This window comes from Staurois parvus, unplaced genomic scaffold (assembly GCF_062004578.1).
Source record: "Staurois parvus isolate SC_StPar_1 unplaced genomic scaffold, SC_StPar_1.0 ptg000449l, whole genome shotgun sequence".
Classification (NCBI taxonomy): Eukaryota; Metazoa; Chordata; class Amphibia; order Anura; family Ranidae; genus Staurois; species Staurois parvus.
In genome coordinates, this window is record NW_028318245.1 from 5852833 (window position 1) to 5924317 (window position 71485).

The following is a 71485-nucleotide window of genomic DNA, read 5'->3' on the forward strand; positions in this document are numbered from 1 at the left end:
TGAGTAACAATTCTGTGTCCCTGAGTAACAGTTCTGTGTCCCTGAGTAACAATTCTGTGTCCCTGAGTAACAATTCTGTGTCCCTCAGTAACAATTCTGTGTCCCTCAGTAACAATTCTGTGTCCCTCAGTAACATTTCTGTGTCTGTCCCTGAGTAACAATTCTGTGTCCCTCAGTAACAATTCTGTGTCCCTCAGTAACAATTCTGTGTCTCTCAGTAACAATTCTGTGTGCCTCAGTAACAGTTCTGTGTCCCTGAGTAACAATTCTGTGTCCCTGAGTAACAATTTTGTGTCCCTGAGTAACAATTCTGTGTCGCTGAGTAACAATTCTGTGTCCCTCAATAACAATTCTGTGTCCCTCAGTAACAATTCTGTGTCCCTCAGTAACAATTCTGTGTCTGTCCCTGAGTAACAATTCTGTGTCCCTCAGTAACAATTCTGTGTCCCTCAGTAACAATTCTGTGTCTGTCCCTGAGTAACAATTCTGTGTCCCTGAGTAACAGTTCTGTGTCCCTGAGTAACAATTCTGTGTCCCTGAGTAACAGTTCTGTGTCCCTGAGTAACAATTTTGTGTCCCTGAGTAACAATTCTGTGTCCCTGAGTAACAATTCTGTGTCCCTCAGTAACAATTCTGTGTGCCTCAGTAACAATTCTGTGTCCCTCAGTAACAATTCTGTGTCCTTCAGTAACAATTCTGTGTCCCTCAGTAACAATTCTGTGTCCCTCAGTAACAAATCTGTGTCTGTCCCTGAGTAACAATTCTGTGTCCCCGAGTAACAGTTCTGTGTCCCTGAGTAACAATTCTGTGTCCCTCAGTAACAATTCTGTGTCCCTCAGTAACAATTCTGTGTCTGTCCCTGAGTAACAATTCTGTGTCCCTCAGTAACAATTCTGTGTCCCTCAGTAACAATTCTGTGTCTGTCCCTGAGTAACAATTCTGTGTCCCTGAGTAACAGTTCTGTGTCCCTGAGTAACAATTCTGTGTCCCTGAGTAACAATTCTGTGTCCCTGAGTAACAATTCTGTGTCCCTCAGTAACAATTCTGTGTCTGTGTCTGAGTAACAATTCTGTGTCCCTGAGTAACAGTTCTGTGTCCCTGAGTAACAATTCTGTGTCCCTGAGTAACAATTCTGTGTCCCTAAGTAACGATTCTGTGGCCCTAAAGTCTCTTTGGCCCTAACTCTGTCCCTAATACAGAGAGGTCTGTCTCTCTTGAATGACCGGAGGCTAATGGAGAATTCTAAGATGGCCGCAATTTATAGCTCGACCATTACACAGTGCTGGCTGGCTGCTGATTGGCTAATGCGATCACATGCCATGAATGAATGCATTATGGGTCAGCGCGCCTTGTCTGCGCTCCTTCCCAGAGATCCCCGCTCCGTCGCCACACATGTCGCCGCCATTTTTGGAAAATTTCGATTCGCGCATCCGAAGTCTGCTAATATTCGGATTCGGCGCGAATCGAATTTTTCCTAATCTTCTAAACGAATTCTACTTCGCCAAGTTCGATTCGCTCATCTCTAATTATCACTTACTCTCCTCTCCTTTAGGCGCACCCTGAAAACCCATCTCTTCAGGGAAGCCTACCCCCTGCTAACTTGACCGACCTCCTCCACTCTTCCTACCACTCCATCCCCCACAGCTATCTCCTCCTGTGCCACTATCCCCTCCCTCCTAGATTGTAAGCTCGAAAGAGCAGGGCCCTCGATCCCCTCATGTTTCGCATTGTATTGGTATTGTTCTGTCACATGTTCTGTCCCCCTTTGTAATGTACAGCGCTGAGCGAACTATCGGCGCTTTATAAATACTGTATAATAATAATAATAATAATAAAAAAGGGAAGGGAGTGATATCATGAGACCTCCCAGAATCCTCCTCACCTCTCCAGTCAGCAATATGTTTTATTATAAAGGGAAGGGATTGATATCATGAGACCTCCCAGAATCCTCCTCACCTCTCCGGTCAGCAGGTAGATGATCTCCAACGTAAGATCTAATATCTCCTTTATGTACATTTTGTGCTTGTCCATTGCTTGCTTGGAGGACACACATGTATCTATGTTGGAACAGCTGTCTCTGAAGTGAAGATCCAAAAAAAAACCCATCATTATGTGGTCCAGAAATAGTCGTGCAACACAATCAACATTGGTCCATGGGTGGTAGATCAGCCATGCTGAAAAATTGCCCCAAGCAGTTTGCTCAGTAGGCAAGTGTTCAAGCAACACCTCATTGCAAATTGTGAAAACAACAGTCAAAAATGGACCCCTTTTCCTCTAATACATTATGAGAAGTAGACCAATATAAGCTGTACTCTGTCAAGGTGGAATGTGTTGAGTTGAGATGTTGGAGGAGAGCAAATGAAGCGTTTGCTCCAACCTTCTGTATAGTCCAGTGCCTTGAAAAAGTTTACATACCCCTTGAAATGTTCCACATTTTGTCATGTTACATTCAAAAACATAATTGTATTTTATTGGGATTGGATGTGATAGACCGACACAAAGAGGCACATAATTGTGAAGTGGAAGGAAAATGAGAAATGGTTTCCAACATTTTTGACCAATAAATCTGTGAAAAGTGTGGTGCCATTTGTATTCAGCCCCCCGGAGTCAACACTTTGTAGGACCCCCTTTCACTGCAATTCCAGCTGCAAGTCTTTTTGGGGATGTCTCTTTGCACATCTAGAGAGGGACATTTCTGCCCCTTCTTCTTTGCAGAAACGCTCAAGCTCTGTCAGATTGGATGGAGAGCGCCTGGGAACAGCAATTTTCAGGTCTGGCCACAGATTCTCCATTGGATTTTGGTCTGGACTGTGACTGGGCCATTCTAACACATGAAGATGCTTTGATCTAAACCTTTCCATTGTAGCTCTGGCTGGATGTTTCAGGTCGTTTTCCTGCTGGAAGGTGAACCTCCGCCCCGGTCTCAGGTCTTTTGCAGACTCTAACAGGTTTTCTTCTAAGATTGACATTTTAACAGAGCTTTTTTTTTAAACACCTATATGTGAACGGAGCTTTAAGGTTTTTTAATCGCTGTTTGTATCTCCTAGATTGTAAGCTCGAAAGAGCAGGGCCCTTTAACCCCTCGTGTTTTGTTTTGTTACTGTTCTGTCCCCCACTCTAATGTACAGCGCTGAGCAAACCTTTTAGCGCTATATAAATACTGTATAATAATAATAATTTAGAAGATAATTTTTGCACTTCCTGTGGAGACACCGGGACAGAAGTGAGGGAAATCTCTTCAACAAGGATGCAGGCAATAACTAAATCACTTTTATGGCGATCGGAGAAGGGTCAGAACTTGTCGTTTACTATTTGTATGGAGAAAATTTCCCTCACTTATTGTGTACTCACTAAAAAGGAAGTAAGGGAAGATCTCCCAAGTAGAGGGCAAAAAAAAAAGGACCAAAGCAAGGAACATCAATTATGGCAATTTTATTAAGCAATAGAGTGTGAGAATCATTCATTTTGCCAGTTTCTAAAAATTTGAGGAACATTAATAATGGCAATTATGGCAATTTATTAAGTGTGAGGAACATCAGTTTTGGCAGTTTGGCCAGTTTATGAAGTGTGAAGAACATCAACTGTGGCAATTTTGCCAGTTTATGAAATTTGAGGAACATTAATAATGGCAATTATGGCAGTTTATTAAGTGTGAGGAACATCAGTTTTGGCAGTTTGGCCAGTTTATGAAGTGTGAGGAACATCAATGACGGCAATTTTGCCAGTGTATGAAATGTGAGGAACATCAATTACAGCAATCTTGCTAGTTTATTAAGTGTGAGGAACATTAATATCGGCAATTATGCCAGTTTATGAAGTTTGAGGAATATCAATTACAACAATTTTGTGAGTTTATGAAATTTGAAGAACATCAATAATGGCAATTTTGCCAGTTTATAAATTGTGAGGAACATCAATTACAGCAATCTTGCCAGTTTATGAAATGTGAGGAACATCAATAACGGCAATTTTGCCAGTTTATGAAATTTTAGATACATGGCAGTTTATTAAGTGTGAGGAACATCAGTTTTGGCAGTTTGGCCAGTTTATGAAGTGTGAGGAACATCAATGACGGCAATTTTGGCAGTGTATGAAAAGTGAGGAACATCAATTACAGCAATCTTGCTATTTTATTAAGTGTGAGGAACATTAATATCGGCAATTTTGCTAGTTTATGAAGTTTGAGGAACATCAATAAAGGCAATTATGCCAGTTTATGAAATTTGAGGAATATCAATAACAGCAATTTTGGCAGTGTATGAAATGTGAAGAACATCAATAACGACAATTTTGCCAGTTTATGAAGTTTGAGGAACATCAATAATGACAATTTTGCCAGTTTATGAAGTTTGAGGAACATCAGTAACGGCAATTTTGGCAGTGTAAAAAATGTAAGGAACATCAATTGCAGCAATCTTGCCAGTTTATGAAGTGTGAGGAACATTAATATCGGCAATTTTGCCAGTTTATGAAGATTGAGGAACATCAATAACGGCAATTATGCCAGTTTATGAAATTTGAGGAATATCAATAACAGCAATTTTGGCAGTGTATGAAATGTGAGGAACATCAATTACAGCAATCTTGCCAGTTTATGAAGTTTGAGGAACATGAATAACGGCAAATGTGCCATTTATGAAGCTTGAGGAACATCAATAACGGCAATTTTGCCAGTTTATGAAGTTTGAGGAACATCAAATAACGGCAATTTTGCCAGTTTATTAAGCATGAAGAAGATCAGCTTTGGATGTTTGGCCAGTTTTTGAAGTGTGATGAACATCAATAACAGCAATTTTGCCAGTGAGGAACATCAGTTTCGGCCATTTGGCCAATTTATGAAGCCGTTCTTCACCACATTCCGACACAGGTGGAAATAAATAAATTAAATAGATCTGTTTTGTTGATAGTCTGTAATTTTTTTAAAATAAGACCTTTTGCTGAAGGTCTTCACTGAACTTTTTTGACACGGCAATGTTTTTTTTAACCACATTTTTTCACACTCTTCGTATGCTTCACATCATCATCGTAACGTTCCACCTCAAAGTTCAGTGGTTAGAAGAAGACTATTTGAAATTCAGCAAACAAAACGGAAAGCTGGCATTTTTCACCGACCTTTATCAATGGGAGGAATATTTAAAAAACAAAATTTAAAATATTCTCTGTGCAGTAAAACCTTCCCCTAAAATGTCTTAAAAAATAGAGAATTGGGGTCATCCATACATAAATCCGCGCTTCGCCAAAGCGACCGAACATTACAGCTTGCAGAAAAGGGGCCCAAAATTCGAGACGTATAATACTCCAGGCAGCCTGGATGTGCAGTGAACAAAACATACCTTTCCCGAGGATTTGGGCATCGGCAGATGATGTCACAGGAAGCCGGTATGGAGGACTATGGGTAACGTAGTTTCTCCAGTAAATTCTGTATTTTTAACCATAAGATTAACCCTTTGGCGGTTTCGTATGCGATAGAGCTGGAATTGAGAGGTCTCAGGATCACGGATGAGGCAACAATGGGGAAGGGGTTCAAATTCTGATATGAAGGGATTCGAAATCTCCAGTTGACATCAGGACAGATTAACCCTTCCTGGCACTGTTGGGATTAACCCCTTACATCGTTCGTTAATCTTTCATTAAAAGCGTTTTGTATCTCATTCTGCCCAGAGATTTAACCCCTTGTTGCAAGTCATCTGATCTGCGTTGTGACATATTGCTCTTTAATGTGGGTTAACCCCCTCCTTGCCGTGAGCTATTTATGGCTGCTTAGAGTGGCTTGGGCTGAGGTCTCCTGATTACCATGTGGGTTAACCTACGCCTTGCCATGAGCTATTAATGGCTCCTTGGATTGGTTTGGGCTGAGGGCTCCCGATCACCATGTGGGTTAACCCTCGCCTTGTCTTGAGCTATTAATGGCTCCTTGGATTGGCTTGGGCTGGGGGCTCCCGATTACCATGTGGGTTAACCCTCGCCTTGCCACGAGCTATTAATGGCTCCTTGGATTGGCTTGAGCTGAGGGATCCCAATTACCATGTAGGTTAACCCTCGCATTGCCGTGAGCTATTAATGGCTCCTTGGATTGGCTTGGGCTGAGGGCTCCCGATTACCATGTGGGTTAACCCTCGCCTTGCCGTGAGCTATTAATGGCTCCTTGGATTGGTTTGGGCTGAGGGCTCCCGATTACCATGTGGGTTAACCTACGCCTTGCCATGAGCTATTAATGGCTCCTTGGATTGGTTTGGGCTGAGGGCTCCCGATCACCATGTGGGTTAACCCTCGCCTTGTCTTGAGCTATTAATGGCTCCTTGGATTGGCTTGGGCTGAGGGCTCCCAACTACCATGTGGGTTAACCCTCGCCTTGCCGTGAGCTATTAATGGCTCCTTGGATCAGCTTGGGCTGCGCCGAGGGCTCCTGATCACAGTGTGGGTTAACCCCTGCCTTGCCGAGGACATGCTAGGATACTGTGGAATAACTCTTTGCTATACAGCAGCTCGCTCACAAATTTGTCTTTTCCTTGTGAATTAACCCTCGTCTCGCTGCGGCTGAGTTATTTTACTGTGAATTAACCCCATCCCTGCTGTAGATACATTTCATTGTTGCTCTCTGTTATAAATTATTATACTGTTATTATTAAAGCTGAACCTTCAGTCTTTCACAGGGGTGTACCGTCTCCTCCCTTTTAGTCTTGCACAGGTGTACTGGCTCCTCCCCTTCAGTCTTGCACAGGTGTACCGGCTCCTCCCCTTCACCCTTGCACAGGCGTACCGGCTCCTCCCCTTCAGACTTGCACAGGTGTACCGGCTCCCCTTCTGGACTGAAACGGCTTACTCTGATTTCCCCGCACACTGTGAGTTTTTCACAATGTGCACTAGAAGCTGCAGCAAGTCAGACAAAGCTCCGCCTCATTTTCTAGCTGGAGGATATCTGGCGTCCTCTTGCCCCTTCCTCCCCAGCCTGACTGTCCATGGCCCCGCCCCTTTCATTCATTGGATTACGGTTCTTTCAATCATGGGGACTCACATGTGGGAGAATGTATGCAGATACAGCCTGCCTAGGAATGCCCATTCCTCCAGGCTGACTCCCACCCACCAGGGCATTTTGATAGTGGCATAACTCCTCCCAAGAACCAGCCGACTGCTTACATAGGGGCTGAGGAGCACTGAGGCAGGGAGCTGTGATGTTTTCCGGAAGCTATGTACACCACCCTGCCGGCCCCTCCCACCAGCCACGATCTGCCTGCATTGCATAGAGAAGCACAGAGACCTGGTGATGACTTCACTGGTTCCAAAATAAGGTGTATAATGAAAAAGAAACGTTTTATTTGAACATTTCATTAGCTTGTTGATTCGGGGGGGGGGGCATATAAACAGATTAAATTTTGACTTTTTTGTTGTAGTTGGGCTGTGAATAAACTTCGGGGAAATCTAGATATCTCACGTGTTGATGTATATTTAGGGGGGGATCGAGGCTCGCTCTCTCCCTCCTTCCTCCAGCCACGAATTCCAAAGTCTGAGCCTCCATAATGAAGAGCACCTGTCTACGCCAGCTGCAACAATGTCATTGACCATACACTCTACAATTCGATTGTACAATCTCCTTTAAATTGACCAATGTTACCAATATGAGGACAGCCCTAAACAATCCACTCAATTTGCATCCAATCGGGCAAGCCTTGCCTTGCCATGGCATTGAGGAAGGGTCTGGGCCCCTGTAGGCTGCAGATCGATATTTGGCATAACCAGACCCACAGCAGATTTCGTCATTGTTAACCATTGACAGTTCCAGGTTGGATGCCCCTATATAGCTCAGGGTGGGGCCACCCTCTACGAATGTAGCTAGCAGATTATTGGGAGGGTGCTCTTCGTAGGCAGTGGGATTGACGTCTGGGAATTTTTGAACTGTTGAAAAAAAGAAGATCCCAAAGAAAAGGTCTGGGAGGAGAAGAGAAGAAGGAGGAGGTCAGGTTGAGTCAACTTTTTTTTATTACATACTCATCGTCTGTACAAAATTCTTTTACACGTGAAATTTCGGCACACATTCAGAATGATCTCCAGAACGCGTTCTTCCTGAGGAACAGGAAGTGACTTCCCGCGCTATGAAGAGGATGGCGGCTTCATGGCGGTGTGAACTTTCTGATGGGTGACCAGTTGGGCTTTCTGTGCGAAACATTTCCCGCACTGGCTGCAGGAGAACGGCCTCTCACCCGTGTGCGTCCTCTGGTGCCTCCGCAAGGCCGACTTCTGGACGAAACTCTTGTAGCACTCGGAGCAGGCGTACGGCCGCTCGCCTGTGTGAATGCGCTGGTGGATGGCAAGCTGTCCTTTATCGACGAAGCACCTCCCACACTCCGCGCAGGAATAGGGCTTTTCGCCCCGGTGAAGGCGCTCATGAATGACTAAAGCCCACCGCTGGACAAAACACTTCCCGCACTCCGAGCAGGAAAACGGCTTCTCGCCGGTGTGAATCTTCTCATGGATGCGCAAGTAGTTCTTAAAGGCGAAGCTCTTCCCGCACTCGTTGCAGGTGAAATCCTTGTTGCCATTGTGAGTCTGTTGATGCATCAAAAGAGAGGATTGTCTGGAGAAACATTTTCCGCACTCCTTACATGGGAATGGCTTCCTGTCCGTGTGGATGATCTGGTGTGAGGCCAAGTTGGTCTTGGTGGTGAAACATCTGCCACATACAGGGCAGGGAAAAGGCTTCTCACCTGTGTGGACTCTGACATGCTGGATAAGTTTTGATTTCACCGGAAACCGCTTCCCACAATCAGAACACGAATATGGTTTTTTCCCCATGTGGGTTGGCCGATGGTCCTCCAGATCACTTTGCAGTGCAAAGCTTTTCCCGCAGTCCGAACAGATGAAAGAGTGTATGTCTGGGTCCATCTTCTGGTCTTCAGCAAGACTTGACTCCCACGTAAAACGAGGACCAGGCTCATCCTTCTCTGATTTGCAGACAGGTGGTTCCTCGGGATTAGAGGGGTCAGAAGATGTTGCTGAACTAGGACGTCCTGCATGTGTATCTGGGTTATCAATACACCGCCTTTTGGGAGAACAACCCTCAGAATTAGAAGGATCAGGTGGTCTACCTGCACTATGAAGTCCTGCATGTGTATCTGGATTATTGATACATGGTCCTTCAGGAGAACAACCCTCAGAATTAGATGGATCAGGTGGCCTGCTTGGATTGAGAAGTCCTGGATCTGGGCTAACAGTATGAGACCTATCAGAAGATGGTTCCTCAGGCTTAGGGGGATCTGGTGACCTATCTATGTCGTAAAGTCCTACATTTGAGGTAAAGGTGCTTTTTCCTGAATTTTCATGGGTGGTGATTTCATCTTCAGCATCACAGGTTGGAGATGAGATAAGGCAACCCTCAGAGGTTCTCCTGACGTAGCGTTCCTCTGCTGGGGATACAAAGAAGGAACGTGATGACTTTTCGGTAAAGACACCTGAGAACTTGCCAAATTTTTGGCATCAGATCATCATCAAATAAACAATTTTTTTCTGGTTAACATATATTACCACAAAATTTAAATCAGAAAAACACAGCGCCCAGGACCAATCTATTAACAAACAGTTATAAGTGAAATGCTGCTGTGCATAGGTATATAAACCAAAACAAATATTCCAATATAAACCAGCGCAAAACACAAATATTAAATAATAAGTGAATATAAAATTACTATTTTATAAAATAATCTTCAAAGTCCAGTGATAAAGATAAGTGACCACAATCCCGTGACATATAAAAACTAAAAAATTTTTTTCCCATAAATCAAAAGTCCAGTGATCTAAAAAAAATTTCTAAAAAATAAACTTCAGTGCTTCAAATAGTTCTTCCACCATCCACCAGTGCCGAAACCAACATAAACCGCACTCACCAGATATTGGTGAGTAAAACACCTTTCAGGATTATTTAGGGCTCCTGGACCCCCTTTGAGGACTCCTTTTCCACCTCAGATCTATGGGTATTTCTCCATTCGTCTCCTCGCCAAATCACCAAGTTCCAAAAGGGAGAAAAAAACTAAATAGTGTAATACTGTTATACCCCCTTTTTAATTAATTTAAGCCAAACAACTCACATTTCATAGGATAAAAACCATCATTTATTTAAGGACATCAAACGAATTTTCGAATAGCAAAAACAAATTTCCTCAACTCCTAGGAACTCATAGCCTTGTGTGCAGCAGGATGACAGCCTCCATAACGAACGAACTTTTTTCACTAGTCAAAAAATGGCCGCCTGGAACGCATCCCTCGGCGTGCGTTCCACTCACCGGAAATGATGTCGGACGTTCGGAGGACCAACCGGAAGTACGTCAACGCATTTCGCCCCACCCACAGGGCGTTCTCAAGACGTGTTGACGTACTTCCGGTTGGTCCCCCGAACGTCCGACGTCATTTCCGGTGAGTGGAACGCACGCCGAGGGATGCGTTCCAGGCGGCCATTTTTTGACTAGTGAAGAAAGTTCGTTCGTTATGGAGGCTGTCATCCTGCTGCACACAAGGCTATGAGTTCCTAGGAGCTGTGGAAATTCGTTTTTGCTATTCGAAAATTTGTTTGATGTCCTTAAATAAATGCTGGTTTTTATCCTATGAAATGTGAGTTGTTTGGCTTGAATTAATTAAAAAGGGGTATAACAGTATTACACTATTAGTTTTTTTCTCCCTTTTGGAACTTGGTGATTTGGCGAGGAGACGAATGGAGAAATACCCATAGATCTGAGGTGGAAAATAGAGGAGTCCTCAAAGGCGGTCCAGGAGCCCTAAATAATCCTGAAAGGTGTTTTACTCACCAATATCTGGTGAGTGCGGTTTATGTTGGTTTCGGCACTGGTGGATGGTGGAAGAACTATTTGAAGCACTGAAGTTTATTTTTTAAAAAGTTTTTTTAGATCACTGGACTTTTGATTTATGGAAAAAAATTTTTTTAGTTTTTTTAGTTTTTATATGTCACGGGATTGTGGTCACTTATCTTTATCACTGGACTTTGAAGATTATTTTATAAAATAGTAATTTTATATTCACTTATTATTTAATATTTGTGTTTTGCGCTGGTTTATATTGGAACATATATTACCAACCTGTACTGATCTCTGCAATAATTTCTTCCTCTTTAAAGGTCACCTTCATTTCAGGGTTCTCCATCACATGCTCTGGATCCCTCAAAAATGTATTGTCTTCCTCATCTTCACCTTCAATCTTCATTTCAGGTTTAGCTTCATTCTAAGGATCCAAAAAAATACATAAAAGGGACATATTATATAACATTATCTACGACAACGTAGAAGAATGTTGGCTCATAATATCCACATATCATTCCTATGGATTGTACGGGGAAAAGTCACTTGGGTTTTAGCTCCACCTACCCGATGATGGTGAGGGATGGTCCGACCTTCCTGTGTGGAATCCTGGGAATACAGAATATGGGGACATCTCTTTGGTGGGTTCCCATTATTGGATCCATCTGTAGGAAACACACGCGCTGACTGAATACATTGTTTCTATGTGTTTATCAGATTATGGGGGATCTAGATGGTGCTAATGCAGTGATGGACAATCTAGGAGGCCCCCCAAAAGAAACTGTTAGCACAATGCTGGTTGGTAGGACTAATGCTTGAGTCTATTATATCTCTAGGCCATGGGTCTCCAAACTATGACCCATGGGCTAAACTGTCCCACAGCTATGGTCAGGGGAATCCGCTGATGAGGAAATGATGTAGGGGTAGCACTGATAGGGACCTTGATGTAAGGGGGGATGCTGATAAGGACTCTGATGTAGGAGGGGCTCAAATGAGGACTCCAATGGGGGATGTTGGTGGACCTTAATTTCTTACCAGGTGATAAGAATAAGTGTTGACTCTCCATCTTCTCATCCTCGTATAAATCTTTAGGTTCTTCTACATATTTCCAACTAGGAACCTGACACACACATTGATAAAGTCACCATCCAGACACATCCCTTGTCTGTTACTGGAGAATGTCCCAGAATTCCCGACACCACTCACCTCTCCTGTCAGCAGATCAGTAATTCTCTCGACGACTTCTAGAATTTTCCGCTTGGTATTCATTGAATATATCAAGGAGTGGGGTGGAAACACCAAGACAGGGCTATGTCCACCATCTGAGGTCTTCTTAACTACTGTGTAGTCCTGTGTATGATAAGAGAGACAGTTATAACTTCCCAGAATCCTCCTCACCTCTCCGGTCAGGTCTGTGTTTTATTAATAGAGATGAGTGATGTCATGTGACCTCCCAGAATCCTCCTCACCTCTCCAGTAAGGTCTGCGTTTTATTAATAGAGATCAGAGTGATGTCATGTGACCTACCAGAATCCTCCTCACCTCTCCAGTCAGGTCTGTGTTTTATTAATAGAGATAAGAGTGATGTCATGTGACCTCCCAGAATGCTTCTCACCTCTCCGGTCAGCAGATAAATGATCTCCAGTGTAAGATCCAATATTTTCCTAATTTCATCCTTGTCCTTGTCCATTTTGTTGAGTTGTAGATCAGCCTCTGGCCTCCATAGGAGTGGGTGACCTTCAGGAAACCAAAAGTTAAAAAAAAAAAACCTTAAATGGAGTTGTCAGTAAAATATTGTACATCACAAAATATCGGCAACTAGCATGGACTCAACATCGTCAAATCAACTTTGCATAAAAATAGATCCAAGGCAATATGGAGACGTAACTCTAAAGAATTTAAAAAAGGATCTGTGAATTCAAGCAACAACCCTTGTAGAACCTTAAATGTTTCTGTGTACTCTTGGACAAACCTCGGAGCAGATCTGAGGAAATGATCTTGTGTTCATGGGAGGATTGTCTCCAATGATAATTTTATGTACCAGAATCCATTGTTTTGGCCTTCAATGAACAAAAAGACCATCAGAATTGTTACATGGTCACACCATGTATTTGAAGAGGACCTTAATAAAAGGTACAATATCCCTTGGATATGGAGGAAAAGATGGGGCACTCTAAATATAACATTCCAGCCATGAGTCTTGACGATCTACCACTGCTGTGACCCTTTTGTGCCCTTTGGTGAACTTCAAACTTGGAACCTTGCCTCCATCATCTCTTTCCATTTGGCCTTGTCTTTTGCTGCGTATTCAACAAATAATGTAAGCAACAACCACCAGTTACTTTTAGAACCCTAAAAACAGCTTTACTCTGGATAAATCTTGGGCAGGCCTGAGGACATAGTCTAGAGTTTATGGAAGGGTTGTCTCCAATGATCAAACATTTTATCTACTGGAATTCATTGGCTTGGACTGTGTCCCCATTCCATGAACAAAAGACCATCAGAAATAAGATTTTGTTGTCAAATCATAAATGATCATCGCATGTATTTGATGAGGACTTTAATAGAAGGTACAATATCCCTTGGATATGGAGGAGAACATGGGACATTCCAGATATCACATTTTAGCCATGAGACTTGACGACCTACCACTACCATCATTTTTTGTGGTCTTCGTTGAACTTCAACCTTGGAAACTTGCTTTCACAATCTCTTTCCATTTGGACTTGTCTTTGGCCAGGTTAGCGTTCTGCTTTACGTCACGGCAGGCATTCATTTCCTGATGTCATCCATCCACCATGTTCTTCTTCTCCCTTTCCAGTTCTTTGTCTTGCTCTCCTGTATAGGTCTTCTCCAGCAGAGTTTTTTTTAGCTAGGGACAAAAATTTGGCAATTTTCTCTTCAATAATCCTTCTAATTGGCCTGGTTCGGCTTCATTGACGCTTCATTCATGACCATGTTCCTCCAGGTGATTATGTGGATCCTCCTGTGACACCTACGTTCAAATCTTCTTTTTTAGAGACATCATGAGGGAAAATGTTTCTGAAAATGGATTAGACTTGCGTTTGTAGCCATCTCTTCCTTGTTTCTCATCAGCTCTTTGGGCCTCCAGAAGCTTTGTTTGGTTTTTTGCCATTCCAGCTCTGCCATCATCATCGTTCTTCAGGATTACGTGAACCCATATTCTGATTGGTTAGTATATAACACGTAAAACAGCTGAAGAACATTAATTGTATAAAAGAGACACACATGATGAATCTGTACCGCAGTAGCCCTGTACTCCTCGTTCCTCCACATTCGTCCCATGTGCAGCTTGATGTGGAGATCTGTAGAAGTGACTGGACTATGAGCTCCCATTGGATTATAAATTCAGAGGGCACCATGGAAATGACATCATTGTGTAGGATAACAGTACAGATAGCGGTCACAGCGATCGGTTGGCGTTGTGTAGTCAGGAGGGAACCCTGGAGAACACATACCTGCACCTTTCTAGCTGCTCTGGGCTCCGGCTGATGATCTCTCAGGGAGGGGGAGGGGAGGGCCACACAGGATTCTGGGTAATGTAGTCTGTTGTGCAGGCTTGGTCATAGCAAGTGTTGGGCTGTGAGACTGTGAAAATGAACCCTCACCTCCCTATAGACTAATAGATGGGGGATTAACCCCTTCCTTGCTGTGCATACACCTTTATTGTGGATTAGTCCCAGGCTTGCTCTGAAGGTGATTGGTCACTGTGGATTAACCCTCGCCCTGCTGTCTGTGCAGTGTTCTACTGCCAATTAACCACTGCTTTGCTGTCAGCGATGGGTTCTGCTGCAGATCAACCCTCGCCTTACCACCTGTGCATGGTTTTGCTGTGGATTAACACTTGTTTTGCTGTCAACGATCGTTTTTACTGTAGGTTAACCCTCCCTCTGCTGTCAATGCCATTGTTTTACTGTGAATTAACTCTTCCTTTGCTATCATTGATTAGTTCTGCTGTGGATTAACCCATTCCTTGCCATCTATGCCATTTTGTTCCTGAAGATTAACCCTTGCCTTGCTCTCTGTGCATCATTTTCCTGTGCATTAACCCTCGCCTCTCCATCTATGCATCGTTTTTCTGTGGATTAACCCTCGCATCTCCATCTATGCATCGGTCTCCTGTGGATTAACCCTCGCCTTGTTGTCTATTCAGTGTTTTATTGTGGATTAACCCTCACTCTGCTGTCAATGCCATTGTTTTACTGTGAATTAACTCTTCCTTTGCTGTCAGTGATTAGTTCTGCTGTGGATTAACCCTTTCCTTGCCATCTATGCCATTGTGTTCCTGAAGATTAACGCTCGCCTTGCCATCTATGCATCGTTTTACTGTGGATTAACCCTCGCCTCTCCATCTATGCATCATTTTACCGTGGATTAACCCTCGCCTCTCCATCTATGCATTCTTTTACTGTGGATTAACCCTCACCTCTCCATCTATGCATCATTTTCCTGTGGAGTAACCCTCGCCTTTCCATCTATGCATCTTTTTACCATGGATTAACCCTCGCCTCTCCATCTATGCATCATTTTCCTGTGGATTAACCCTCGCCTTGCCATCTTTGCAATGTTTTACTGTGGATTAACCCTCTCCTTGCCATATAGTAGATATAGTGAATGCAGGGTCTGGGGATATAGGAAAGGCGGGGTCTGGGGAGAGTGGATATAGTGAATGCGGGGTCCAGGGAGAGTGGATATAGTGAATGCAGGGTCCGAGGAGCTGCGGATATAGTGAATGCGGGGTCCGGGAAGAGCGGATATAGTGAATGCGGGGTCCGGGGAGAGCAGATATAGTGAATGAAGGGTCCGGGGAGAACGGATATAGTGAATGAAGGGTCCGGGGAGAGTGGATATAGTGTATGCAGGGTCCGAGGAGAGTCTATAGAGTGAATGCGGGGTCCGGGGAGAGCGGTTATAGTGAACGCAGGGTCCGGGGAGAGTGGATATAGTGAACGCGGGGTCCGGGGAGAACGGATATAGTGAACGCGGGGTACGGGGAGAGCGGATATAGTGAACGCGGGGTCCGGGGAGAGCGGATATAGTGAATGAAGGGTCCGGGGAGAGCGGATAAAGTGAATGAAGGGTCCGGGGAGAGTGGATATAGTGAATGCAGGGTCCGAGGAGAGCCTATATAGTGAATGCGGGGTCCGGGTAGAGCGGTTATAGTGAATGCGGGGTCCGGGGAGAGCGGATATAGTGAACGCAGGGTCTGGGGAGAGCTGATATAGTGAACGTGGGGTCCGGGGAGAGCGGATATAGTGAATGAAGGGTCCGGGGAGAGTGGATATAGTGAATGCAGGGTCGGGGGAGAGCGGATATAGTGAATGAAGGGTCCGGGGAGAGTGGATATAGTGAATGCAGGGTCGGGGGAGAGCGGATATAGTGAATGATGGGTCCGGGGAGAGTGGATATAGTGAATGCAGGGTCCGAGGAGAGCCTATATAGTGAATGCAGGGTCCGGGGAGTGCGGATATAGTGAATGCAGTTTGAAAACTATCCCTTTAAATCCAAATTTCCTGTTGTATACAAGTATAACAATCCATATTGTGACACCTTCTGCCAAAAAATGACGAGACATCCAAAGGCAACATCAGCCGGAGCGTATGGTGGTGGCCATTTTTCTGTAGCCCCCATTTGTGGAGACATCTAGAAATGCAGCTAAATGGACACATGAGAAGATGCAGAAATACAATTTCTGTCTGCTGACCGGCAGATTTTGTTAGAAAACAGCAACTAAATGCGGTCCCCCTGGTCTACAACAAAATGGCCAAGATGAATCAGCCACCAAAGGGTTTGGCTTTTTCCCCCAGAATGCTGAGGGTAGAAGCTGCTTGTGCAGGAAGTGAGTGGAGGAGGGGGAGAGCCATGGAGGAGAACTGCACCCGGCTGACCGAGACCATCCTCAACCTCACCCTGGAGATCATCTACCTGCTGACCGGGGAGGTGAGGAGGATTCTGGGAGCGCAGACGCCAAGTCTGATTCCTTTTGTTTCTTCTTGGTTTTTCAATGACAAATCAGTAAAAAAAAAAAAAATTGGGCATTTTTTTGCTTTCGTGTTTTTAAAGACAAATTATTCTCCCTTTTACTCTTTTTTTTATGACAGTTTTTTATGAAAAACTTTACAGACAGGCAAACCTTTAGCCACCTAAATCGATTTGCTTTTTAGAGCAGTGTAGACTTTAAGGCCTTTTTTTTTTTTTACATTTGCAATTGGGGCAGTTAAGCCACGTTTTTACCGCCCCCCAAACTGCCTGCAAACCTCTATTCACCATCCTCTGAAAAGTGATCCACTGCAGATCACTTTTCATGGGGGCGGTAAATATTACTGCTAGTGTCAGGGCTCGTTTACACTTGCAGTTGGAGGGTGGTATTACCTTGCTGTACGCAACAGGTTGGGTAGAAATTCTTGCCGTGGGTGAGAAGCAAACCATTGCTACAATGGCTTGTTTACACCCCCGGCCAATGCCTTTACAAAGGCTGGAAGCAGGGGCGGACTGACCATTTAAGCACTGCCCGAGGGCCCGGGGTCCGTAGGGGGCCCCATGAAATGCCCCTGGTACCTTTTTATAGGCTTTTTTGGGTGTGCTTTGAGTGTGGGCAAGGACACGGGCCCCATGATCCCCTATTGCCCAGGGGCGCCATGAGTTTTCAGTCCGCCCCTGGCTGGAAGGGTTACAAAACGTGCCTCGGCTGCGTGTTTTTACAACCCCTCCAGCCGCTGCAAAGGCAGTGGCCGGGGGTATACACAAGCCATTGTAGCAATGGTTTGCTTCCCAGCCACAGCAAGAATTTCTACCCCCCTGTTGTGTACAGCAGGTAATACCAACCACCAGGGGCGGACTGACAACTCATGGGGCCCCCGGGCAATAGACATCATGGGGCCCCTGTGTCCTTGCCCAAACTCAAAAAAGCCTATGAAAAAGGTACCAGGGGCATCTCATGGGGCCCCCTACTGACCCCGGGCCCGAGTTTCCAAATGGTCAGTCCGCCCCTGCCAACCATGGGACACATCCGATTCACGGGAGTGGTGCCACTCTGCAACCTCCCAGGAACTGCAGTAGTGTGGCATTTTGGGGGTAACAACAGGCAGGAAGAAGGCGACATATCCCACTTTCCCAGCAAGCCTCAGCTTTCTGGTAGTGTTCCTATATTGACCATACACCATACAATCTGATTGTACAATCTTCTTTAGTTCTACTATCAAATACGAAGTGCAAGGGCCTGCCTGACTGAATGCTAGTTAAGTGGATTTTTTAGGTTTTTCCTTTTATATCACATAGTCTTGGTTTGGAAAATTGTACAGAGATTGTGCAATCAGATTGTAAAGTGTATGGCCAACTTTAGTTCTTTTAAGCTGACTGTACAATCAGATTGTATAGTCAGCTTAAAAGAACTAAAGCTGACCATACACTATATAATCTCCTCTAGATCTACTATCAACTACGTAAGGTAAGAGCCTGTGCAGCTGGGTAGAAACTGATGGGATTGTGTAAGTTTGTCCTCAAAATATATAATTTTGGTGAATGTAAATGAGATTGTACAATCAGATTGTAGCACGTATGAAGTTCTACGGAGGGAAGCATACCTTCCTTTTTTTTTTAAGATGGTATTTATTCATTTTCTAAATTGTACAACAAATACACCAAGAACAATAATCGTTTGCCGGAAGCTTACCTTCGTACTATGGAGTCTGATAGCAGAACTTTTTAGAGAAACCGAAGTCCTGCTGCAGCTTCTGGATTGGTTGGAGGGCCGTACCTGGACCCCGCCTGGAGAAGGTGCAGTACCAGACTGTAATGTCGATATGAGCGTTGGATCACCTTGGTGAGGACTCAGGAGGCTGTGGACAAGTCAAAGGGAGGGGTGATAAAATGGTAACGCTGAGCACCCACGGCAAAATGCAGATGGTGTTAGCGAGGAGGAAATATGGGAACTTGTGAGTCAACATCCCTGATGTCTCCATGATGGACATTCCTCCAAAGGGATCTTCATGGACACGGATCAACATGATCCCCCACATGCCAAAGTGATCTCCTACCCAAGGGTGGGAGATCACTTTGGCATGTGGGGGATCATGTTGAGTTAGAGGCAGGTCCAGAGCTTTGGTCTGCTGGTGTTGGATCCGTGTCCATGAAGATCCCTTTGGAGGAATGCCCATCATGGAGACATCAGGGATGGTTACTCACAAGTTCCCATATTTCCTCCTCGACAACACCATCTGCATTTTGCCGTGGGTGCTCAGCGTTACCATTTTATCTCCCCTCCCTTTGACCTGTCCACAGCCTGGGTCCTCACCAAGGTGCTTCCACCAGTCGTTGTTGGATACCTGGACGATTTCTTGTTAAAGGACCGGTCTTTTATAACCCTGTCAGCCAATGTCTGAAGGACAATGTAGACTCTGTAGAAATTCATTTGTATCCTCCTTGGAGGTCATCACTGGAACTGACTCACCAAATGGAGTACCTGGGCCTGTCATTGGCTATGGCCCTGTCCAAAATCTTCCTGCCTCAGGAAAAACTATTGACCCTCTGCTCATGTGCCCGGGCCCTTCAGCCCTAGGGTCGGCCCTTGATTTGGGGCCTCATGGTAGCCTCTTATAATGCACTACCACAGGCCCAGTTTTACTCCAGACTGTTGCGTCTCAACGTTCTGGCAGTATGGGACAAATAGACTTGGTCCTTGGACCACCCCATGCATTTAACCTGCAAGGCCATACTCTTCCTGAGGTGGATGATTTCCAACCTGGCACTGAAGTCAGAGAAACCTTTTCCCTCAAAAACTTGGATAGTCCTCATTACGCATGCCAGTCTTTTGGGCTGGGGAGTCCTGGATGCTCACTAGGTGTAGAGGACTTGGCCGACACGAAGAAGCCCATCTTACCATCATCATCCTGGAACTCAGAGAGATCCCGTTGTCCCTTCAATGCTGGACCCTTCACCTGCAAGGTCACCCGACAAGAATTCAGTTGGGCAATGCTACAGCTGTATGTAGGCAGGTGAAGTTTCTTTTCTCCACTGTAGGTGGCACTCATCTGGAGCAGGGAAACTACTCTTTTCTATGACTCTCTCGGGTCCATGGTTGGCTATTCTGCATCCTGGTGACCCTGGCGGCAATCTTGGATCACGCAGACTCTTTTTAAGTCCCTGCCCCCTGGTTTTAGTGAGCGTTTGCAAAGTGACTAGTGTAGACAGAGCATACCCATCTAGTGTAGCGGCAAAGAGAGATTCCAGAGGAGTAGGTAAAGCTCAGGGCTCATGTCTTCAGCACAAGAAAGCTCCCGTATGGGTTGTACCATGCATGCCCCATTCCTCCCTCCTTGGCAGGCACTGTGTTCAGTTTGGACCTACACACCGTTGACTCTCTACTCCATGGACTATAAGTTCCTGGTCAGGTGAGCTTCCCCGCTGTGCTGTTGCTATATATTTGACATATGTAGAGGTCACCACAGAGGACAAGGGGGCACTCTTTACGTCTGGAGGAAAAGAGATTTAATCTCCAAAAACGGAAAGGTTTCTTCACCGTAAGAGCTGTGAGAATGTGGAATAGACTCCCTCAAGAGTTGGTTCTGGCCAGGTCAGTGGATTGCTGTAGGAATGGTTACTGCATTCTGAGCCTCTGTGTGATTACTACTGCACCTACCCAACTACCCTACATCAGCCATCAAGGAGCCACCAGAAGCTGCTTCACTCAAAGAGAAGCAGATTTGATTCTTGGACGGAACTACATGTTCTGGCCCTTTCCGTCATCCACATCCCAGGCAGGGAAAAATGGCAAGCAGACTTTTCTCCGAAATCAGCATCTGGATCCAGGGGTATGGGTGTTCCACCTGCAGATGTTCTAAGCCTTTTACCGCAGTGGGGATGCTGGGTGCAGATCTTCTGTTATCGAGGTTCAACAACAAACTTGCCAGGCCCAGAGACCTGTGGACCATCATAGATGATGCTCTGGTGACTCCATAGGATCAGTTCTACCTGATCTGTGCCTTTTCTCCTCCACAGTTTCTTCTTTTTCTGCTCTGCAGAATTGAGATAGATGGCATTGGGTGATTTTCATTGCACTGAATTGGCCCAGGAGGGTGTGGTACTCATATAAACTCAGACCTCTAGCAGATTCTCCCCAGGGCCCTTCCAGTTCACCCAGACCTTCTGTCCCAAGGGCCATTCTACCATCCTGCTTCTTTGTCACTGGCTATATTGGCATATTGTTGAAGCCCAGGTCCTAAGGGACAGGGGCATGTTGGAGTTGGTCATCCCCATTCTTTTAAAGGACAGGAATTCAAATTCTCGCAGTCTACCATTGCATTTGGAAAGCCTATTTTGCATGATATGAGACCAGGACATTTCCACCTAAAAAGTACTCTGTGAGGTACATCCTGTCCTTCCTCCAGTCTGGTCTAGATCGGCATCTAACTGAGCACCATCAAAGGGCAAATCAAGGCCTTGGCTATTCTGTTTTAAATACCATTGGCCTTTCATTCCTTAGTTAGGGTCTTTGTGCAGGGTGATGCAAGCATTTCTCCCCCTGTCGATTTCCTTGCGACTCCATGGAACCATAGCCTTGTTCTCTTGGCCCTTCAGAGGCCACCCTTCGAACCTATTAGGGATATTCCCTTGTGTGACCTCACTCACAAGGTGGCCTTTCTCAAAGCAATCGCCTCTTTGTGAAGGGTCTCTGAGTTAGTGGCCTGTAAAGAGCCCTTCCTATTACTTAAGGACACGGTTGTTCTAAAGCCTCTTTTTCCCCTAAGCTGGTTGGTTTCCTCCATCTACCTCAGGTAGGGCATTTCCCTCCCCTCCTCATGTCATGTTCCAAAACATTCCAAAAAATTTTCTCTCCACTGTCAGGACATGGCACATACGTAAGTACCTCTCATCTACTGCCTCTTTTCTTCGATCAGGCTCCTTCTTGTCTTTCCAGAAGGTTATCTCGAGGGGGCTCCTTGCTTCCTGCTCCACCATTGCTAGGTGGGCTAGACAAATTGTCATGCAAACGTATACCCTAAATGATAAGGGTTCCTCCCTTCTTGTTGCAGCACACTCTACCAGGTCCATTAGAGCTTCTTGGGCTTTTCAGCATCAGGCATCTGTTTCTCAGATTTCCCAGGCTGCCATCTTCCTCTCTTCTCCTCTCGGTCACATAGAAGGAAGAGATTCTGTAGTCCTTAGACATGTGCATTTCATTACAATTCGTTTTCCGGACAAACATTTTGTTTTCTAGAGATTTGGATTTATCTAAATGGGCATATTTTTTTTTGCCCCCCTGGTGGACGAACTGATATTCTTGGAATTCTTAAACGATTGTTGTTGTTGTGTCTTCACAGGATCATATAGTGGTGAAAATGACATCAGGGAATAAAGACAACCCTATTAAAGCGCCTTCATCTCTGTCCTTGAAAACCGAAACGCATAACCGAAAAAAGATTCTAGAAGTCACCAACAAGATCACCAAGCTGCTGACGGGAGAGGTGAGCGGTGCCGGGAATTCTGGGACATTCTCCAGTAACAGACAAGGGATGTGTCTGGATGGTGACTGTATCATTGTGTGTGTCAGGTTTCTATAAGGTGTCAGGATGTCACTGTCTTTTTCTCCATGGAGGAGTGGGAGTATTTAGAAGGACACAAGGATCTCTACAAGGACGTCATGATGGACAATCAACCGCCCCTCACATCACCGGGTAAGAGGAGACTTTATTGTAAAGGAGAGAGCAGTACAGAGGGTCCACCTAGATCCCCCATCATCTGATAAACACATAGAAACAATGGATTCAGTCAGTGTGTGTGTTTCCTACAGATGGATCCAGTAATGGGAACCCACTAGAGAGATGCCCCTGTCCTCTGTATTCTCGGCATTCTGCACCGGAAGACCAGAAGATCCCTCACCATCAGCAGGTAGGTGGATCCAGTAATGGGAACACACCAGAGAGATGTCCCCGTCCTATGTATTCCCGGGATACCACACAGGAAAGTCACACCATCCCTCACCATCATCAGGTAGATGGATCCAGTCATGGGAACCCACCAGAGAGATGTCCCCGTCCTATGTATTCCCGGGACTCTACACAGGGAGGTCGCATCATCCCCCATTATCATCAGGTAGATGGATCCAGTAATGGGAACCCACCAGAGAGATGTCCCCGTCCTCTGTTTTCCCAGGATTCCGCACAGGAAGGTCTCACCATCATCAGGTAGATGGATCCAGTAATGGGAACCCACCAGAGAGATGTCCCCGTCCTCTGTTTTCCTAGGATTCCACACAGGAAGGTCTCACCATCATCAGGTAGATGGATCCAGTATTGGGAACCCACCAGAGAGATGTCCCCGTGGTATGTATTCCCAGGACTCCACACAGGGAGGTCGCATCATCCCCCATCATCATCAGGTAGATGGATCCAGTAATGGGAATCCACCAGAGAGATGTCCCCGTCCTCTGTTGTCCCGGGATTCCGCACAGGAAGGTCTCACCATCATCAGGTAGATGGATCCAGTAATGGGAACCCACCAGAGAGATGTCCCTATCCTCTGTATTCTCGGGATTCCACACAGGAAGGTCACACCATCCCCCACCATCATCAGGTAGATGGATCCAGCAATGGGAATCCACCAGAGAGATGTTCCCGTCCTCTGTATTCCCCGGATACCACACAGGAAGATCATGAGATCCCTAAGCAGGATCAGGTAGATGGGACTATGTTGACATCAAGCTTGACTGTAAGGCCACGTATACACGATGAGAATGTCGTCCATTTTTTATTTCTTTTTTGCATGCTAGTTTCATATCGATAATAAAAATGTTACTATAGTTACGAAAATTCGCATATGACCGAATAAAAATTCGGAAGTGATGTCATGTATTTGTATCGTATTTTTGGATGAAAACTGTACTGATAAAATGATAAAACTGGACGATCTGGTATCGTACGAGAAAAATGTTCGTGCTTCTCCCTTCGAATAAATGTGTACCAACCATCAGACTGTCATACGATCGCTTTGGAAGTGGTAATTTTTGCACGATTTTCTGATTATATGTACTAGGCTTAACCTGTATTAGATTATGTTCTTCTGTGGGTTATTAGTGCTCTCAATCATTTTTGCGATTTTAGAGGGAAGATCTGAAAACTGAGGTTAAAGCCGGTACATCTAGTAAAAGAAACCCACCAGAGAGATGTCCCCATCCTCTGTATTCCTGGGATTCCACACTGAAAGGTCACACCATCCCTCACCGTCATCAGGTAGATGGATCTAGTAATGGGAACCCACCAGAGAGATGTCCCCGTCTTCTGTATTCCCGGGATTCCACACAGGAAGGTCACACCATCCCTCACCATCATCAGGTAGGTAGAGAAGAACTCAAGAGACTCCAGACGGATTTAAATTTTTTATTTTTCTTTGTAGTTTATTAGTGCCTACCAGTTACAGATATTATCTGTTATTTTCTGTGATTAGGACGAAGAACTGATTCATCTTAAAGTTAAAGTTGAAGCGGATGAAGAAGAGACTGATGAGAGGGGTGATCTGCAGTCATCTGAAGATCCTGACATTTTGGTGACCATTATAAAGGAGGAACCTTCTCTTGATAATGAAGCAGGTAAATCATAAATGCTTCCCAATGCTGTTCACTTTTTTTTTTTTTTTTTGGCCTGCCAGTTTAAGGTATGCACATGGACTGAACGTGAGTGAGTAGACCCATATGGAAGAAAAATATATTTAAAAAATATTCTTCCCAAATATTGCCATATATTTGAAATGTTACAATTTTGGCCATACTCTATCTATATATATATTGTGTTTTTATTACAAAATATATCAAAAATATTTTTAAAAATACATTTCAAATATAATGAAATAAATATACAAATCTACATTTTTGGAATGCATTTACACATATATGTTAAAAATAATCTGAAGAATATATTTAAAAAAAATATATATTTTTGAAAATATATTTTTTGAAAATATATTCTTCATATTGTTTTTTACATATAAAAAAGTAATTTTAACATATATTTGTAACTGCATTCCAAAAATGTAATATGTATTTTTAAAGACATACAGTATATTTGAAATGTATTTTTACGTGTGTGTAGAATATCCTCAATCTAACGTCATGTTCCCAACAAATGAGGAGATACTGTACACCATATGAAAGGGCCATCTCCATTCCTCAATATAACGTCATGTTCCCAACAAATGAGGAGGAGATACTGTACACCATATGAAAGGTCCATCTCCATTCCTCAATATAACGTCACGTTCCCAACAAATGAGGAGGAGATACTGGACCATATGAAAGGTCCATCTCCATTCCTCAGTATAACGTCACGTTCGCAACAAATGAGGAGGAGATACTGGACACCATATGAAAGGTCCATCTCCATTCCTCAATATAACGTCACGTTCCCAACAAATGAGGAGGAGATACTGGACACCATATGAAAGGTCCATCTCCATTCCTCAATATAACATCACGTTCCCAAAAAATGAGGAGGAGATACTGGACACCATATGAAATGTCCATCTCCATTCCTCAATGTATTGTCCTGTTTCCTACAAATGAGGAGATACTGGACACCATATGGAAGGTCCATCTCCATTCCCTAAAATAACGTCTCATTCCCAAAAAATGAGGCAGAGGAAGGCCTATATCTATAATAATGTTGTAAGTAAGTATGTAAGTAATGTAAGTATGATGACCCAGTGTGATAGTACACATTCTAATACCAGAGCTTAGTGAAACCCTTGACCAAAAAACGAATATACATGATTGAAAAATATAAAGAATGAACATGCATTTAATAATACCATTTTTTTTCTTGCCATCAGATGGAAACGATGTCCAGAATACCTTGGAGGGACCCCTTATTTTACCTTCAGGTTGCTATGCAGAAGATAATTCCATCACTCCAAGTAGTCTTATGGAAGGTTTCTCAGATACAATCACACTTGGAGACACTAGGCTATTTCCATGTCCTGAATGTGATGAATATTTTACAACAAAATCATCACTTGCCGTCCATGAGAAGACTCATGTAGGAGAGCGCCTGTTTCCTTGTACGGAGTGCGGCAAATGTTTCACGACAAGATCAAATCTGCTTAAGCACCAAAAACATCACGTCGGTCTGCTACCCTTCCCGTGTCCAGACTGTGGGAAATCCTTTGAATTCAAGTCAGGACTGGTCCATCACTTGAGACATCACACAGACGAGAGGCCTTATTCATGCACCGAATGTGGCCAGAGCTTTAAAGAGAAGTATCATCTAACGACACATCAGAGAATCCACACGGGCGAGACTCCGTTCTCGTGTCCGGAGTGCGGGAAGTGTTTCACCCGGAAGCACACGCTCATCATACACCAGCAGAACCACCTGGAGAAACGGCGAGACAAGCTCCTCAAAAAGAAAGAGCAGCTGCAGAAACTGAGTATAAAAGAGGGATCGTTGATCTGCTTGGAGTGCGGTAAATCTTTTAAAAAGAAATGTGACCTTTACGTACATCAGAGGACTCATACGGGCAAGGAGATCTTTTCCTGCCCAGACTGCGACAAGCTCTTCGTAAAAAAGTATCAGCTTCAGGTCCACCAGAGAGTTCACACTGGCGAGAAGCCGTATTCGTGTACTAAGTGTGATAAGTCCTTCAAAACCAAATCGGAACTGAACACGCACCAAAGAGTCCACACCACCGAAAAACCCTTCTCGTGTTCCGAGTGCGAGAAGTCCTTCAAGAAAAAGTCCCACCTCATTCTCCACCAGAGGGACCACACTGGCGAAAAGCCCTTCCCGTGTTCTGATTGCGGGAAGTCGTTCAAGTCGGGGACTCTTCTCACTCTGCACCGGAGGGTCCACACTGGTGAGAAGCCCTTTTGCTGTCCGGAGTGTGGCCGATGCTTCTCACAAAAGGCGCACCTCAGTAAGCATCTGAGACTCCACTCCGGCAAGAAGCCGTTTTCTTGTTCGGAGTGCCGGAAAAGTTTCACGGAGGAAAAGCAACTTATATCACATCAGAAATCCCACAGCCAATGATGACGATGAAGGATTGGTCATCCTCCATCAAGTATGAACAATTCAATGGACTGTCCACCCAAACGGGGATGTTTCAGGTGTAGATGGATTCTGGTGGGTTGTGTCACCTCTTGGCTTTTTATATCTCTTTGGGGCTCCATTGCTTAGCTTGCCCTGCCATAGTTCCTTCTTCCATTCCTGCCCACCATAAATCATCTGGGGATGTCACTATTGCTATTGAATTTTTTATAATGTAGACCCAGACCCAGGGATGGTGGTAACCCCTCATAATGTGCACAGCAGGTGTACAGACCCAGGAACTCATCAAAGGAATGGTGGGAGCCCCTCATAATGGGCACAGCAGGTGTACAGATCCAGGAACTTAGCAAAGGAATGGTGGGAACCCCTCATAATGGGCACATCAGGTGTGTAGACCTGGGAACTAAGTGCAAGAATGGTGGGAGCCCCCAAAATGGGCACAGCAGGTGTGTAGATCTGGGAAGTGCTGAAATGGTGGCAACCCCTCATATGGGTGTTCAGATCTGGGAACTCAGCACAGGGATGGTGGGAATCGATCCAGCAGATGTGTAGATCCAGTTACTCGGCTCGGAGATCTCACCAATGGCCCCAGATAGATGGAGGAGACCTCCCTAGTGGGAATTCCTCTTAATGGTGTGCAGACCAGGGAAATCAGCACAGAGATGGTTGGAATCCATCATAATAGGCACAGCAGATGTGTAGATCCAGGTACTTGGCTCAGATCTCACCAATGGCCCCAGATAGATGGAGGAGACCTCCCTAGTGGGAGCTTCCTAAAGGTGTGCAGACACGGGAACTCGGCACAGGGATGGTGGGAACCCCTCATAATGGGCACAGCAGGTGTGCAGATTCAGGAACACAGCTCAGAGATCTCACCAATGGTCCCAGAGAGATGGAAGAGACTGTTGGTTGACTTAATTCCGATGTCTACCAGAAACGGCAATACTTCTTTTGGATAATCTAAGGCTTATTTCTCTTAAAAAACACCAAAAACATGTAGAGGAACAGGACACAATGGGAGAAGAGGACCCTTCCCCCGATGATCTTACATTCTAGGTGGTGGAGCTGTGGAAGGACATTGCAGGGGGTTAAAGGGGAGGGTTTATTCTCTAGACGTGAAGAGTATGTACACCCCAACTTTTAAATTCTGTTGTTTGATCCTGCCAGAAATCTTGTGAGCTAATACCTTCTTGTGCACTCGGCCTCTGCTACACTCTTACATTTCTCAGCTTTCTCTGTGAATTACAGAAAACCTCCTTATATGTTATTGAGTGGGGGAGGTGTTCTGTAGTCCTGTCCTAGAGTGACAACCCCATACAGTACAGTGAGTGTTGTCACCCTAAGATAGGAAATGTGTTACAGGCAGAACCGTTAGGTGATGATAAAAGATTTAATAGAAAAAAAAAAAAACGAGGGAAAAAAAACTAATGCAGCCACTGTATCGAAGAACTACAATATTTTACAATTTTCGTACTTGGTTGCAGATATGTTTTACGATTCAAGAAATCAGGTGTTTGCCAGCGCAGTGGACCTTCAGTATGTGTAGGAATAATAGAGGCCGTTCTAAACCACTTCCGACGAACGTTTTACCTCCTAGCACTGTGCAAGTGGTAACTTGAAGCAAATCTCCCAACACTGCAACGAATACGCATTTGAAATCGATATGGAAATGTTTTTACCTGCCGAGATATTTGTGATTCTGTTCAGCCAGTCTTGTGATTCAGGAGGCTGATGCCACTATTCGGCATCTAAAGTTCCCTCATTGCCTTGCCCTTCCAGCCTGCCCATTGGGTAATTAATGAGCAATTAGCATACCAGTTGGGTCCCGCCTCAGTCCCTCCCCCTCCTGCGCACTTTGTCAGCAGCTTAAAGGGATCATCCACCCTTCACCAGCTCATCAGCAACTTGGGGGGGGGGGGGGGGAATAGAATGGGGTGGTGTCCGATGTCCTACGATATAAAAACTGATGAACGCTTGAATGGGTATGTGCTATTCAAGTTTTTTTTAAATTTTTATAACTAAATAAAAGGTTTGAATTGAATTGAGTCTTTTTTTTTTCACTCTAATTTTATAATTTGGCAACACACATTACAACTTGATTGTATCAGATCGGTTTATTCCCCTTTATTCAGACTGTATGTGATAAAGACCCAATGTACAATCCAAGGGTCCTCCTTCTGTAGGTGAATCCATGTAGTGGGGACTGGGGACCCCCCCCCCCTCCCCCCCGGGTCACGATAATCTTTGTCATTTAGGTTAAGGAGAGGGGACACCGAAGGGTTAATGTACAGTGAATGGGAGGGGGTAGTAAAGGGTGAATTCACAGAGAACGGGAAGGAGGGGAATATAGGGTTAATATTCAGACCATGAGCAAGGGCTATGAAGGGTTAATGTCTGGTGAAGGGGAGGGGAATAATGAAAGGTTAAAAAAAAACTGAAAACAAGAAAAAGTGTAACTGTCAAGTGAATAGGAACGGCGGGACGTAAAGGGTTAAGTATATCTACAAGGAATAAGAGGAGGAGCATCAAAGGGTTATGCACAGATAATGAGAGGGAGGGGGCAGAGAACGGGGAGGGCAGGAAAGTGTTAATGTTCAGTGAATGGTAAAGGCGGTGCAAAAGGTTAATGTAGATTGAATGGAAAGAGGACGGTGATGGGTAACTCGCAGAGAATGGAGTAGGACAGTAAAGGGTTAATGGACACTAAATGGGAGACCAAGAAGAGCCGGTGTACAGGAAATGAAAGGGGGTAGTAAAGAGTTAATAGACAGTGAATGGGAGGGGGGTAGTGGTAGGTTTAAATAGAGTAGGATACTAAAGGGTTAATGTACAGAGGATGGCGAGGAGGATACTAAAGGGTTAATGTACATAGGATGTAGGGATGCTGCAAAGGGTTAATGTACTTTTGGATGGGAGAAGGGCAATAAACCATTAATCTACATAGGATTTGGGGGGGCAGTAAGGGGTAAATGTAGATAGGAAGGGAGGAGGACGGCAAAGGATTAATGTAAATAGGATGAATGGGGGACAACAAAAGGTTAATGTACTTGGATGGAAGAAGAGCATTAAAGGGTAATGTAAATTGGATTGGGGGGTGGGGGCGACAGCACTAAAGTGTAAATAGACATAGGATTTGTGGGGGGCAGTAAAGGGTTAATATAGATAGGATGGAGGGGGGGGGCAGCAAAGGGTTATTGTAGACTGGATGGGAGAGGGGCAATAAAGGGTAATGTACAGTAGATTGGGGGGGGGGGCAGTAAAGGGTTAATGTAGATGTAATGTAGAAAGGGGAGGGCACTAAAGGGTTAATGTACATAGGATTTGTGTGTGTGGGGGGGGGGCAGTAAAGGGTTAATGTACATAGGATAGGAGGAGAGCAGCAAAGGGTTAATGTAGGTTGGATGGGAGAAAGGCAATAAAGGGTAATGTACAGTGGATGGAGGGGGCAGTAAACAGTTAATGTACATAGGATTTGTGGGGGGCAGTAAAGGGTTAATGTAGATGGGAAGGAGGCAGCAAAGGGTTAACGTAGGTTGGATTGGAGAAGGGCAATAGACCGTTAATCTACATAGGATTTGGGGGGGCAGTAAGGGGTAAATGTAGATAGGAAGGGAGGAGGACAGCAAAGGGTTAATGCAGATAGGGTGAATGGGGGACAACAAAGGGTTAATGTACTTGGACGGGAGAAGGGCAATAAAGGGTAATGTAAATTGGATTGGGGGGGCGATGGCACTAAAGTGTAAATGGACATAGGATTTGTGGGGGGCAGTAAAGGGTTAATGTAGATAGGATGGAGAGGGGGGAGCAGCAAAGGGTTAATGTAGGTTGGATGGGAGAGGGGCAATAAAGGGTAATGTACAGTGGATTGGGGGGGCAGTAAAGGGTTAATGGAAATAGGATGTAGATGTAATGTAGAAAAGGGGAGGGCACTAAAGAGTTAATGTACATAGGATTTGTAGGGGGGGGTGGTGGTAAAGGGTTAATGTACATAGGATCGGAGGAGGGCAGCAAAAGGTTAATGGGAGGGCTGAAGTAAAGGGTTAATGTGCATTGGATTGGAGGGGGACAGTAAAGGGTTAATGCAGGTTATGAAGCAGTGAATGTGACTTACACGGAACATTCGCAGGTGGAGAACCAATCCCAGTCATGTGAATCACATGAACCTGGAGGATTCACCTGCCGTATATTGTACATCTGCCTGTATGGTGAATGTGGAATTGTTGGTTCATGTAGGGTCTCCGGCCTGCTCCCAGTCTAGGTTCCTCTTCGGCAGACTCTCTCCGGGTTGACTTCTATTGAATTGTGGACATTTCTTCTTCTCTCCCTCTGCTGGGCTACAACAAAATGACTGATGAGAACCAATCCCTGGAGAGCCTGCTTTTTTTTCCCCATAATGCTGAGCGTTGGAGGAGGCGCACCAATGCTACAGGAGTGAGTGTGAGCTATGGAGGAGAATAGTAACCCCCTCACTGGGCAGATCCTCCGGCTCACCCTGGAGATCCTCTACTTGCTGACTGGGGAGGTGAGGAGCATTTTACCTCGACCCCACAACCAAATATTAATTTACAGGTTTTTCTATATTAGAATATTTACCTCTGGTCAGCTGATCAGCCTACCCCTGGGTGACACCCCACTTAGCTTTTAAAGCCTTCATACTATGCTCACCTCGTGTCACATCAAGGACTTCTGTGGAGAGCATGGCTAGCTGTAGGCAAGGTTGCTAAGTGTCATCTATACAGCTGACTCTAAATTGGCCATAAATGTCCCAATAGAAACAAACTTTACTCCCACCAGTGGGCGTTTCTGTCCCCTTTATCTTTCTAGGGAGGGCTTTTTCTTTTTGGAAGATTAAGATCTTTCGACTCTTTGTGGACCAGGACCTTTTTCTGGTGGAAGATGGATATTTTTGGATTCATTGTGGATAACAAGGGGTATACCTACTTAGAAGATGGAGCTCTCTTGACTCATTGGGGATAACAAAGACCTCTTTCTGCTGCAGATAGAAATCCCAACTCATTGTGGACAATAGGGAGCTCTTCCTGCTGGAAGATGGAGATCTCGACTCATTGTGGATAAAGTGGGCTTTTTCCTACTGAAAGATGGAGCTCTCTCGAATCATTGTGGACAATGAGGGCCTTTTCCTGCTGGAAGATGGAGATCTCTAGACTCATTGTAAGCAAAGATGGCCTAATTCTGATGGAAGATGGAGATCTTTCAACTCCTTGTAGACAGCGAGGGCATTTTCCTGACAGAAAATGGAGATCTCTGGACTTATTGTGGACAATGAGGTCCTTTTCCTGACAGAAAATGGAGATCTCTGGATTTATTGTGGACAATGAGGGCCTTTTCCTGCTAGAAGATGGAGACCACTTGGCTCACTGTGTACAATGAGGGCTTTTTTCTGCTAGAAGATGAAGATCCCTAAACTCATTGCAGACAACGTGGTCCTTTTCTTGATGGAAGATGGTGATCTTTTGACTCATTGCCAACAACGAGGGCCTTTTCCTGCTAGAAGATGGAGATCTCTTGACTCGTGTACAACACGGTCCTTTTCATGATGGAAGATGGAGATCTCTTGACTCATTGCCGACGATGAGGGTCTTTTCCTCCTAGAAGATGAAGATTTCTTGACCTATTGCTGACAACGAGGGCCTTTTCCTACTAGAAAATGAAAATTTCTTGACCCATTGCCAACAACAAGGGCCTTTTCCTACTAGAATATGGAAATTTCTTAATGCATTGCGGACGAGGGCCTTTTACTGTTAGAAGATGGAGATCTCTTGACTCATTGCGGACAACGAGGGCCTTTCCCTGCTAGAAGATGGAGATCCCTTGACTCATTGTGGACAACGAGGGCCTTTCCCTGCTAGAAGATGGAGATCCCTTGACTCGTGGACAACACGGTCCTTTTCTTGACGGAAGATGGAGCTCTCTTGACTGATTGTGGACAGTGAAAGCCTTTTTTGTGCTGCAAAAATGGAGATCTCTCGACTCATTGTGGGGAGTGAGCAGGGGCAGACTGACAACTCATGGGGCCCCCGGGCAATAGGGGATCATGGGGCCCCTGTGTCCTTGCCTAAACTCAAAAAAGCCTATGAAAAAGGTACCAGGGGCATCTCATAGGGCCCCCTACTGACTCCGGGCCCTCGGGCAGTGCCCGAGTTTCCAAATGGTCAGTCCGCCCCTGGTAGGGAGGGCCGTTCTTGCTGGTAGATGAAGCTCTCTTGACTCATTGTGGACAAAGAGGGCCTTTTCCTGTGGAAATATTGAGATCTTTTGTCGGCAATGTTTTTGTTTTATTTAGAAAGTTACATCTGGTCAGTTGAATTATGCCAAATAAATAACGTCTGGTACTTCATGATTGTTTTATCTTCCCTCTCTAGGGTTATACAGTTGTGAAAATGATACCTGAGAATGGACAAAACCCCATTCTGGTTCCTTCACCCTCGTCCCTGATATCTGAGAGAAATAGCAAAAAAAAGATTCTAGAAGTCACCCAGAAGATCATTGATCTGCTGACGGGAGAGGTGAGTGGTTCCAGAAATTCTGGGACATTCTCCAGTAACAGACAAGGGATGTGTCTGGATGGTGACTGTATCATTGTGTGTGTCAGGTTCCTATAAGGTGTCAGGATGTCACTGTCTATTTCTCCATGGAGGAGTGGGAGTATTTAGAAGGACACAAGGATCTCTACAAGAACGTCATGATGGACAATCAGCCACCCCTCACATCACCGGGTAAGAAAAGACCATATTGTAACTAAGAGCAGTACGGAGTTGCAACCATCATGTAATAACCATAGAAACAACATATTCAGTCAGTGTGTGCGTTTCCTACAGATGGATCCAGTAACAGAAACACACCAGAAAGATGTCCCTGTCCTCTGTATTCCACACGGGAAGATCTCAGCATTTCCCACCACGGTCAGGTATTAGACCGTTAGTCATTGAAAGTTACATAATGATCTGCACATTACCTACGTATTTACTATTTTGTGTTACATTAATATTCAGGGCAGAAGCAATAATAATATTAAAAATGCGATAAAAGAAGAAGAGGATGATGGTTTAAAGGAGAATTATTTAGGAGGACACAAGGATCGCTACAAGGATGTCATGATGGAAAACCAGACTCCATTAACATCACCAGGTAAGAGATTCTACTGGAAAGGAGAGAGCAGTAAGGAAGGTCCTACTAGACCCCTCATCATCTCATAAACACATAGAAGCAATATATTTAAGATAAACAAATGTGTGCATTTCCTACAGATGGATCCAGTAATGAGAACCCACCAGAGAAATGTCCTTGTCCTCTGTATTCCCGGGATTTCACACCGGAAGAATACACCACCCATCACCATGATCAAGTAAATGAGACTGAGGATGTCCATCCCAAGCTCTAAAATGTATTCGATTATAACCTTCCATGTAGTCTCAGGCTAACAATGCTCACAATTTTCCAATTTTTAGGGGAAAGAAATCATTGGTATAAAAATTGAAGTTAAAGACGAAAACGAGACCTATGTGAGGGGGGGCGATCAACCATCTATGAAGGAAGCTGAAATGATGGTGACGATCACAAAGAAGGAACCTTGTCTAGATAACAGCACAGGTGAGTAAAGGGATGCAGACTGGCCAACAAAGTGAAAGTACCAGTAGACCTTCACACCATCCATTAATAGGACACACAGCAACTTGAGGAATCACTCCAACTGCCCTTCAACACTAGCTCTGGTGATCCACAACTAGAAAAGGGGTGGCCATCTTGACCACTTATCTAGATAGCATTGAGTCCTGTGGTATAGAGGACGCGGTGTAGCATGTGGTTCTGTGTGAAAACAGCCTCAGCCTTGGCTCCTCCTAGGCCCCTGATGAAGTTCTCCCGCCCAGGGCTTAATTATAGAGCCCCATGAACGGGACAAAATGTATCAGCAGCGTGGTCTCAAAAGAACCTAGGCTGAGGCTGCTTTCACAGAGTACTAGTTGGTGGTGTGCAGCATCCTCTATACCAGAGGATCCAGTAAAATCGGACTCAACTGCAGGAGGGGTATTCAAGTCAAACCGGGACTTTTAATTTTCCAGGTATACAAAGGGACACTAGCGTGGCGATACTACACACAGTAGTAAGTGGCAAGTGTGTCCAATTACTGATAGGCAACGCACATGTCGTGGGCCAGTCCAGAGACCGTTAATTATGGTGGCAGACAACCGTGTTAGTGCGTGCATGGAACAGCGTGTGGTGATGACGTTCTACAGACCTCTACAAAGGGAACTCTAGATTGAACACCTGATGTAAGGAGGGACTTTGATGGGGACACCTGATGTAAGGAGGGACTCTGATGGAGTCACAAGATGTAAGGAGGGACTCTGATGGGGACACCTGATGTACGGAGGGTCTCTGATGGGGATACCAGATTTAAGGAGGACCTCTGATGTGGTCACGAGATGAAAGGAGGGACGTATTGGGGATACCAGTTGTAAGGAGAGACTTTGATGGGGCATTGATTGTAAGGAGGGACTCTGATTGGACACCAGATGTAAGGAGGGACTCTGATGGGGATACCAGATGTAAGGAGGCACACTGATGGGGCCAGGAGATGTAAGGAGGCCCTCTGATGATGTCAGGAGATGTAAGGAGGCACTCTGATGGGGTCAGGAGATGTAAGCAGGCACTCTGATGGGGTCAAGAGATGTAAGGAGAGACTTTGATGGGGCATTGATTGTAAGGAGGGACTCTGATTGGACACCAGATGTAAGGGGGCACTTACTGGAAAGAGAAAAAAAAACCAAATGGTTTCCATGATATAGAACACATCTTCAATCTATGATAAGATATACAATTGCAGTCCTTAAGAACATCGTCGATGTGCCTACACCACCAGCTAATGTGCCCAGGAGGGACTTTGATTGAACACCAGATGTAAGGGGGCACTTACTGGAAAGAAAAAAAAAATGGTTTCCATGATATAGAACACATCATCAATCTATTTTAAGATGTACAAATGCTGTCCTTAAGAACATCGTCGATGTACCTACACCAGCAGCTAATGTGCCCACCACCATTGAAAATGCTGCAATTATTAACCACTCCTTTTCAATAGGTGCGTATGATGGATGGAATACCTTGGAGGGACGTCTTATTTTATCTCCAGTCTACAGTGAAGAAGAAAATACCAAGGTGCAATGTTCTCAAGCATCTGACCACAACCCAAGAATTCATAAAGCTGAGTTTCCATTTCCATGCCTTGAGTGCGGGAAAGGTTTCAGTAAAAAATATGAACTCCACGTCCACCAGAGGGACCACGCCGGTAAAAAAATCTATTCTTGCTCGGACTGCCAAAAATCGTACATAAAAAATTGCGACCTGGTTGCGCACCAGAGAATTCACACCGGGGAAAAGCCCTTCTCGTGTTCCGAGTGCGGAAAGTCTTTCACCCAGAAATCGCAACTCACTGCCCACCAGAGAGTTCACTCCGGCCACAAGCCCTTTTCCTGCTACGAGTGCAAGAGGGCCTTCATAAAAAAACAAGAACTTGTTCGACACGAGCGAACCCACACTGGAGAAAAGCCCTTCTCGTGTACCGAGTGCGGAAAGTCCTTCAGCCTCAAATCGCAACTCAAAACGCACCATCGGGTCCACACCGGGGAGAAGCCCTTTCCCTGTTCCGAGTGCGGCAGATGCTTCTCCAGTAAAGCAAATCGTGACAAGCATTTAAGAGTTCACACCGGCGAAAAGCCTTTTTCCTGTCCGGAGTGCTGGAAGTGTTTTGCCCAAAAAGCAACGCTAATTTTCCACCAGAGAACGCACGCCCCCCGAGGCCGTGGAAAAACCTACAGTAGCGTTTCATAGCTTGGATCGTCCCGTAGGACAATCGTGTGATAAAAATTAGGCAGGTCGGCCCACCCAAATGGGATATTTTAGGTGTTTCAGTGTCATCTCATTTTTTTTTTATTTTATTTGTAATAAAAATGACTCCGATTCACACGGTTGGAGCTCTCTGATATCTACCTGCAGCGAATCCATTGAACTCGAACTTTCTGCCTTTGTCTGTTTTTCCCATTGAGGAGATTGTCCTCTCTCCCAAGTAGTATCCAGAGAGAAATCAAGGGGGAATCTTCAACAAGGACAGGAGACTGATCTTCATTTCGAGGACACTTGAAAGTCATTCATGAAATAAAGTTCTCGTTGGTGAACCCCAACATGGACGTTTGTTTTATATGTACTCTTACTATTGATCACAATTATTTGTTCTTCATCGGAAACACTGTGAGGGCGACTTATTGGAACTTGGCCTTTGGAAAAGGTTGGCCAAGCAGATGGTCAATTATCTGCTTAAAATCTGAGTATCTAGTAGTAGTTAGTCACGTTCAATTCAAGACGTTTTGTAGCTTCTCAAACTGAAGTGCCTTGGACAAACTAGGAAGTGTCTTCAACAAAAATATGGTCCAGTATCTGATAAAAAATCTGATGGTATGTTTAGTAATAGTCACATTCAGTTGGACTTGTTCTGTAATGTTGAAGACACTTCGTGGCTTCTCCAAACCCCTGATTCAGTGGTGGAGAAGTGCCTTGGACAAACTAGGAAGTGTCTTCAACAAAAAGATGGTCTAGTATCTGCTGAAAAATCTAATGGAATGTTTAGTAATAGTTCGTCACATTCAGTTGGACTTGTTCTGTAATGTTGAAGACGTTTTGTAGCTTCTTCACTTCTGAATCAGTGGTTTTGGAGAAGCCACAAAACGTCTTCAACATTACAGAACAAGTCCAACTGAATGTGACTATTACTAAACATTCCATCAGATTTTTCAGCAGATACTAGACCATCTTTTTGTTGAAGACACTTCTTAGTTTGTCCAAGGCACTTTTCCAAGCCACTGATTCAGAAGAGAAGAAGTGCCTTGGACAAACTAGGAAGTGTCTTCAACAAAAGATGGTCCAGTATCTGCTGAAAAATCTGATGTAATGTTTAGTAATAGTTAGTCACATTAAGTTGGACTTGTTCTGTAATGTTGAAGACACTTCGTGGCTTCTGCAAACCTCTGATTCAGGGGTGGAGAAGTGCCCTGGACAAACTAGGAAGTGTCTTCAACAAAAGATGGTCCAGTATCTGCTGAAAAATCTGATGCAATGTTTAGAAATAGTCACATTCAGTTGGACTTGTTCTGTAATGTTGAAGAAGCTTCGTGGCTTCTCCAAACCCCTGATTCGGGGGTGGAGAAGTGGCTTGGACAAACTAGAAAGTGTCTTCAACAAAAAGATGGTCCAGTAGCTGATAAAAAATCTGATGGAATGTTTAGTAATAGTCACATTCAGTTGGACTTGTTCTGTAATGTTGAAGACACTTCGTGGCTTCTCCAAACCCCTGATTCAGGGGTGGAGAAGTGCCTTGGACAAACTAGGAAGTGTCTTCAACAAAAAGATGGTCTAGTATCTGCTGAAAAATCTAATGGAATGTTTAGTAATAGTTCGTCACATTCAGTTGGACTTGTTCTGTAATGTTGAAGACGTTTTGTAGCATCTTCACTTCTGAATCAGTGGTTTTGGAGAAGCCACAAAACATCGTCAACATTACACAACAAGTCCAACTGAATGTGACTAACTATTACTAAACATTCCAACAGATTTTTCAGCAGATACTAGACCATCTTTTTGTTGAAGACACTTCTTAGTTTGTCCAAGGCACTTTTCCAAGCCACTGATTCAGAAGTGAAGATGTGCCTTGGACAAACTAGGAAGTGTCTTCAACAAAAGATGGTCCAGTATCTGCTGAAAAATCTGATGTAATGTTCAGTAATAGTTCGTCACATTCAGTTGGACTTATTCTGTAATGTTGAAGACACTTCGTGGTTTCTCCAAACCTCTGATTCAGGGGTGGAGAAGTGCCTTGGACAAACTAGGAAATGTCTTCAACAAAAAGATGGTCCAGTATCTGCTGAAAAATCTGATGGAATGTTTAGTAATAGTTAGTCACATTCAGTTGGACTTGTTCTATAATGTTGAATACGCTTCGTGGCTTCTCCAAACCTCTGATTCAGGGGTGGAGAAGTGCCTTGGACAAACTAGGAAATGTCTTCAACTTTACAGAACAATAGCAGGTTAATGTGACTATTGCTACATATACCATGACTTGGATAAGTGAGAACATCCATAGACAAGAAGTCCAAATATTCATATCTAGTAGAAGTTGGTCACACCCAACTGGACTTACTTAAACGTTGAAGACGTTTCCAAGCTTCTTCCAACTACTGAAGAAGTGATCAGCACAAGCTATGAAACATCTTCAGCATTCCAGAACAAGTCCAGTTGAACATGCCTAACTGCTACTAGATACACCATGACCTGGATAAGTGAGAATTGAAACTGAAGATGTTTCGTAGCTTGTCCAAGCAATTTCTTCACTTTTTCAGTGGCTTGGAGAACTTACAAACCATCTTCAACATTGCAGAACAAGTCCAACTGAACGTGCCTACTACTACTAGATATACTATGACCTGGATAAATGAGAATTGAAAACGAAGACGTTTCGTAGCTTGTCCAAGCAATCACTTTTCGAGTGGCTTGGAGAAGTTACAAAGTGTCTTCAACATTACAGAGCATGTCCAGTTGAATGGACTACTAGATACTGTATATCATAACCCGGATAAATGAGAACCTTCACAGACAATCTGAGCTAAAGAGGGACATGAAAATCTTTCTCATGTTCCGAGTGCAGAAGGTCTTTCACCCAGAAATCACAACTCACATCACACTAGATGGTCCACTCCAACCACAAGCCCTTTTCCTTTTACGAGTGCAAGAGGGCCATTATGAAAAAATGAGAACATCCATAGACAAGGAGTCCAAATATTCATATCTAGTAGAAGTTGGTCACATCCAACTGGACTTGCTTTGAAATGTTGAAGACGTTTCCAAGCTTCTTCCAACTACTGAAGATGTGGTCAGCACAAGCTATGAAACATCTTCAGCATTCCAGGACAAGTCCAGTTGAACATGCCTAACTGCTACTAGATATACCATGACCTGGATAAGTGAGAATTGAAACTGAAGATGTTTCGTAGCTTGTCCAAGCGATTTCTTCACTTTTTCAGTGGCTTGGAGAACTTACAAACCATCTTCAACATTGCAGAACAAGTCCAATTGAACATGCCTAACTACTACTAGATATACCATGACCTGGATAAATGAGAATTGAAAACGAAGACGTTTCGTAGCTTGTCCAAGCAATCACTTTTCGAGTGGCTTGGAGAAGTTACAAAGTGTTTTCAACATTACAGAACATGTCCAATTGAATGTGACTAACTACTACTAGGTACACCATGACCTGGATAAACGAGAACCTTCACAGACAATCTGAGCTAAAGAGGAACATAAAAATCCTCTCTCATGTTCCGAGTGCAGAAGGTATTTCACCCAGAAACTTACATCACACTAGACGGTTCCCTCCATGAGCCCTTTTACTGTTACGAGTGCAAGAGGGCCATCATAGAAAAAAATAACTTTCACAGAAAATCTTACAGAGGTAAAGAGGGACATGAGAACCCGAGTATCTAGCCCACTCATTCTCAACCAGGATTCCTTCAGGTTGCCAGGGGTTCATTGAGCTGTTGCTGATTGACCAACTTGAGGATGCCACCATCGTTTCATGGCCAACGTCACTTGCTGCACGACACCAATGATCTTTTCAGCTGTCTATAAGGGTGGCATTCTGACCACCACTGTAAGGGAAAAGGGGCATTTTCCCCCACTGACCACCAATATAAGTAATATTCTTCCTGCCAGCCACCAAGGTTAGGGGCAATTTTTTTCGACTGACCCACAATGAGCTGGTATTAGCAAGGGTTCCTCGAGATCTGAAAACTATTTTGACATTTCCTCTGAGGTAAAAAGGTTCAGTAGGATTGATCTAGCCTGTTGGTCTGAGGTTTTCAGAGCATACTAGTACTCCACGTGGAGAATGAGCAACTGATGATGAAGGTAGCCAGTGATGGAAAATGAACCACACAATGGTCTTGGCCATTTTCCAGTCAGTTCATCCAAAACTAAAGTGGAGGACTAGGCAAGTACCGGGGCTTTAAACCTGTATTGCAGTCTGTGTGTGTGTGTATGTATATATATATATACATCTAAAATTAAATAAGAAAAATAAATTTAAAAAATAACAAATATATATACACACATATAAATTAAGTAAAAAAAATAGTTATATATATACACATCTAAAATTAAATTAAATCAAAACAAACATAAATATATATAGTTAACCTAAATTATAAATATATATATATATAAAATTAAATAAAACAAAAACTATATGTGTGTATATATATATATATATATATATATATATATATATATATATAATTAAATGACATTTTTGAGAAATGTAAAAAAAACCCCATAAATATATATATATATATATATATATATATATATATATATACACACACACACACACACATATATAAATTAAGTAAAAAAATATAAAATAAAATAATTATATATATGTACACATATGAAATTAAATTAAATCAAAGCAAACATAAGTATATATATATTTAACCTAAATTCTATATATATATATAATTAAATAAAACAACTATATATATATATATATATATATCTCAAATGAAATTTTTTAAAAATGTAAAAAAAAAAACCCATAAATATAAATATATTAATCATAAATATAATATATATATTCTAAAAAATATATTACTGATATAACAGATATTATAGTGAAATGCGTGTTTACAAGATTCCTTTAAAGGCGATGTTATTGGGGCTGCAGGATTCTGGGAAACAGAGTTCTCACCCTCTTTCCCTGTAAATAATACATTATCAGTGGTGGCAGCCATTTTATTGTAGCCCAGAAATGCAGACACAAAGCTAAAAAAAAAAGAAAAAAAAAATCAAAAGCATTACAAAATGTATCCTGTGCTCAGACAAGCTGAAGTCTTTGGTGGGCTTGGATACATCATCTCAGTTTGTAGCATTATTTAATGAATAGTGCCTCCAGGACTGCTGGGCTGCAACAAAACAACTTTTACCCATGATGCTGTGCGTTGGGGGATGGGCACTATATTTATTGGCAGTGAGTTGAACATAGTGAGAGCAATGGAACCAGCTGGGGGATGGGTGCTGTGTTGGAAGTGAGTTGAACAGAGTGCGAGCGATGGAGGCAAACTGCACCAACCTGACGCAGAAGATATTACGGCTCACCCTGGAGATCATCTACCTGCTGACCGGGGAGGTGAGGAGGATTCTGGGAGCGTGACGAATGCGTTCGGTTCATTTTTTTTTTGTACTGATAAATGCCAAAGAAAAAAAAATCTACAGTGATTTTGGGTGTCATAAAATAAAACGCAAACGTTCACTTGGCGTGTTACCATTCTGAAATATTACATAAAAATCACATGTCTGTGGAAGACTTTTTTTAAATAATATTTTGGGTTTATTTCTGATAATGCTAAAATGATTTATTTTATTATTATTTTTTATTACAGATATGTATTCATTGTAGGTATTTATTGATATAATATAGGTATTTAATTATTTGTTTGTTTGTTTATTATGGGTATTTATTTATTGCAGGTATTTATTTATTTATAATGGTTTAGTTATTATGGTTATTTTTTTAAATTTATTGCAGGTATTTTTTATGGGTATTTATGTATTACAGATATTTAGTTACTATGGGTATTTATTATAGGTATTTTTTTTTTTATTGCAGAAATGTATTTATCATAGGTAATTATTTCCTACAGGTATTTATTTAATATCGGATTTTTTTTATTCCAGGCACTTATTTATTACAGCAATTATACGCTATGGGAATTTATTTATTACAGGTTTTTGTTTATTATGGGTTTATTATGGGTATTTATTACAGATATTTATTTATCGCAGGTATTTATATATAATGTTTTTTTTTTATTATGATTATTTTTTAATTTATTGTAGGAATTTACTTATTATGGGTATTTATTACAGATATTTATTTACTATGGGTATTTATTATAGGTATTTATTTTTTGCAAATATGTATTTATTATGGGTATTTATTACAGATTTTTTTTTACTATAGGTATTTATTTATTGCAGAAATGTATTTATTATGGGTAACTATTTCCTACAGGTATTTATTTAATATGGGTATATATTTTTTTTTTTTGCAAATATGTATCTATTATGGGTAACTATTTCCTACAGGTAATTTTTTTTTTATATTACAGGTAATTTATTTATTAGAGATATTTATTTACTATAGGTATTTATTTCTTACACATAAATAAAGAGCTAAAAGCGCTGTGGAAGCAGAGGGTTTGCCACATTGTGCTAGCTGCTCATACACTTCTTTGCACTCACTGTTCACATTTTGTATACGTATTTATTTATTACAGATTTTTGTTTATGATGGGGTTTTTTTTACAGATATTTATATATTGCAGACATTTATTTATAACAGTTATTTATTTATTACAGGTTTTTATTTATTATGGGTATTTATTTAATACAAATATTTTTGTATTTATTGCTGGTATTTATATATCTATTATTGGTATTTTTTCTTATAGGTTTTTATTTATTACAGGTATTAACACAAAAGTTGTGTTGAAAAAACATACACATAAACAAAGGTGCAGTGCTAAAAGCGCTGTGTAAGCAGAGGGTTTGCCACGTTGTACTAGCTCTTCATACACTTCTTTGCACTCACTGTTCACATTTTTATACGTATTTATTTATTACAGGTTTTTGTTTATGATGGGTTTTTTTTACAGATATTTATTTATAACGGCTATTTATTTATTACAGGTTTTTATTGATTATGGATATTTATTTATTACAAATATTTTTGTATTTATTGCCGGTATTTATTTATCTATTATTGGTATTTTTTCTTATAGGTCTTTATTTATTACAGGTATTAACACAAAGTTTGAGTCGAAAAAAAAAACAAAAATTTTTTTTTTTTTTAAATTATACCTGATTGGGAAAAAATAAATTTCTTGCGGTTTTATTTTAGTCGCATATCACCAGGAAAAATACATGCAATTTTTTTTGTCTGTATATGTACTTTTTTTTCTTTACATGATTCTTTTTTTTGTATGTGTGTTTTTTTTTTGTTAAATAGATATACAGCTGTTTAAGGATTTTCACAGAATTTTTGTTACTGATGGCTGGCTAATTATGAACTATTATATATATATATATATATATATATATATATTATAAAAAATTATAAACGATAAAGCCTCCCATAGACATCTTATGAAGGGTGACAGTTCTACATGGGGGTTCAGGTGGCAGTTTTATGGCCTTCTGTAGGTTTTTCTGGAATAACATGGCGGCGCAGTGCAGCTTTTCTGATGGGCGAAGGTCTGCCACAACATGGAGAGCCCGCCTGCAGCTTGAAATGAATGGTACACTGCAAGTCTACTCTCTCTTGTTATCATCAATCTACATCATCGATCGAATATGGCCATATTAGGGCGATTATATTCTCCCACTATATCCATGCGGCCAGATTAAGTCAAATATGTTACAAGTATCCCTGCTCCTTTATTATGTGTAGCAGGGAATTTCCCACCCAGAGCTTACTGAACCGGCAACACCACTAAATCCCACATGGAAGAAAAATATATTTGAAATATATTTTTAAAATATTCTTCCCAAATATATTGCCATATATTTGAAATGCTAAAATTGTGCTCATATTCAATATATAAAAAAAAAATATATATATATATATATATATATATATATATATATATATATGTGTGTGTGTGTATTGTGTATAATGTTTTGTTTTTAAATATATTCTTCAGATTTTTTTTAACATATAAAAAAGTAATTTAAACATATATTTTTAGATATATTTGTAAATGTATTCCAAAAATGTAGATTTGTATTTTTAAAGACATACAGTATATTTTAAATGTATTTTAAAAAATATTTTTCATATATTTTGTAATTAAAACGCATTTCAACATTGTGTGTGTGTATATATGTATGTATGTATATATATATATATATATATATATATATATATATATATATATGTATGTATATATATATATATATATATATATACAAAATATATTTTTAAATATATTGAATACGGCCAAAATTTTAAATATATGGCAATATATTTGGGAATATTTTTTAATAATATATATCTGTGTGTGTGTGTATGTATGTATATGTGTGTGTGTATATATATGTATGTATATGTGTATATATATATGTGTGTGTGTGTGTGTATATAAATAATTTTTTTTAAAATATATTCTTCAGATTTTTTTTAACATAAAAAAGTCATTTAAACATATATTTTTACATATATTTTTAAATGTATTCCAAAAATGTTGATTTGTATTTTTAAAGACATACAGTATATTTTAAATGTATTTTTAAAAATATTTTTCATATAATTTGTAATTAAAACGCATTTAAACATTGTGTATGTGTGTATATGTGTGTGTGTGTGTATATATATATATATATATATATATACACAGGTGAAACTCAAAAAATTAGAATATCGTGCAAAAGTTTATTTATTTCAGTAATGCAACTTAAAAGGTGAAACTAATATATGAGATAGACTCATTACATGCAAAGCAAGATAGTTCAAGCTGTGATTTGTCATCATTGTGATGATTATGGCTTACAGCTCATGAAAACCCCAAATCCACAATCTCAGAAAATGAGAATATTGTGAAAAGGTGCAATATTCTCGGCTCAAAGTGTCCCACTCTAATCAGCTAATTAAGCCATAACACCTGCAAAGGGTTCCTGAGCCTTTAAATGGTCTCTCAGTCTGGTTCAATAGGAATCACAATCATGGGAAAGACTGCTGACCTGACACCATCATTGACACCCTCCATAAGGAGGGAAAGCCTCAAAAGGTATTTGCAAAAGAAGTTGGATGTTCCCAAAGTGCTGTATCAAAGCATATTAATAGAAAGTTATGTGGAAGGGAAAAGTGTGGAAGAAAAAAGGTGCACAAGCAGCAGGGATGACCGCAGCCTGGAGAGGATTGTCAGGAAAAGGCCATTCAAAAGTGTTGGGGACTTTCACAAGGAGTGGACTGAGGCTGGAGTCAGTGCATCAAGAGCCACCACACACAGACGGATCCTGGACATGGGCTTCAAATGTCGTATTCCTCTTGTCAAGCCGCTCCTGAACAACAAACAATGTCAGAAGCGTCTTACCTGGGCTAAAGAAAAACAGACCTGGTCTGTTACTCAGTGGTCCAAAGTCCTCTTTTCTGATGAGAGCAACTTTTGCATCTCATTTGGAAACCAAGGACCCAGAGTATGGAGGAAGACTGGAGAGGCACACACTGCAAGATGCTTGAAGTCCAGTGTGAAGTTTCCACAGTCTCTGTTGATTTGGGGAGCCATGTCATCTGCTGGTGTTGGTCCACTGTGCTTCATTAAGTCCAGGGTCAACGCAGCCGTCTACCAGGAGATTTTGGAGCACTTCATGCTTCCTTCCGCAGACGAGCTTTATGGGGATGCTGACTTCATTTTCCAGCAGGACTTGGCACCTGCCCACATTGCCAAAAGCACCAAAACCTGGTTCAATGACCATGGGATTACTGTGCTTGATTGGCCAGCAAACTCTCCTGACCTGAACCCCATAGAGAATCTATGGGGTATTGCCAAGAGAAAGATGAGAGACATGAGACCGAACAATGCAGAAGAGCTGAAGGCCGCTATTGAAGCCTCCTGGTCTTCCATAACACCTCAGCAGCGCCACAGGCTGATAGCTTCCATGCCACGCCGCATTGAGGCAGTAATTGCTGCAAAAGGGGCCCAAACCAAGTACTGAGTACATATGCAGGCTTCTACTTTTCAGAGGTCCGATATTGTTCTATGTACAATCCTTGTTTTATTGATTGCATGTAATATTCTCATTTTCTGAGATTGTGGATTTGGGGTTTTCATGAGCTGTAAGCCATAATCATCACAATTATGACAAATCACGGCTTGAACTATCTTGCTTTGCATGTAATGAGTCTATCTCATATATTAGTTTCACCTTTTAAGTTGCATTACTGAAATAAATGAACTTTCACACGATATTCAAATTTTTCGAGTTTCATCTGTGTGTGTGTATATATATATATAATTGAAATATATTTTTAAATATATTGAATACTGCCAAAATTTTAGCAGTTTAAATATATGGCAATATATTTGGGAATATTTTTAATAATATATATGTGTGTGTGTGTGTATATGTATACAGTGAGGAACAGAAGTATTTGAACACCCTGCGATTTTGCAAGTTCTCCCACTTAGAAATCATGGAGGGGTCTGAAATTCACATTGTAGGTGCATTCCCACTCTGAGAGACAGAATTTTAAAAAAAAATTCAGGAAATCACATTGTATGATTTGTAAAGAATTTATTTGTCTTGCACTGCTGAACATAAGTATTTGAACACCTAAGAAACAGCAAGAATTCTGGCTCTCAAAGACCTGTTACTGTGCCTTTAAAAAGTCCACCTCTACTCCACTCATTAATCTAACTTAGTAGCACCTGTCTGAGCTCTTTAAAGACACCTGTCCACCCCACAGTCAGTCAGAAGCCAACTACTACCATGGGCAAGACTAAAGAGCTGTCAAAAGACATCAGAGACAAAATTGTGGACCTCCACAAGGCTGGAAAGGGCTACGGGGCAATTGCCAAGCAGCTGGTGAAAATAGATCAACTGTTGGAGCAATTGTTAGAAAATGGAAGAGGCTAAAGACGACTGTCAGTCTCCCTCGGACTGGGGCTCCATGCTAAATCTCACCTCGTGGGGTATCACTGATGGGAGGAGCTGGTCAATGACATGAAGAGAGCTGGGACCACAGTTTCAAAGGTCACTGTCGGTAGAACACTATGCCGTCATGGTTTCAAATCATGCATTGCACGGAAGGTTCCCCTGCTCAAGTCATCACATGTCCAGGCCCGTCTGAAGCTTGCCAATGACCATCTGGATCAGCGGTTCTCAACCTGGGGGTCGCGACCCCTTTGGGGGTCGAACGACCATTTCCCAGGGGTCGCCTAAGACCATCGGAAAACACATATTTCCGATGGTCTTAGGAACCGAGACACCGCTCCTCTGACTCAGTCGATGTGTGGGCGGGATGACACACTGCCCTGTCACCTGGCCACACCTCCGGGATCCCTCAACAGCTCCGCCTCCTCGCCGCTGATTGGCCACCGGAACTGTAGCTCAGGAGAGGCACACAGGCGGCCAATCACCGGCGAGGAGGTGGAGCTTGGAGAGGAGGAGCCGAGCGGCAGCGCGCGTAGATCTAAGAAGATCGAGGGAACTGCCGGAGTAAGTGAAGAGGAGAGCGGCCAGAGAAGGAAGACAGCTGACAGGTAAGTGAGAGAGCGAGCCCAGGCTGGAGCAGGGGTCAGCAAGGTAAGTATCATTGGTGTCAGTGGGAGGAATAGTGCCCCATCATTTGTGTGACTAATACCAACAATGGGGCACTATTTCTCCCACTGACACCAATGATGGGGCACTATTTCCTCCCCCCCCCCGCACTGACACCAATGATGGGGCACTATTCCTCCCCCCCCACTGACACCAACGATGGGGCACTATTCCTCCCCCCCACTGACACCAACGATGGGGCACTATTCCTCCCCCCCACTGACACCAACGATGGGGCACTATTCCTCCCCCCCACTGACACCAACGATGGGGCACTATTCCTCCCCCCACTGACACCAAGAATGGGGCACTATTCCTCCCCCCACCGACACCAACGATGGGGCACTATTCCCCTCCCTGACCCCAAAGATGGGGCACTATTTCCCCCTCCACCACACTGACATCAATGATGGGGCACTATTCCTCCCACTGACACCAATGATGGGGCACTATTCCTCCCACTGACACCAATGATGGGGCACTATTCCCCCCACTGACACCAATGATGGGGCACTATTCCCCCCACTGACACCAATGATGGGGCACTATTCCCCCCACTGACACCAATGATGGGGCACTATTCCCCCCACTGACACCAATGATGGGGCACTATTCCCCCCACTGACACCAATGATGGGGCACTATTCCCCCCACTGACACCAATGATGGGGCACTATTCCCCCCACTGACACCAATGATGGGGCACTATTCCCCCCACTGACACCAATGATGGGGCTCTATTCCCCCCACTGACACCAATGATGGGGCACTATTCCCCCCACTGACACCAATGATGGGGCACTATTCCCCCCACTGACACCAATGATGGGGCACTATTCCCCCCACTGACACCAATGATGGGGCACTATTCCTCCCACTGACACCAATGATGGGGCACTATTCCCCCCACTGACACCAATGATGGGGCACTATTCCCCCCACTGACACCAATGATGGGGCACTATTCCCCCCACTGACACCAATGATGGGGCACTATTCCCCCCACTGACACCAATGATGGGGCACTATTCCTCCCACTGACACCAGTGATGGGGCACTATTCCCCCCACTGACACCAATGACGGGGCACTATTCCCCCCACTGACACCAATGACGGGGCACTATTCCCCCCACTGACACCAATGACGGGGCACTATTCCCCCCACTGACACCAATGACGGGGCACTATTCCCCCCACTGACACCAATGACGGGGCACTATTCCCCCCACTGACACCAATGACGGGGCACTATTCCTCCCACTGACACCAATGACGGGGCACTATTCCTCCCACTGACACCAATGACGGGGCACTATTCCTCCCACTGACACCAATGACGGGGCACTATTCCTCCCACTGACACCAATGACGGGGCACTATTCCTCCCACTGACACCAATGACGGCGCACTATTCCTCCCACTGACACCAATGATGGGGCACTATTCCCCCCACTGACACCAATGATGGGGCACTATTCCCCCCACTGACACCAATGATGGGGCACTATTCCCCCACTGACACCAATGATGGGGCACTATTCCCCCCACTGACACCAATGTTGGGGCACTATTCCCCCCACTGACACCAATGTTGGGGCTCTATTCCTCCCACTGACACCAACGATGGGGCACTATTCCCCCCACTGACACCAACGATGGGGCACTATTCCCCCCAATGACACCAACGATGGGGCACTATTCCTCCCAATGACACCAACGATGGGGCACTATTCCCCCCACTGACACCAACGATGGGGCACTATTCCCCCCACTGACACCAACGATGGGGCACTATTCCCCCCCACTGACACCAACGATGGGGCACTATTCCCCCCACTGACACCAACGATGGGGCACTATTCCCCCCACTGACACCAACGATGGGGCACTATTCCCCCCACTGACACCAACGATGGGGCACTATTCCCCCCACTGACACCAACGATGGGGCACTATTCCCCCCACTGACACCAACGATGGGGCACTATTCCCCCCACTGACACCAACGATGGGGCACTATTCCCCCCACTGACACCAACGATGGGGCACTATTCCCCCCACTGACACCAACGATGGGGCACTATTCCTCCCACTGACACCAACGATGGGGCACTATTCCTCCCACTGACACCAACGATGGGGCACTATTCCTCCCACTGACACCAACGATGGGGCACTATTCCTCCCACTGACACCAACGATGGGGCACTATTCCTCCCACTGACACCAACGATGGGGCACTATTCATCCCACTGACATCAGTGATGGGGCACTACTCCTTCCACTGACACCAATGATGTGGCACTAGTCCTCCCACTGCAAAATTACAGTTATGAAGTAGCAACGAAAATAATTTTATGGTTGGGGGTCACCACAACATGAGGAACTGTATTAAGGGGTCGCGGCATTAGAAAGGTTGAGAACCACTGATCTGGATGATCCAGAGGAGGCATGGGAGAAAGTCATGTGGTCAGATGAGACCAAAGTAGAACTTTTTGGTCTAAACTTCACTGGTCGTGTTTGGAGGAAAAAGAAGGATGAGTTGCATCCCAAGAACACCATCCCTACTGTGGAGCATGGGGGTGGTAACATCATGCTTTGGGGGTGCTTTTCTGCAAAGGGGACAGGACGACTGCACTGTATTAAGGAGAGGATGAATGGGGCCATTTATTGTGAGATTTTGAGCAACAACCTCCTTCCCTCAGTCAGAGCATTGAAGATGGGTCGTGGCTGGGTCTTCCAACATGACAACGACCCGAACCACACAGCCAGGATAACCAAGGAGTGGCACCGTAAGAAGCATATTAAGGTTCTGGAGTGGCTTAGCCAGTCTCCAGACCTAAATCCAATAGAACATCTTTGGAGTGAGCTGAAACTCCGTGTTGCTCAGCGACAGCCCCGAAACCTGACAGATCTAGAGGGGATCTGTGTGGAGGAGTGGGCCAAAATCCCTGTTGCAGTGTGGGCAAACCTGGTCAAGAACTACAGGAAACGTTTGACCTCTGTAATTGCAAACAAAGGCTTCTGTACCAAATATTAACACTGATTTTTTTCAGGCGTTAAAATACTTATGTTCAGCAGTGCAAGACAAATAAATTCTTTACAAATCATACAATGTGATTTCCTAAATCTTTTTTTTTAATTCTGTCTCTCAGAGTGGGAATGCACCTACAATGTAAATTTCAGATCCCTCTGTGATTTCTAAGTGGGAGAGCTTGCAAAATCACAGGGTGTTCAAATACTTCTGTTCCTCACTGTATATATATTTTTTTATTGAAATATATTTTTAAATATATTGAATATGGCCAAAATTTTAGCATTTTAAATAAATGGCAATATATTTGGGAATACTTTTAAAAGATATTTCAAATATATTTTTTTTCCATATGGGATTCCAGGTTTGGACCGAAATCTAGCACCTCCATCCTGGAATCAACCATATGGTAAATAGAGTGCTACAGTGACTCCCGAATGGTCATGGTGTATAACATGGATTAGATAGGTCATGGGACCGTGCAGGGGACCCTTCATCAAGCAGATGGAATCACATGCTTGATGAGGGGTCCTTGAACACTCCCAAAATGTTCTTCCTATGCGATTGTGCGATAAAGAGCTTCCCACTTTGAAAAAAAAAGGCTTCCCAGTGTGGTGGAGAAATATCTTATCCAGCCTTGCTCAATAAAAAGGCACCTTTTGTCTTCCAGATCATTACCAATTGGCTGTCCAGTTTGACCTCCATTATCTTGATGTTAAGGTCAGGACTTTGCTCACAGAAGTCCTTCTTCTTTTTTTAATGACCGCACACCACCACACTAGAAGGAGGACCAAGGTCGTTGCAAGATCTCAGGAGGCGGGACCATGGGGTGATTTTGTTAAATGAGTTGGAAATATATCTGTAATTTCTACTCTCTCTCTCTCTACAGGCTAACATAGTTGCAAAAAAGATATCGGGAGATGGACAGGAATCCACCGCAGTCCCTCTATGTTCCTTACTGTTTCCAGAGAGAAACCACGAAAAGAAGATCCTAGAGGTCACCAAGAAGATCATCGACCTGCTGACCGGAGAGGTGAGCGGTGCCGGGAATTCTTGGACATTCTCCAGTAACAGACAAGGGATGTGTCTGGATGGTGACTGTATCATTGTGTGTGTCAGGTTTTCCATCCTTACCCGGCACCAGAAGGTCCCATCATCAACAATGCCGAAGTGGAATTTAAAAATGAAGAAGAGGAGGAGGAAGATGTGAGGGATGATCGGTCGTGTAACCTGGAGGAAATCCAATCAGAGATGGAAAGAGGTGAGGTGTAAACACCAAATACAGACAGTTTTTTGGTCTGGTGCATTCCGATCTTGTTCTGTTGTTGGGACTAATATTGGGTGACCACTTCTTTTCTGCATTGTTCTATTTGGAGATTGCTCAGAAATATACAGGAACTGAGCACTAGTGTTCGTAGTCAACTGCTTGTTTTGGAGGCCCTTAGGATGTCCACCACCAATCATCATCACTTAGAGATCCCCCATCATCTTATAAACACATAGAAACAATGGATTCAGTCAGTGTGTGTTTCCTACAGATAGATCCAGTAATGGGAACCCACCAGAGAGATGTCCCCATCCTCTGTATTTCCGGGATTCCACACAGGAAGATCATACCATCCTTCACCATCATCAGGTAGATGGATCCAGTAATGGGAACCCAACAGAGAGATGTCCCCGTCTTCTGTATTTCCGGGATTCCACACAGGAAGGTCACACCATCCCTCACCATCATCAAGTAGATGGATCCAGTAATGGGAACCCACCAGAGAGATGTCCCCGCCTTCTGTATTTACGGGATTCCACACAGGAAGATCACACCACCCCTCACCATCATCAGGTAGATGGATCCAGTAATGGGAAACCACGAGAGAGATGTCCCCGTCCTATGTATTCCCGGGATTCCACACAGGAAGGTCACACCATCCCTCACCATCATCAGGTAGACCTTTAACAGTCATTGGTAGTTAGATTGTGATCTGTACATTTGTTACATTTTTACTATTTTGTGTTACATTTACATTCAGGGTAGAAGCTGGAGCAATTTTAATACTACTATTAAAAAAGAGATAAAAGAAGAGAAGGAGGATAGTATGATGGAGGAGTATTTAGAAGGACACAAGGATCTCTACAAGGACGTCATGATGGACAATCAACCGCCCCTCACATCACCGGGTAAGAGGAGACTTTATTGTAAAGGAGAGAGAAGTACGGAGGGACCACCTAGATCCCCCATCATCTGATATACACATAGAAACAATGGATTCAGTCAGTGTGTGTGTTTCCTACAGATGCATCCGGTCATGGGAACCCACCAGAGAGATGTCCCCGTCCTTTGTATTCCCGGGATTCCACACAGGAAGATCACACCATCCCTCACCACCATCAGGTAGATGGATCCAGTAATGGGAACCCACCAGAGAGATGTCCCCGTCCTTTGTATTCCCGGGATTCTACACAGGAAGGTCACATCATCCCTCACCATCATCAGGTAGATGACTGAGGACGTCAATCTCAAACTTGACACTAAACTGTGTCAGATTATATCCTTCTATGTAGTCTCGGTATATCAGTGCTGATAATCATTTTGTGATTTAGGAGGTTGAAGTGATTGATATGAAAATTGAGGTTAAAAAGGAAGAAGAGATGTATGTGAGGGGAAATCAGCCATCTATGAAGGAACCTGAAATGAGGGTGACAATTACTAAGGAGGAATCTTCTCTAGATGTCAGCAGAAGTAAGTATTATTATATATACCCAAAATTGAGCATATTTGTACTTTACTTCACATTTGTTTCAAAAAAGGTATGCAAATCGACTGAAAAAATAAGCAGACCCCCACACCATCCAATAAGAAGAAATTCAGTTATAAATGGTGGACCAGCCAAGAGGTGCACATATTATTTTTAAACTTTTTCAGCTAGTTTACAATTAGTTTTTAAAAATAAAGAATGGAAAGTACTACTAATCTGTATAACATCCTTAATCTCTAAGGTGGAAATGTTTCCGCTGTTGTCCGTAGGAACATCGTCAATGTAACTACACCACCTGCTAATATGCCCAACAAATTAGGTGGAGATGCTATACATCATATGATAGATCAATAGCCAGGCTTCACCAGAAGAATATAATCTTTGTATTTACCAATGTACTCTCAAATCTCAAAAATTGGAGAGGAGATCATTTACACACTGAAAAGTTCATCTCCATTCCTCAATATAACGTCATGTTCCCAACAAATGAGGAGGAGATACTGTACACCATATGAAAGGTCCATCTCCATTCCTCAATATAATGTCATGTTCTCAACAAATGAGGAAGAGATACTGGACACCATATGAAAGGTCCACCTCCATTCCTCAATATAATGTCATGTTCCCAACAAATGAGGAGGAGATACTTGTCAGGGAACGAGAAGATCGCCACGACGCATGAATCTGCACATGCGTAGGATCCCGACAAGACATAGAGGCAGGCGGGCACTAGGACCCAGGCGTGCCTGTCACCAATGACGGCGACGGCAGGCACTAGAACCCAGGCGTGCCTGTCAGCGCCGGGCGGGCTATTTAAACCAGCTCTTGTAATGCTCACATTGCCGTATGGTCTTATTCCTGTGTTCCTGTTCCTAGTACCTGAGTTTGCCTTTGTTGCCGAACCTGCCTGACCCAGATTATCATGACTCTCTTCTGCCCTGATCCCTGGCTTGTCTGACCATTCTTCTGCTTTCTCCTATTTACCTGACCTCCTGTTGCTGAACCTGGCCTGTAACCCGTTTATCCTTTTGCCTGCTGATCTGTACCGTCTGCCTCCGCTGTTACCGACCTGGCCTGTCTGACTACGTTACACACTACCTCTTCACATCTGGCTCTCACTTGTTACCTACCACTGGCAAATCCACCTCTACCACAGCTGGTTGAACTCGGGGGTCGCGACCTGGTCTCAGGCTGCTTCAAGTCCATCCCCACCATCAGGGGCTCTGGTGAAACAGCAGACTGAGGCTTAGATTCTGCGCCCTGAGGGATTTCGGCCTGTGGGTCGCTAGAGGCTACTGCCAGTCGGTCCTTAACAATACTGGACACCATATGAAAGGTCCATCTCCATTCCTCAATATAACGTCATGTTCCCAACAAATGAGGAGGAGATACTGTACACCATATGAAAGGTCCATCTCCATTCCTCAATATAACGTCATGTTCCCAACAAATGAGGAGGAGATACTGTACACCATATGAAAGGTCCATCTCCATTCCTCAATATAACCTCATGTTCCCAACAAATGAAGAGGCGATACTGGACACCATGTGAAAGGTCCATCTCCATTCCTCAACATAACGTCATGTTCCCAACAAATGAGGAGGAGATACTGGACACCATATGAAAGGTCCATCTCCATTCTTCAATATAATGTCATGTTCCCAACAAATGAGGAGATACTGTACACCATATGAAAGGTCCATCCCCATTCCTCAATATAATGTCACGTTCCCTACAAATGCGGAGGAGATACTGTACACTATATAGAAGGTCCATCTCCATTGCTCAATATAACGTCAAGTTCCCAGCAAATGCGGAGGAGATACTGGACACCATATGAAAGGTCCATCTCCATTCCTCAATATAACGTCACGTTCCCAGCAAATGAGGAGATACTGTACACCATATGGAAGGTCCACCTCCATTCCTCAATATAATGTCACGTTCCCAACAAATGAGGAGCAGATACTGTACACCATATGGAAGGTCCACCTCCATTCCTCAATATAACGTCATGTTCCCAACAAATGAGGAGGAGATACTGTACACCATATGGAAGGTCCATCTCCATTCCTCAATATACCGTCATGTTCTCAACAAATGAAGACTGGACACCATATGGAAGGGCCATATCCTTTTACCAGTATAATGTCATGTTTCCAACAAATCAGGTGGGGAGAGTTCCATGACTAGCAATGTAATTGTATTACCTCGACACTTATCTGATTTCAGTCCTTGTGTTGGTGTAATTGTTGTACCTAATTTTGTGCCAGAGCTCTTGGGAACAGTTGACACATAGAAAATGAGCGATGCTGTAGCTATTTTTTTGCTTAAATTTCCAACAGGTGGAGGCGATGGCTGGAATATCTCAGGAGGACATATTTCTTTATCTCGGGATGAAGATAATGACATGGCCCAAAATTCTCCAGGAGTAAGACTATTTACACAATATATACATCACAAATTTGATTGTTTGGAGAGACCAGCAGATCCCTTTAATTGTGAAGAATCCAAAACTGTTATTCTAAATGTCCCACCAGGCTGTCACGGTGCAGATGGACCACCAGATCCTGCTAATCCTGAGGAATGTTCTTCTAATAATGTGGATACAGTAACAAAAAGAGACAATAAAATGTTTTTATTAGGGTGTGTTCACAACACAATAAATCACAAAGTTGACTTTCCGTTTCCATGTTCGGAATGCAGGAAAGGTTTTAAAACAAAAAGGGAACTCCAAATTCATCAGATGGTGCACGCCGGCAAGGAGATCTATTCTTGCCCAGACTGCCAGAAAGAGTACATGACTCATCATGGCCTGATGGAACACAAGAAACTTCACACAGGTGAAAAGCCCTACACGTGTTTGAAGTGTGAAGCATCTTTCGGCCTCAGATCGCAACTCACTGCCCACCAGAAAGTCCACTACGAGCAAAAACCCTTTTCATGTTCCGAGTGCCGGAAGTCCTTCATCACCAGCCAAGAACTCATTCTTCACCAGAGGGCACACACCAGGGAAAAGCCCTTTTCGTGTTCTGAGTGTGGAAAGTCTTTCACCGATAAATCGCAACTCAATAGACACCACAGAGTCCACACTGGAGAGAAGCCTTTTTTCTGTCCCGAGTGTGGAAAGTGCTTTTCCGATAAAGGGAACTGTGATAGGCACATGAGAAGTCACACCAGTGAGAGGCCATTTTCCTGTTCAGAATGCGGCAAATGTTTTAAACTCAAAGGAGCACTAACTTCCCACCAGAAAAGTCACCACCCTAACACCAGATTCTGGTGATGTTTCATAGGCTCAACTCTTCTGTCTGGAGGACAATCATGATTAGGATGATGAAGTTTAAAATGGTTAATCCATCCAGTTGGTAGAGTTTACTTTTAGGTACTTTGGTTTTGTTTTAATTTTTTCAAAATGTTCTTATCATTTATTGCACATTTTCAGCTAGTCTCCCCACCACCACCACCATCATTTTTTGTTGGTAATCTGATGATCTGGGATCCCTAACTTATGATGGAGGGTGAAGTACCACACGCAACCACCGCAGGCTTCCTTTGTTTGTTCTCATATGCATAAGTTCTTATTTATCTTTTTCTACTGTCTCATCAAGACAAGAATTGAGGGGGGTCTCTCCATAAAGGTCAGGAACGATGGTGTGGTCTCAGAATTGAATGGCAGCAATAAAATAAAGTTCTCGTTGCTAAATCATAATGTGGACTCTTGATTCCTATGAGATTATGCGTTAGATACTACAGTCAGGTCCATAAATATTGGGACATCGACACAATTCTAACATTTTTGGCTCTATACACCACCACAATGGATTTGAAATGAAATGAACAAGATGTGCTTTAACTGCAGACTGTCAGCTTTAATTTGAGGATATTTACATCCAAATCAGGTGAATGGTGTAGGAATTACAACAGTTTGCATATGTGCCTCCCACTTGTTAAGGGACCAAAAGTAATGGGACAGAATATTAATCATAAATCAAACTTTCACTTTTTATTACTTGGTTGCAAATCCTTTGCAGTCAATTACAGCCTGAAGTCTGGAACGCATAGACATCACCAGACGCTGGGTTTCATCCCTGGTGATGCTCTGCCAGGCCACTACTGCAACTGTCTTCAGTTCCTGCTTGTTCTTGGGGCATTTTCCATTCAGTTTTGTCTTCAGCAAGTGAAATGCATGCTCAATTGGATTCAGGTCAGGTGATTGACTTGGCCATTGCATAACATTCTACTTCTTTCCCTTAAAAAACTCTTTGGTTGCTTTTGCAGTATGCTTTGGGTCATTGTCCATCTGCACTGTGAAGCGGCGTCCAATGAGTTCTGAAGCATTTGGATGAATATGAGCAGATAATAATGCCCGAAACACTTCAGAATTCATCCTGCTGCTTTTGTCAGCAGTTACATCATCAATAAATACAAGAGAACCAGTTCCATTGGCAGCCATACATGCCCACGCCATGACACTACCACCACCACGCTTCACTGATGAGGTGGTATGCTTAGGATCATGAGCAGTTCCTTTCCTTCTCCATACTCTTCTCTTCCCATCACTCTGGTACAAGTTGATCTTGGTCTCATCTGTCCATAGGATGTTGTTCCAGAACTGTGAAGGCTTTTTTAGATGTCGTTTGGCAAACTCTAATCTGGCCTTCCTGTTTTTGAGGCTCACCAATGGTTTACGTCTTGTGGTGAACCCTCTGTATTCACTCTGGTGAAGTCTTCTCTTGATTGTTGACTTTGACACACATACACCTACCTCCTGGAGAGTGTTCTTGATCTGGCCAACTGTTGTGAAGGGTGTATTCTTCACCAGGGAAAGAATTCTTCGGTCATCCACCACAGTTGTTTTCCGTGGTCTTCCGGGTCTTTTGGTGTTGCTGAGCTCACCGGTGTGTTCCTTCTTTTTAAGAATGTTCCAAACAGTTGTTTTGGCCACACCTAATGTTTTTGCTATCTCTCTGATGGGTTTGTATTGTTTTTTTCAGCCTAATGATGGCTTGCTTCACTGATAGTGACAGCTCTTTGGATCTCATCTTGAGAGTTGACAGCAATAGATTCCAAATGCAAATAGCACACTTGAAATGAACTCTGGACCTTTTATCTGCTCATTGTAATTGGGATAATGAGGGAATAACACACACCTGGCCATGGAACAGCTGAGAAGCTAACTGTCCCATTACTTTTGGTCCCTTAATAAGTGGGAGGCACATATGCAAACTGTTGTAATTCCTACACCGTTCACCTGATTTGGATGTAAATACCCTAAAATTAAAGCTGACAGTCTGCAGTTAAAGCACATCTTGTTCGTTTCGTTTCAAATCCATTGTGGTGGTGTATAGAGCCAAAAATGTTAGAATTGTGTCGATGTCCCAATATTTATGGACCTGACTGTATATAGATAGATATCGCTATCCGTAAGGAGGCAGTCTTCTCACTGACCACCAATGTATGATGGTCCTTCTCTATTGACCACCAATGTAAGAAGTTCCTTCTTCCCCTGACCACCAGTCTAAGAGCACCCTTCTCTATTGACCACCAATGTAAGAGGTTCCTTCTTCCCCTGACCACCAATCTAAGACCACCCTTCTCTATTGACCACCAATGTAAGAAGTTCCTTCTTCCCCTGACCACCAGTCCAAGAGCACCCTTCTCTAATGACCACCAATGTAAGAAGTTCCTTTTTCCCCTGACCCCCAGTCTAAGAGCACCCTTCTTTAATGACCACCAATGGAAGAAGTTCCTTCTTCCCCTGACCACCAATCTAAGGAGACCCTTCTCTATTGACCACTAAACATTGCTAAAAGGTCCAGATATGACTTAATCCCCATAAGGGTCAGAAGGACAATCAAAAGATTTCAGTGGTCCAAAAACACCCCCTTCATCAGGGCTTGAATAAGAAAACAATGCATAGGGACTAAATGTTTACTAGACACTTAATGGTATTGCTTTCAGTGTGATTATCTGCAGCTGGTTTGGAAGTGTAAGAGGGTCCTTCTTCTCCTGATCATAAGTGTAAAGGGGGGCCTTCTCCATTGACCACCAATATAAGAGGTTGCTTCTCTCCCTGACCACCAATCTAAGGGGACCACTGACCCATATATAATATAGGAATGTCCCTCTTCCTCTGATCACCAGTCTACATGAGCTCTTCTCTCCCTGACCACCAATCTAAGGGGACCACTGATCCATATATAATATAAGAAGGTCCCTCTTGCTCTGATCACCAGTCTAGATGAACTCTTCTCTCCCTGACCACCAATCTAAGGGGACCACTGACCCATATATAATATAGGAAGATCCCTCTTCCTCTGATCACCAGTCTACATGAGCTCTTCTCCACTGACTACCAATGTAAGATGGCTTGAGAAGGTCCCCCTCTCTGACCCAATGAGACATGGACTCCACTAGACCTCTGAAGGTACGCTGTGGTATTTGGCACCAAGCCATCAGTAGTTGATCCTTTAAGTCCGGTAAGTTGGAAGGTGGGACCTCCATGTATTGGACTTGTTTTTCCAGCACATTCCACAGATGCTTGATGGGACTGAGATCTTGAGAATTTGAAGGCCAAGTCAACTTCTTGAAGACAGTCAACAGTGGGACTTTGCGGGGGCTTCTTGCAGATAGCTTGGCTTCACATAGGCGTCTTCTAATTGAAACAGTACTCACAGGTAACTTTAGACCTTCTTTGATCTTCCTGGAGCTGATTGTTGGCTGAGTCCTTGCCATTTTGGCTATTCTTCTATCCATTCAAATGGTAGTTTTCCGCTTTCTTCCACGTCTTTCAAGTTTTGGTTGCCATTTTAAAGTATTTGCGATCATTTTAGCTGAGCAGCCTATCATTTTCTGCACTTCTTTATATGTTTTCCCCTCTCCAATCAACTTGTAATCAAGGTACGCTGTTCTTCTGAACAATGTCTGGAACTACCCATTTTCCTCAGAATTTCAGAGAGAAATGCACTGTAACCAGCATGTACAACATTTGCTGCCTTCCTTCCTTAAATAAGGGCAATAATCGCCACCTGTTTTTCAAAGAATGAATGACCTCACTAATAGAACTCCACACTGCTATTATTTTGAACATGCCCCTTTCAATTAGTGATTCAATTACACAGAATCAGCAGCATGCATGTCATGACTGTTGGGTCTGTTGGATTTCTATTACTCTACTACACCTGCTAGTAAATTATTTGCCATGTAGAAATATAATTTCTACCAAAAACACTGATTGATCAGTTTAGTGATTTCTGACTGCTATTATTTTGAACACAACTGTATATTATAAATCGTGATGGGACACATGTATAGAAAACTTTGTGATGGGTGAACACTGAGCTCCTCTATTTTCCTGTAGGTAATAAATGGATGGATGAATGAATTGAATAGATGGATGAATCTTGTGAATGGATGTATTGTATGGATGCATGGATGAATTAGATGAATGAATAGATGACTTGAATGGATGGATTAATGAATGAATCAGATGGATTGGGTGAATGGGTTGGATGAATATATTGTATAGCAGGTCAGATGCAGCCCTTTGTTGGCCTTTATGTGGCTCCTGGGACACTATTCCTCCCACTGACACCAATGATGGGGAACTAGTCCTCCCACTGACACCAATGATGGGGCACTATTCCTCCCACACACCAATAATGGGGCACTATTCCTCCCACTGGTACCAATGATGGGGCACTATTCCTCCCACTAACACCAATGATGGGGCACTAGTCCTCCCACTCACACCAATGATGGGGCACTAGTCCTTCCACTCACACCAATGATGGGGCACTAGTCCTCCCACTGACACCAATGATGGAGCACTAGTCCTCCCAGTGACACCAATGATGGGGCACGATTCCTCCCACTGATATCAATGATGGGGTACTAGTCCTCCCACTTACACCAATAATGGGGCATTATTCCTCCCACTCATACCAATGATGGGGCACTAGTCCTCCCACTAACACCAATGATGGGGCACTATTCCTCCCACTGGTACCAATGATGGGGCACTATTCCTCCCACTGACACCAATGATGGGGCACTAGTCCTCCCACTCACACCAATGATGGGGCGCTAGTCCTCCCACTGGTACCAATGATGTGTCACTATTCCTCCCACTGACACCAATGATGGGGCACTAGTCCTCCCACACACCAATAATGGGGCACTATTCCTCCCACTGGTACCAATGATGGAGCACTATTCCTCCCACTGACACCAATGATGGGGCACTAGTCCTCCCACTCACACCAATGATGGGGCACAAGTCCTCCCACTCACACCAATGATGGGGCACTATTCCTCCCACTGGTACCAATGATGGGGCACTATTCCTCCCACTGATACCAATGATGGGGCACTATTCCTCCCACTGACACCAATGATGGGGCACTAGTCCCCCCACTGGTACCAATGATGGGGCACTATTCCTCCTACTGACATCAACGATGGGGCACTATTCCTCCCACTGACACCAATAATGGGGTACTATTCCTCCAACTGGTACCAATGATGGGGCACTATTGCTCTCACTGACACCAACGATGGGGCACTATTCCCCCCACTGACCTCAGGTTTTATATAAATGCTTTACTCCCGCTGACCACCAAGCCTGAGGCATTGCTTGCTCCCACTAAGCACAGGCCAGCACTCCTAAAATCTGATGAACAGTAAACTGGCCCTTTATTTAGAAGGTTCGGAGACTCTGGATTAAATGAATGGATGACTAATTATATGGATGGATAAATTATTGGAGTGGATAGATGGTTGGTTGGATGTATGGATTCTTGGATTGAATGGATGGAAGGATCAATGGATGGATGGATTGAATGAATAGATGGGACGGGTGGATTGGATGTATGTATCGTTTGGATGGATGTATGGATGGATATACACTCACCGGCCTCTTTATTAGGTCCACCTTGCTAGTCCCGGGTTGGACCTCCTTTTGCCTTCAGAACTGCCTTTATTCTTCATGGCACAGATTCAAAAAGGTGTTGGAAACATTCCTCAGAGATTTTGGTCCATATTGACATGACAACATCATGCAGTTGCTGCAGATTTGTCAGCTGCACATCCATGAACCGTGGATACAAGGCAGGATGGATCCCCCACACCATGACACCACCACCACCAGCCTGAACCGTTGATACAAGGCAGGATGGATCCACCACACCATGACACCACCAGCCTGAACCGTAGATACAAGGCAGGATGGATCCATGCTTTCATGTTGTTTATACCAAATTCTGACCCTACCATATGAAGGTCGCAGCTGAAATCCAGACTCTTCAGACCAGGCAACGTTTTTCCGATCTTCTGTTGTCCAATTTTGGTGATCCTGTGCCAATAGTTTCCTGTTCTCAGCTGACAGGAGTGGCACCCGGTGTGGTCTTCTGCTGCTGTAGCCCATCTGCTACATGGTTGGACGTGTTGTGCGTTCAGAGATGGTATTATGCATACCTTGGATGTAACGAGTGGTTATTGAGTTACTGTTGCCTTTCTATCATCTGGAACCAGTCTGCATATTCTCCTTTGACCTCAAGGAGATATTTTCCTCCACACAACTGCCGCTCACTGGATATTTTCTTTTTCGGACCATTCTCCGTAAACCCTAGAGATGGTTGTGCGGGAAAATCCCAGTAGATCAGCAGTTTTTGAAATACTCAGACCAGCCCGTCTGGCACCAACAACCATGCCACATTCAAAGTCACTTAAATCCCCTTTCTTCCCCATTCTGATGCTCTGTTTGAACTTCAGCAAGTCGTCTTCACCTCGTCTAGATGCCTAAATGCATTGAGTTGCTGCCATGTGATTGGCTGATTAAAAATTTGCGTGGCCAAGCAATTGAACAGGTGTATTATTATTATTACACAGGATTTATATAGCGCCAACAGTTTGCACAGCGCTTTACAAAATGTACCAGTGAGTGTAAAGTCTTGATAGATGGATGGGATGGAGGGATCTCCAAACTATGGCCCTCCAGCTGTTGAAGTACTACAAGTCCCATCATGCCTCTGCCTCTGGGAGTCTTGCCTGTGGCTGTCAGAGTCTTGCAAAGCCTCAAGGGGCTTACAGTTCCTCAACACCTGGAGGGCCATAGTTTGTAGACCCCTGGATTAGATGGACATACAGTTTGGATGGATGAAGGCTACAAATATGGTAAACGATACCAGTCACGTATGTATTAATCCGTGATGTGACACACATGTATGTAAAGCTTTCCCGGAGGTGATGGGAAAGGCTGAGTTTCTCTCTCTGATACTCTAGGCAATGAATGGGTAAGTTCCTCTCTATCCCTCTGTAGGTATCAAATCAGATGGCCTGGCAGTAGCCATTGTATTGAAGCCTACTTATGAAGACATTAAAAAAAATGCCCAATGAGAACCAATCACTGAATATCCTGCCTTCTTACCCATGATGCTAAGTTCTGGGGATGGGCTGCAGTAGAATGCGAGTTATGGGGGCAAATTGTACCAACCTGATGGAGAGGATATTACTTTTGACCCTGGAGATCATCTACCTGCTGACCGGGGAAATGAGGAGGATTCCGGGAGCATGCCTTGGAATTATTTGCTACACATGGCAGCTCAGTCCAGCTTTTCTGGTGGGTGGGGGGTCTGTCCATGTTTGATATCAGTGGTACATTATAGCTCTGCTATAACTCTGCCTTGTAGGGGTCTCCTCCAAAAGCTCAGCACCTTATCAATGCACCATGTTCCTCTGTGCTCCGGCATTGCACAACACCTCAAATCCCCCTTCTTTTACATCGCTATCAATTAGCTGTCCCATATAAACCTCCATGCCCCATCCATCATCGCAAATTTAGGATTTCACCCATGCCTGAGAAGTTCCTTCTCATGACGGCACACCACCACAATATAAAGAGGGCCCCCAACTTCCATGCAAGAAGGGACCATAATGGCAGAAATTTGGGTATTTAGTTATATGGTTGAGAAAAGTATATAATAATTTCTACTCTCTCCTCACAGGACAACATAGTTGCAAAAAAGACACTGGGAGATGGACAGGAATCCACCACAGTCCCTCTATGTTCCTTAATGTTTCCAGAAAGACACAACAGAAAGAAGATCCTAGAAGTCATCAAGAGGATCATTGACCTCCTGACAGTAGAGGTGAGCGGTGCCTGGAATTCTGGGACATTATCCAAGGGATGTGTCTGGATGGTAACTGTATCGTTGTGTGTGTCAGGTTTTCCATCATTCTTATCCGGCATCAGAAGGTCTCAACGTCAACGATATTAAAGTAGAATATACAAATGAAGAAGAGGAGGAATGTGTGAGGGGTGAGTGGTCATGTAAGAAGGAGGAAAACAAATTAGAGAGGAAAACAGGTGAGGTACTGTCAGGGCTCCGGGAATGACCAGAGGTGTGTGGACTGACATAGGGAAACACAGACTTCAGGTATAGCGTGTAAACAAGATAATTTATTAAGGACAACACAAACATAAACGCAGTGCAACAAACCAAACCCAAAACTAACACAAATACATACAACAAGGTGACACAAACCCAAACCTAAACTGATATATATATATATATATATATATATATATATATATATATATATATATATATGGAGCACAATGTAGTCAGGTGGCCGGGTCAGTAGCTAACGGGAAATCAGGGTACCAGGAGTGAGTGGAAGAGTGATCAGGAATCACCGAGGTCAGGACAGGCGGAGTTCGTTCAGAGTCAGGATCAAAGCAGGATCAGGCAGGAAGCAGACAGGATGCAGGTACAGGGGCTCATGGGAAACATACACCAAGGCACTGATCACAGGCCTGGTCCTGCTTAAATACACCTCCTGCAATCAGCCTCAGGTGATGGCCTGATTGCAGGAGTGAGATTCTGGCTGCTGAGAGCACCCGCTGGCCAGCCTTGGTACTGCAGCCCACAAGGCAGGTGAGTCCCACCACCATTGGCGAGTCCATTCCTGACAGGTACAAGCATTCAATACAAAATACATTTTCAGACAGATTTTGGTCTGGTACATCCCGGGTCTTGTTCTGGTGTTTTCTATATATATATATTTCCAAGAGATATACTAGGATTGAGCAACCAACCAACATTGTGTCAACAGTTTGTTTTGTGGGTGCCTTCTAAATTGTCCACTACTGAATCAGAACCACCTAGATCCCTCACATCACCGGGTAAGAGGAGACTTTATTGTAAAGGAGAGAGCAGTACGGAGGGTCCACCTAGATCCCCCATCATCTTATAAACACATAGAAACAATGGATTCAGTCAGTGTGTGTGTTTCCTATAGATGGATCCAGTAATGGGAACCCACCAGAGAGATGTACCCGTCCTCTATATTCCCGGGATTCCACACAGGAAGACCACACCATCCCTCACCATCATCAGGTGGATGGATCCAGTAATGGGAACCCACCAGAGAGATGTCCCCGTCCTCTGTATTCCCATTGCAGAAGTGAGATTCTGGCTGCTGAGAGCACCCGCTGGCCAGCCTTGTTACTGCAGTCCACAAGGCAGGTGAGTCCCACCACCATTGGCGAGTCCATTCCTGACAGTACCCCCCCCTCAAGGAGCGGCCTCAGGACGCTCCAAACAGTCCTTAATGTTCCACCGCCTTGGTCAGGTAACTGGCTGGATATCAGGGGCTGGCACATCAGGCTGGGCAGTGGGCGGAGGCACATCAAGCTGGGCAGCGGACAGAGGCACATCAGGCTGGGCAGCGGACAGAGGCACATTAGGCTGGGCAGCGGGCACCGGGCCATCAGGCGAGGCAGCGGGCCATCGGGCGGAGCAGCGGGCACCGAGTCATCGGGCAGAACAGCGGGCACCGAGTCACCAAGCTCGACAGCGGGCACCGAGTCACCTGGCACGACAGCGGGCGCCGAGTCACCTGGCACGACAGCGGGCGCCGAGTCACCAAGCTCGACAGCGGGCACCGAGTCACCTGGCACGACAGCGGGCGCCGAGTCATCTGGCACGACAGCGAGTACCGAGTCATCTGGCACGACAGCAGGCACCGAGTCATCTGGCAGGACAGCGGGCACCGGGTCACCAAGCTCGACAGCGGGCGCCAAGTCATCTGGCATGACAGCGGGCACCGAGTCATCTGGCACGACAGCGGGCACCGAGCCATCTGGCAGGACAGCAGGCACCGGGTCACCAAGCTTGACAGCGGGCGCCAAGTCATCTGGCACGACAGTGGGCACCGAGCCATCTGGCACGACAGCGGGCGCCGAGTCATCTGGCACGACAGCGGGCGCCGAGTCATCTGGCACGACAGCGGGCACCGAGTCATCTGGCAGGACAGCGGGCACCAAGTCACCAAGCTCGACAGCGGGCGCCGAGTCATCTGGCACGACAGCGGGCACCGAGTCATCTGGCACGACAGCGAGTACCGAGTCATCTGGCACGAAAGCAGGAACCAAGACATCTGGCACGACAGCGGGCACCGAGACATCTGGCAGAACAGCGGGCACCGAGTCATCTGGCAGAACAGCGGGCACCGAGTCACCAAGCTCGACAGCGGGCACCGAGTCATCTGGCACGACAGCAGGCACCGAGTCATCTGGCAGGACAGCGGGCACCGGGTCACCAAGCTCGACAGCGGGCGCCAAGTCATCTGGCATGACAGCGGGCAACGAGTCATCTGGCACGACAGCGGGCACCGAGCCATCTGGCAGGACAGCAGGCACCGGGTCACCAAGCTTGACAGCGGGCGCCAAGTCATCTGGCACGACAGCGGGCACCGAGCCATCTGGCACAACAGCGGGCGCCGAGTTATCTGGCACGACAGCGGGCGCCGAGTCATCTGGCACGACAGCGGGCACTGAGTCATCTGGCACAACAGCGGGCACGAGACATCTGGCACGACAGCGGGCACCGAGACATCTGGCAGAACAGCGGGCACCGAGTCATCTGGCAGAACAGCGGGCACCGAGTCACCAAGCTCGACAGCGGACACCGAGTCATCTGGCACGACAGCGGGCACCGAGTCATCTGGCACGACAGCGGGCACCGAGTCATCTGGCACGACAGCGGGCACCGAGTCATCTGGCAGAACAGCGGGCACCAAGTCATCTGGCTGGATCGGGTCATCAGGCCGGATCGGGTCATCAGGCTGGATTGGGCCATCAGGCTGGGTAGCGGGCACCAGATCATCAAGCTGGGTCGGGTCATCAGGCTGGGTCAGGTCATCAGGCTGGGTAACGTACACCAGATCATCAGGCTGGGTAGCGTACACCAGATCATCAGGCCGGATCGGGTCATCAGGCCGTATCGGGTCATCAGACCGGATCGGATCATCAGGCCGGATCGGGCCATCAGGCTGGGTAGCGGGCACCAGATCATCAAGCTGGGTAGGATCATCAGGCTGGGTAGGATCATCAGGCTGGGTAGTGGGCACCAGATCATCACGCTGGATAGGATCATCAGGCCGGGTAGGATCATCAGCCCGGACCGGGTCAGCAGGCCAGATCGGGTAATCAGGCCGGATCAGGTCATCAGGCTGGGTAGCGTACACTGGGTCATCGGACATCAGGCTGAACAACGGAAGGCGGATTCACAGACGGCAGGCTGACCGGTTTGGATACTGGTAGGATGGTACTGGTTGGAAAGAATTTTCGCTTCTTCGTGGGTTTAGTTACTGGGGCACTGCAAGTAAATGCAGGTCTGTAATTGGAGGGAGTAGCTGGAGACAGAGAAGAGGTGGAGGATGGAACAGAGGAGGGAATAGTTGCTACAGCGGCCTTTTTTACAGGGTTAAAGGCAGGATAGGTGCAGCGAATGGGAACAGGGTAATGACATGTGGTAGATAACAGGGTATATTGGGCTGTAACTGGGGGTGCTGTCGGGAATACAGGAGTAGAGCTTTGAGCAGAGGAATGATTGGAAGCAGGACGGGTTTGTTGCAAGCTGACTGAGGCTGTGTATAACAAGTCTGACCAGGACTGTAGTATTGGTTGAACAAAACTCAGTTTACACATAGCCTGTCTGACCAAAGACTGCACTGCGTTTATACAATCCCTTAATACCTGTGGTGAACATGCTGAATAGTGCTCCAAGAAGCAATCCGGATCATCCTCCAATAACCATACCAGTGACTCTACTTGGTCTGTAGTAAATGGCGGCAAAAAGTCATCCCTGCTTTCAGGGGTACCAGATGAAGCCAACTCTGCACAAACCTGAATCAATGGTTGCACCTCAGAACTCCATGCCCTGATCTACTAGGAAATGAGCAATCCGTATGCATTCTAGCAGCTGATCCCTGGTATACTCCTGCAGAGTCTGATAGGCATAATCTCTGTCATCTAGGACTAGCAGCGACAAATACACAACATCCTCAGTGTGCATCCTTCACAACAATATACCAAGATGACTTCCCTGTGCAGCCACTTCTGGTCAGGACTGGCCTTGGTGTAATGTCAGGGCTCCGGGAATGACCAGAGGTGTATGGACCAACACAGGGAAACACAGACTTCAGGTATAGCGTGTAAATAAGATAATTTATTAAGGACAACACAAACATAAACGCAGTGCAATAAACCAAACCCAAAACTAACACAAATACATACAACAAGGTGAAACAAACCCAAACCTAAACTGATATATATATATATATGTATATATATATGGAGCACAACGTAGTCAGGTGGGCTGGGTCGGTAGCTAACGGGAAAACAGGGTACCAGGAGCGAGCGGAAGAGTGGTCAGGAATAGCCGAGGTCAGGACAGGCGGGGTTCGTTCAGAGTCAGGTTCAGAGTCAGGATCAAAGCAGGATCAGGCAGGAAGCAGACAGGATGCAGCTACAGGGGCTCATGGGAAACATACACCAAGGCACTGATCACAGCCCTGGTCCTGCTTAAATACACCTCCTGCAATCAGCCTCGGGTGATGGCCTGATTGCAGGAGTGAGATTCTGGCTGCTGAGAGCACCCGCTGGCCAGCCTTGGTACTGCAGCCCACAAGGCAGGTGAGTCCCACCACCATTGGCGAGTCCATTCCTGACAGGTACAAGCATTCAATACAAAATATATTTTCAGACAGATTTTGGTCTGGTACATCCCGGGTCTTGTTCTGGTGTTTTCTATATATATATATTTCCAAGAGATATACTAGGATTGAGCAACCAACCAACATTGTGTCAACAGTTTGTTTTGTGGGTGCCTTCTAAATTGTCCACTACTGAATCAGAACCACCTAGATCCCTCACATCACCGGGTAAGAGGAGACTTTATTGTAAAGGAGAGAGCAGTACGGAGGGTCCACCTAGATCCCCCATCATCTTATAAACACATAGAAACAATGGATTCAGTCAGTGTGTGTGTTTCCTATAGATGGATCCAGTAATGGGAACCCACCAGAGAGATGTACCCGTCCTCTATATTCCCGGGATTCCACACAGGAAGACCACACCATCCCTCACCATCATCAGGTGGATGGATCCAGTAATGGGAACCCACCAGAGAGATGTCCCCGTCCTCTGTATTCCCAGGATTCCACACAGGAAGATCACACCATCCTCCACCATCATCAGGTAGATGGATCCAGTCATGGGAACCCACCAGAGAGATGTCGCCGTCCTCTGTATTCACGGGATTCCACGCAGGAAGATCACACCATCCACCACCATCAGCAGGTAGATGGATCCAGTCATGAGAACCCACCAGAGAGATGTCCCCATCCTCTGTATTCCCTGGATTCCACACAGGAAGATCACAACATCCCTCACCATCATAAGGTAGATGGATCCAGTCATGGGAACCCACCAGAGAGATGTCCCCGTCCTCAGTATTCTTGGGATTCCACGCAGGAAGATCACACCATCCCTCACCATCATCAGTTAGGTGGAAATGAGGATGTCGGTCTCAAACGTGATGCTAAACTATGTTAGATTATAATCTATTTAATCTCAGGATATTAATTATCACAATCATTTTCTGATTTAAGGCAGAAGAAGTGATTGATATGAAAATTGAGGTTAAAGCAGAAGAAGAGACTTATATGAGGGATGACCAGCTGTCTATGAAGGAAACAGAAATGAATATGAAAATTACCAAGGACGAATCTTCTCTAGATGTCAGCACAGGTAAGTATTGTATGCACAGAATGCAGCGCTACACATTTTCATTTTACTTCACATTTTTATTAGGTTTAAGGTGTGCAAACTGACTGAAAGTGACTATAAAGTAGACCAGCAAAATAAGGGTGACAATTTTATTTTAAAAACTATTTAATAAGTTGACCTGGATATATTCATTTTTCATTAGATTTAATTTTGGCAACTATGGACAGTTATTCACCTTATATGACATCCTCAGTCTACAGAATGGAAAAAATTCCCATTGTCTATAAGAACAGCATTCATATAACTACACCAAGTGCCCAACCAAGGTGG

The 71485-nt window shown here is 44.2% G+C and overlaps 5 protein-coding genes and 1 pseudogene across 10 annotated transcripts in view; 4 read left to right on the forward strand and 2 right to left on the reverse strand.

Annotated features, from left to right (window-relative positions):
* Positions 1-5622, reverse strand: part of LOC149453457 (uncharacterized) — a 14996-nt gene extending 9374 nt beyond the window's left edge. Inside the window, exons 1-2 of the mRNA XM_089688353.1 lie at positions 5334-5622; positions 1957-2077 (exon numbers count right to left, since the gene is read on the reverse strand). Of these exons, the coding sequence (XP_089544479.1) occupies positions 1957-2031 (75 nt within the window). The 5' untranslated portion in view covers positions 2032-2077; positions 5334-5622. The remainder of the gene's footprint in view (positions 1-1956; positions 2078-5333) is intronic.
* Positions 5623-7959: 2337 nt separating this feature from the next.
* LOC149453458 (uncharacterized) lies at positions 7960-14370 on the reverse strand. Of its 4 annotated transcripts, none has more exons than XM_089688399.1 (7): positions 14279-14370; positions 12415-12536; positions 12006-12149; positions 11835-11919; positions 11367-11464; positions 11082-11223; positions 7960-9398 (listed from the first exon to the last, which is right to left on the reverse strand). In XM_089688399.1, exons 2-7 carry the CDS (start codon positions 12487-12489, stop codon positions 8089-8091), a joined length of 1854 nt encoding a protein of 617 aa, XP_089544525.1. In that variant the 5' UTR covers positions 12490-12536; positions 14279-14370; the 3' UTR covers positions 7960-8088. The 4 variants fall into 4 exon arrangements, with proteins under 4 accessions (XP_089544525.1, XP_089544522.1, XP_089544523.1 ...); XM_089688396.1 differs by having other exon boundaries at positions 7960-9401; XM_089688397.1 differs by lacking the exon at positions 14279-14370 and adding an exon at positions 14049-14271 and having other exon boundaries at positions 7960-9401.
* Positions 14371-14392: 22 nt separating this feature from the next.
* Positions 14393-28892, forward strand: LOC149453459 (uncharacterized). Of its 2 annotated transcripts, none has more exons than XM_089688344.1 (7): positions 14393-14693; positions 22139-22282; positions 22369-22492; positions 22609-22706; positions 23918-24148; positions 24261-24402; positions 25638-28892. In XM_089688344.1, the coding sequence occupies exons 2-7, from the start codon at positions 22157-22159 to the stop codon at positions 26831-26833; spliced, it is 1917 nt and encodes a 638-aa protein (XP_089544470.1). In that variant the 5' UTR covers positions 14393-14693; positions 22139-22156; the 3' UTR covers positions 26834-28892. The 2 variants fall into 2 exon arrangements, with proteins under 2 accessions (XP_089544470.1, XP_089544469.1); XM_089688343.1 differs by lacking the exon at positions 14393-14693 and adding an exon at positions 15832-16760.
* Positions 28893-31233: 2341 nt separating this feature from the next.
* Positions 31234-37050, forward strand: LOC149453460 (uncharacterized; annotated as a pseudogene). Its single transcript, XR_016314683.1, has 8 exons — positions 31234-31373; positions 33235-33378; positions 33465-33588; positions 33691-33779; positions 33865-34000; positions 34120-34217; positions 34321-34462; positions 35952-37050. The product of XR_016314683.1 is annotated as an uncharacterized LOC149453460 (transcript).
* A 4761-nt stretch (positions 37051-41811) lies between these two features.
* Positions 41812-57790, forward strand: LOC149453461 (uncharacterized). The gene is made up of 8 exons (XM_089688320.1): positions 41812-42101; positions 52217-52360; positions 52447-52588; positions 52866-53269; positions 53355-53502; positions 53619-53818; positions 53926-54064; positions 56427-57790. The coding sequence occupies exons 1-8, from the start codon at positions 42024-42026 to the stop codon at positions 57362-57364; spliced, it is 2193 nt and encodes a 730-aa protein (XP_089544446.1). The 5' UTR covers positions 41812-42023; the 3' UTR covers positions 57365-57790.
* Positions 57791-65210: 7420 nt separating this feature from the next.
* LOC149453462 (uncharacterized) overlaps positions 65211-71485 on the forward strand; it is a 72187-nt gene continuing 65912 nt past the window's right edge. Inside the window, exons 1-3 of the mRNA XM_089688289.1 lie at positions 65211-65228; positions 65305-65398; positions 71038-71176. Of these exons, the coding sequence (XP_089544415.1) occupies positions 71056-71176 (121 nt within the window). The 5' untranslated portion in view covers positions 65211-65228; positions 65305-65398; positions 71038-71055. The remainder of the gene's footprint in view (positions 65229-65304; positions 65399-71037; positions 71177-71485) is intronic.

What these genes read in the sequence shown, in the direction of transcription:
- LOC149453458 (XM_089688396.1), bottom strand. Translation starts at nt 12,489, where the DNA reads ATGGACAAGGACAAGGATGAAATTAGGAAAATATTGGATCTTACACTG. An exon ending in TTTATCTGCTGACCGGAGAG is followed by an intron (nt 12,150 to 12,414) that starts GTGAGAAGCATT and finishes TATCATACACAG; the next exon opens with GACTACACAGTAGTTAAGAA. An exon ending in CCATCCCTCACCATCATCGG is followed by an intron (nt 11,224 to 11,366) that starts GTAGGTGGAGCT and finishes TTGGATCCTTAG; the next exon opens with AATGAAGCTAAACCTGAAAT.
- LOC149453459 (XM_089688343.1), top strand. Translation starts at nt 16,581, where the DNA reads ATGGCCAAGATGAATCAGCCACCAAAGGGTTTGGCTTTTTCCCCCAGA. An exon ending in CCAAGCTGCTGACGGGAGAG is followed by an intron (nt 22,283 to 22,368) that starts GTGAGCGGTGCC and finishes TGTGTGTGTCAG; the next exon opens with GTTTCTATAAGGTGTCAGGA. An exon ending in CCATCCCTCACCATCATCAG is followed by an intron (nt 24,149 to 24,260) that starts GTAGGTAGAGAA and finishes TTCTGTGATTAG; the next exon opens with GACGAAGAACTGATTCATCT.
- LOC149453461 (XM_089688320.1), top strand. Translation starts at nt 42,024, where the DNA reads ATGGAGGCAAACTGCACCAACCTGACGCAGAAGATATTACGGCTCACC. An exon ending in TCGACCTGCTGACCGGAGAG is followed by an intron (nt 52,361 to 52,446) that starts GTGAGCGGTGCC and finishes TGTGTGTGTCAG; the next exon opens with GTTTTCCATCCTTACCCGGC. An exon ending in ACCGCCCCTCACATCACCGG is followed by an intron (nt 53,503 to 53,618) that starts GTAAGAGGAGAC and finishes TGTTTCCTACAG; the next exon opens with ATGCATCCGGTCATGGGAAC.